At 37.1% G+C, this 62,972-nt stretch overlaps 5 protein-coding genes across 5 annotated transcripts; 4 read left to right on the forward strand and 1 right to left on the reverse strand.

Annotated features, from left to right (window-relative positions):
• Window positions 1–743: 743 nt before the first annotated feature.
• On the forward strand, window positions 744–9,977 carry LOC141638371 (tyrosine--tRNA ligase 2, cytoplasmic-like). Its single transcript, XM_074447765.1, has 20 exons — window positions 744–910; window positions 1,022–1,169; window positions 2,899–3,185; window positions 3,266–3,350; window positions 4,272–4,377; window positions 4,493–4,575; window positions 4,711–4,856; window positions 4,949–5,054; window positions 5,148–5,207; window positions 5,498–5,613; window positions 5,701–5,848; window positions 6,222–6,511; window positions 6,739–6,835; window positions 8,151–8,256; window positions 8,367–8,449; window positions 8,775–8,920; window positions 9,026–9,131; window positions 9,243–9,299; window positions 9,392–9,460; window positions 9,745–9,977. Exons 1-19 carry the CDS (start codon window positions 843–845, stop codon window positions 9,410–9,412), a joined length of 2,259 nt encoding a protein of 752 aa, XP_074303866.1. The 5' UTR covers window positions 744–842; the 3' UTR covers window positions 9,413–9,460; window positions 9,745–9,977.
• A 7,435-nt stretch (window positions 9,978–17,412) lies between these two features.
• LOC141638409 (5-amino-6-(5-phospho-D-ribitylamino)uracil phosphatase, chloroplastic-like) lies at window positions 17,413–19,408 on the forward strand. The gene has a single exon (XM_074447817.1). It carries the CDS (start codon window positions 18,053–18,055, stop codon window positions 19,205–19,207), a length of 1,155 nt encoding a protein of 384 aa, XP_074303918.1. The 5' UTR covers window positions 17,413–18,052; the 3' UTR covers window positions 19,208–19,408.
• A 1,347-nt stretch (window positions 19,409–20,755) lies between these two features.
• LOC141638350 (large ribosomal subunit protein mL102 (rPPR5)-like) lies at window positions 20,756–23,437 on the reverse strand. The gene has a single exon (XM_074447749.1). The coding sequence runs from the start codon at window positions 23,226–23,228 to the stop codon at window positions 20,958–20,960; it is 2,271 nt and encodes a 756-aa protein (XP_074303850.1). The 5' UTR covers window positions 23,229–23,437; the 3' UTR covers window positions 20,756–20,957.
• A 7,167-nt stretch (window positions 23,438–30,604) lies between these two features.
• LOC141638306 (uncharacterized) lies at window positions 30,605–31,234 on the forward strand. The gene has a single exon (XM_074447709.1). The coding sequence runs from the start codon at window positions 30,605–30,607 to the stop codon at window positions 31,232–31,234; it is 630 nt and encodes a 209-aa protein (XP_074303810.1).
• A 33-nt stretch (window positions 31,235–31,267) lies between these two features.
• Window positions 31,268–34,175, forward strand: LOC141638307 (uncharacterized). The gene is made up of 3 exons (XM_074447711.1): window positions 31,268–31,596; window positions 32,485–33,140; window positions 33,331–34,175. The coding sequence occupies exons 1-3, from the start codon at window positions 31,268–31,270 to the stop codon at window positions 34,173–34,175; spliced, it is 1,830 nt and encodes a 609-aa protein (XP_074303812.1).
• Window positions 34,176–62,972: the final 28,797 nt, after the last annotated feature.

Raw genomic sequence — 62,972 nt, forward strand, 5'->3', positions numbered from 1 at the left:
ATTACAATTATTATTAGTTATTACATTAATTATCATTATTATTTTTTTATAATGATTATTAATTTTTTATAATTATTATTGTTATTTTTATTTTTATTATTATTGTTATTATTTCAGTTGAATTCAGCTCCATCTTAGTTCAGTTTAGTTCAGCTCCATTCAGTTGAGTTTAGTTCAGTTAAAAAAAACTAAAAAAAATAAGACCTTAATTTATTTATAAAGAGAAGAGTTAAACTCAACAATGTTAAAAAAAATATGACCTAAGTTCCAAACTCATACCAGTCTGAAATGATTTATCATTCCAAACCCGAGAAAAAAGATTACGCATTTGAGGTAATACTTCAGACCTTGTAGTTTTTGAGCATATACACATTTTTTATGAGCATATTACCATTTATAAATATAGTTTTTGAGCAATATTATATTTTTTTAGAGTAATATTTTAGTAAATGTGCTCAAAAACTTTATGCTTAAGCAGAAATAAAAAACTTTAAAATAAAACAATAGGAGGAACTGTTCCAAACCCATACCCCTATGCTGATACGAGTAAAAATCCTCTCCATTTCCTAAAAAGAAATGGAGAGTCCATTTTCTATCAACGGACGAGATTGAATTCTATCGAGATCGAACGGTTCAGGATTTATGCATAGAAATAAAGGATTAATAGAGTATGAAGAGGATAATATAATTAAATGGGTTTGTGAGAGGAAATGGAGAGAAAGAAAATGGAGAGGATCCTAATTGATGCTGATACACCCTTAATAAACCCTTAACCCCATGTCCAATCGCCAAAAAAAAAGGACAACCCAATTATCTCCTCTCGCTGCTCAACAACAACATCAATGGCAGAACAGCTAATCCCAATTCAGGAAGTCAAGTCTCTCTCCATCGATGAAACTCCCAAATCTGGGTATATATTTATATATATATATATATAAACCTCTTTTAGCTTTACTCTCCTCTATTTTCATGTTACTTAATGTATTTTTCTTTGATTAATTTTGAAAATGATTTTGATTAGGATGACATTAGAGGAGAGACTTAAGATCATTAGAAGCATTGGCGAAGAATGTATTGGAGAAGATGAGCTCAAAGATCTTCTTGCTAATAAAGATGAACCCATTTGTTTTGATGCCTTTCAACCTTCTGGTCGTATGCATATTGCTCTGGTAAATTTCGCAAAGTCGTAAACTTTATGCTATTTTGATTACTGGGTTCTGTTAGTTTAATACTTTAAATGTATTGATGGAAAAGAATTAGTCGTTATTGATCATTATAGTTCTTGGTCCATTTTTTTGAACTTGCGATCTGAGTAATTCTTTCGGTAGATAGTGTAATTTGATTAGATTGACGCATTTCGGATGAGTTTGATCAATGGGGGTTTACTAGTTTAATGTATTGATTGAAAAAATTTAGTCTTTATTGATAAGTAGAACTGTTTGGTCCATTTTTTGAATTTATCATGGGTGTAATTTTGCGGATAGAGTGTGTAATTTGATTAGCATGATGCTTTCCTGATAAATTTCTGATGGTTGATGTGAGGAGTTTCTACTGAACTATTGTCGGAATTTAGTATGTATATTGCTCTGGTAAATTTTGCAAAGTTTTAAACTTCTTTTTTTTTTTAAGGTTTTTGTTCGTTGTTATGTATTGATTGAAAAAGTTTGATCTTTATTGATAAGTATAGTATTTGCTCCATTTTTTTTAAAGTTTTGTGGGTAGAAAGTGAAATTGGACTAATTTTATGCACTCCAGATGAAATTTTGATCAGTAGTGGAACTAAGGGGCAAGCAAGGGCAGTCACCACCCAAACAAAGAAAAGTTCGAAAGCGCTTTAGTTATAATTTTCTGTATATTTCACGTTTACCTTATTCCATTAGTAGGTTGCATCCTTTGAAAATTTCTGCTCCCTAACTGTAAATCCAGGTTCCACCACTGATTTTGATGCTGGATGTGAGGAGGTTGTACTGAACTGTTATTGGGAAATCAATTTTTTGGCGCATTTTTTTTTTCTTTTTTTCCCCGAAATAGCAGCTTGTTTAGGTGATGTGGTACTGAACCTAGGATTCATTTGTGTTTAGTCTCTGTCATTTCATCTCTTTGTTATCTTGGATCATACTATGGCGAGATTTATGCACCTTGATCATCTTGTTAAAATGAGTCACGGTTAGTTTTGGTCCCCTTTTTGCAGAATTGGGTTACTTGGGTGGTTACATTAATTGGTTGTACCTGAGTATTAATGAGTAAATCACTTGATTTCACAAGCATCAGGGTTAACATAGCCTTTTTCATTGCATATTTGAGCTAGCTTAGCTGGGTTGTCACTGGACATTGACACTAATGATGACTTGGGTTTGAAGCCTATGAGGCGGCGGATTCGGAATTTCTTTAGTGGTCCCGTTACACCTAAAAAAAATAGCTTCTCCGTCAATCATCTTCTGTGGGTGTTTTTTAATTAGTTTTGATCAGTCATGATAACTTTTGTGTACTCTGAATCTACCTAAATTTTATTTACTTCTGGAGTCAAGATTGACCTTTCATTTATTATTTAGCTTGGATTTTTTTTATCATTTTTTTCCCGGTTTATTTCGTTGTATACAATGAAGATGATTGTGTATCTCAAATAGGAAGCGTCAAATATATTGTTTTGATATTTTCTCGTCTCTTTCTTGGTGTTCGAATAACTTGTAGAATGTGGATTAGAATTGGCAATTTGGCATATTAAATGTCTATTATTAGAAATGCAGTCATCATAGACATCTATTTAAATGTTTTTTTAATACCAAATTTAAACGTGCTCCTAGTTCTTAATTAATTGGTATAATACCCCGTAACACCTCTGTCACAGCAGGCTAGTTGTACCACATCAGTATATTCATTACAGTAGCATGTTTTCAGGGAGTTATGAAGATGATAAATGTGAACAAGCTAACATCTGCGGGCTGTAGAGTGAAAATGATGATTGCAGATTTGCCGGCATTCCTAAATAACAAAATGGGAGGTGATCCAAAGAAAATTGAAATTGTGGGGAAATATTTTATCGAAATATGGAAATCTTTAGGAATGGATTTCTTAGGCAAAGTTGAGTTTTTGTGGTCGTCGGAGGAAATCTATTCGCATGTGAATGAGTACTGGCCTTTGGTTTTAGATATAGCTCGAACGAACAAGCTCCCAAGGCTGACTAAGTGAGTTTCACTTTAATTTGGTCCCCTCTGCCTTTCTGGTGTATAGAATGACATAATGATCCTACATGTTGCTAGCGCAGTTGCTGTCAAGTTGAACAAGATGAGATATCTGGAGCCCAAATTATGTGTCCTTGCATGCAGTGTGCTGATATCTTTTTCCTGAAGGTATTGTATCCTGTGCTATTAAGCCTCAAGGCTAAAGGTTATCTCGTCATTGATTTATAATTGCTGTTCTGCTAAAGCTAATTTCTGTTTAGCTTGACTAGTCTTTTCTATGTTGGAATTTTTATAAATAAAACTATTGAAGGGAAACGATAGGGGAGTAAGATTATGCCCTTGAAATGCACTAGACAAGAGGAAATCTGTGAGATAACCATTAACAGATTCTTGTTAGCTTTCAATCATAGTAGTGGTAGATAAAACACAAATTGGAGTACAACGACAACAATGTAGCACAAAGCCTCAAAAAGCCATGCTTAGTTGAGTGAGGGAGAGTTTGATGTACGCACAGGACGTACCATACTCATGTGTAAAGGATGACCAATGTTGAAAATTGCTTCGGGAATTGCATTATGCGACTGCTATGTTACAATATAAGAATCACAGATATTTTCTTTGAGTCATTTTGCTTAATTCCCTTATATTTCTTTGCCATAGAAATTGGGAATATTTGATTCAATTAAAACCCATTTTGGATTTTTTTTTTAAAAATAAAATAAAATTCGGATACAATATTTGTAAAGACTGTGATGTTGTATCACCTTTCTCCCTCCTACTTTAAATCGTTTTATTATAATCGTATCTGTTTGTTCGTGTCATCTGATACTTGCTGCATTTTTTTCTTTCTATTTCCATTACCTTAACTTTTTAAGTAAACAAAGTGAGTAATTTCAAGTCTTGTAATCTGACTACTCTGTTCCATTTTGACGTGCCCACCTAATCTCGTTCAATCCCTCTTCCATTTTGAAGCACCAACATTCCTGCAGGCATTCAAGTTGAATTATAATTTCCGTTCCTAAGATTTCTTTTCGCTGAGATAACTTTTTCATGTCTAATACTGAAGTACTCCGTACCTTTTGTGAATAGGCGGACATTTGCCAGCAGGGTATGGACCAGCGCGAAGTCAACATTCTCGCTCGAGAATACTGTGATGGCACGGAAGGAAAGAACAAGCCTATTATATTGTCACACCGTACGCTTTTTTTTTTCAAGCTCACATAATTTGCGGCAGTGTCTTAAGCTCTTAGCATTATTCTTTCCTGGTTTGTTGACTGACAAAGTAGCTTTTCTTTGTTGTTAAACTACAGACATGCTTCCAGGCTTGCAACAAGGGCAAGGAAAGATGTCAAATTCTGAAGCATCATCTGCAATATTCATGGACGACGATCAGGTTTGGTGATAATAGCTGTCAGCATTACTGTCACTGTACAACTATCTTCTAAAATACACTGGCTGTATTGTTTGCTCGACAGAGATAAATCATATACTTGTACATTAAACTGTGTTGTGGCTTTTTTTTTCACAGGCTGAAGTTAATGTGAAAATTAAAAAGGCTTATTGCCCTCCAAAGGTAGTTGAAGGAAATCCTTGTCTGGAATACCTGAAATACATTGTGTTCCCATGGTTCAAGGAGTTCTCTGTTGAACGCAAAGCTGAATTTGGTGGAGCTAAGTAAGTCCTAGTCATGTCAGAAATGTAATATTAGCAACCCTCCTCCAAAATTTTAATGTTTCTTTATGTTGCTTAATTGTCGGGACTTTCAGAACTTACAACAATTACGAAGAATTGGTAGTTGACTATGAAGGAGAGGCGCTTCATCCTGGTGATGTGAAACCCGCTCTATCGAAGGCACTGAATAAGATTCTACAAGTATGTTTTGCATACCCCTTCACTGTCCTGTTTTATGCTAAATGTACAATATCATGTTTTATTTGTGTTTGATCCTTTTTTTCTTACCTTCAGCCTGTACGAGATCACTTTGCTAGTGATAGCAATGCCAAAGAATTGCTAAAGAAGGTGAAGGTTAGTATAATACACCCATCCTCTCTCGTGAATCTTGATAGTGGCTTTTTGTTACCAGAACATATAAGGTCAATGTGTGTATATTCTCTGAATAAGGGAAACTAACATCCATGTCAGAGGCTCACCAAATGGCTTTCTGGACAAATAATGAGTGTATTTTTATTGAAAGAGAGAACTAGTGTAATGATACCCAATAACCACTGGTGAACCCTCATTAGCCCTGAGGAGATAAATTATATAAGTAGTTTTTCCTTGTAACTATTTTAACAGCTGTTATGGCCTTCTCTCAGACATTTTCACGAACTACTTCAACAAAAGTGGACAAAAAGAAAACAAAGGAGCAGCAGACCCCAGCTGATAACAAAAAACCTCTTGCTGTCAACGACACTCCTCAGTCGAGCTCTGAGTAATTCTTCGTTCTCCCATCTACTTGTATGAAGTTTTGGTATCTATATAGAGTTTAAGTGTATTTATGTGTGTACTAAATCGTTAGGGTGGCACTGGAGGAGAGGTTTCAGATAATAAGGACTGTTGGGGAAGAGTGCATTCAGGAAGATGAGCTTAGGAATCTTCTTGCCCACAAAGATGAACCAATCTGCTATGATGGGTTTGAACCATCTGGTCGTATGCATATTGCTCAGGTAAATTTGGTTCCTCCTATCTTTCAAGAGGTCTTATAGTTTCTAGAAGAACTGGTTTAAATGGAAAGCAATTACTTTATATATAGAGTGTTCAAATACTTACACGTCATCTGACACTTGTCTTGGATAGTACTCACACTACTTTCAATGTTTGGAAACTGTTTTGAGTGCAATGGGTTTCTTGCTTCTGTTTCTGCTTGATTATCAGTTTGTGGCGCTACCTTAGAGATTGTTATTTGTTAGTTACATAATCACATTTTCTGCATGGTTAACGAAACTTGCTTGATATTGTTTTCTTAGTTTGTTGCACCAGTATGTCTTTTTGACGTTTTAATTTGTCGAGTTTTGTAATGCAATAATGTTGTGCTTGCAGGGGGTAATGAAGACAATAAATGTTAACAGACTAACATCTGCTGGTTGTAAAGTAAGAGTGTGGATTGCAGATTGGTTTGCCTTCTTAAATAACAAAATGGGAGGTGATTTAGAGAAAATAGAAGTTGTTGGGAATTACTTTATTGAAATATGGAAAGCTTCTGGCATGGATCTCAGTAGGGGCAAAGTGGAGTTGTTATGGTCCTCTGAAGAAATCAACTCACGTTCTCGTGAGTACTGGCCTATTGTGATGGATATTGCTCGAAAAAACAAATTGCCAAGGCTAACAAGGTTAGTGTGGTCTACCCTTATCCTGTAACTTTAGTCTCTTTTGAGACTGTATAAACATTGTGAGGCGTACAATTGACAAGGATTGAATTAAACATATTTATGGTCAATTATTAAGTAAATTCAGCGGTCTCATAAAGAGCACTGTGTTAAAGCATCTCGTTTGAGATTTTGTATATGTTCCGTCCATGTGCCCACTGACTAAAGGTTTGCAATTTCAATTTTTCCAGGTGTTGTCAAATTATGGGTCGAACTGAGCAGGACGAATTATCTGGAGCACAGATCCTGTACCCATGCATGCAGTGTGCAGATATATTTTTCCTAAAGGTGTTGTATGTTATGCTGTTTAGGTCATTGTCTCATTGGTTTCTAATATCTGTGATGTTCATCTCACACTTAACCAAACTGAAATGGTAGGAACTTTCTTTTATAGAATTTGGTGCACATTGGCTTTATATTTGACGAAGCAATAGTGAAGTAAAAACAAAACGAAATCAAATGAAGAGAAACAATGAAAATAACCCCAGATACATGCTGAAGAACTTACTAGCAAGTGCGGCTGAGTTTTTTGACAATCGTGTTGATTATACAAAACATTGTCTTCTAGGCTTCTCTCATTACTTATTTGGCATGTATATTGGGCCCAAATGTGGTCTATCACTTCATCACTTGCTCTTGAAAGTTGAAACCCTACCCGATAATTCTCAATCGATTTCGCCAGTAATGTGGAAAACTGTCCCACCCAGCCTCCCAGGCGTGAATTACAGCCTTTTAGTTCATCTTTTTCCGACCACCCTATGTAACTATGTCAGAATGAATTAGAGTTGTCAGTACCAACTTATAGTCACCGTAAGCCTACTTTGTGGTAAATAGGTTCTTGGTCTAGTTGTCTTGCAAAGATAGCTCCATGTACAATTGTTATTGCAACAGTGTTATAGCTCCATGTACAGTATCAACAATTGTTTTGACACAGTGCACCCTGATGTATATTTGTTATTGCAACAATTGTTATCATCACATGCAATATGCACTGCAAGGACGATTCCTAACAATTTCTTTCTATTTTGACACCTTGCCCCACGAAGCCGTTTTTCGGTGTTTCATAGCCTCTTCATATTTCACCTTCTTAGATCATCTTAGCGACAATGTTAAAATGATTTGATATCCATAACACTTTCCCGTCGCACCCAATCACTAGGTACATTGAAAATGACTTTTAACTCCACTATTATGTTTATTTTGGATCAATTTTTATCACCATTTCCAGTAAACACGCTTTTGAATTCTTCACTGTAATTTTAAGTCAATTTAGACGCCGTGCTCATTAAGCCATTTCTTGAGCTTCTATTATAGCCTTTAAAATCAGCCTTCGGACCTCTGTGATGATTGTGTCAGAATTCAATCAGTTTGTGTTGTGTGTATTATGTTTACTTTAGCTGAAGTTCTGCAAAATTATTCTTTTTACGTTCTCCTGGCTGTACATGGCGCTTAAAGTGTCTCTTATTTCTATTGAGTACTGGATTCCACATTGATACTGTGCTTTTCTGTCTTGTGTAAGCATTGAATTTTGCTGCAGTTGAAAGTAGCTTCTTGTCATTTCCATAAGCTAATTTGCCTAACGCTGGAGTACTTGTATGAACAGGCGGATATTTGCCAACTTGGTATGGACCAACGAAAGGTTAACGTTTTAGCTAGGGAGTATTGTGATGACATCAAAAGAAAGAATAAGCCCATTATATTGTCACACCGTATGCGTCCTTTATCTCTAATTATTATATATTTTGTAGTAGCACGTTAGCTTTATTGCTTTCGGTCGTGTAGACTTGTGAGTTACAGCTTGTGTTCACTTGTTTGGCAGACATGCTTCCAGGCTTGCAACAGGGGCAAGCAAAGATGTCAAAATCTGATGCATCATCTGCAATTTTTATGGAGGATGAGGCGGTATGATAGTATTGTATATATGTATACTCCGCATGATGCACCAATGCTTTCCATTTTCTTTGCGCATCCACTATCTAGTCTTGAAATGACCTTATTGTCAGGATTTTAAACAGTAAATTGGCCGGCTTACATTTTTGAATCCTTATTTTAGTTCACTTTTCTGTTATTGGCTCACTTGTACTTTACACTCATTTTCAATTGTTTTCCCTAAAATATTGTGCTATTGCTGAGAATGGTAGGCTGTTGTGAGTATTTTATGCCGTAAATTTTCATTAAGCAGACTCAATTTGTGGTGGTGTACTTAAGTTTGTTCTCTTCTTTGTAGGATGTAGTGAATCATAAAATTGAGATGGCGTATTGCCCTCCAAAGGTAGTTGATGGGAACCCGTGTCTGGAGTACTTGAAGTACATTGTATTCCCAAAGTTGAAAGAATTTACTGTTGTCAGTAGCGCTGAAGATGGTAGAGCTAAGTAAGTCCTCTCTATTCTCTATCAAAGAACCTCATATTTACAACTTTTGCGGCGTCTTTTGTACCTCGCGTTGCTCATGTTATGCTACTTTTACCTTGGTTTCAGGACTTATCAAACCTATGAAGACTTCGTGGTCGACTATGAGGCAGAAGCTCTAAGGCCTGATGATGTGAAACCCGCCTTATCAAAAGCGCTGAATATAATTTTGCAGGTGATTTGTCAATAATACTCTTTTACACACTTAACGCAAAAATACACGTGTTTGATTTCAGGTTACTATAAAATAGCAAATCTTATGCTTCTTTTCTTTCTTTACTGTCAGCCTGTTCGAGACCACTTTAGCAGCGGTGCCCCCAGAGACCTTCTAGAGAGGGTCAAGGTTTGAGTTATTTTAATGTTTATATTATCATCATCATCATTGTCGTGTTAATATAAGAATTATTCTGACGTGTTTGTTTCCGACTTTCTCAGTCCTACAGGGTCACTAGATGAAGGAAACCTGAATCATCACTCACTTTGGCTCTACCCTTAGATTATCAGGCAAGTTGTAAATCTTTCCCATGAAACTATTCAACTTAGCAGTCGTTTCATACCGTTGGTTCGCAGAGTGCTGAAAATTTTCCACTTACATCATAAACCAAAATCGACTAGGTTAATGGAAATTTAAGATTAAAGTTAATGTGCTAGTCTTCTTTACCAAGTTATCTTCTGGGTAGTAATGGATTCTTTTGGGCATTTTGTTGAGATATGACGATGAATTGTGGTCATATCGAGATTAGGAAGCTATAAATATATTTGTTGAGATATCACATTTGAATGTCCAGGTGGAAGTGCCTATTCAAGTTGAACATTATATCAAGGGAACCAGGCCAAGTTCGAGTTTTGATGATAATTGATAAGTTATGAACACGATTTCACCACTTAAGATAGCTGACATTTAGTCATTACTCATTTGTGTTAGTCAAGCCTTCATTGGTTTATAATTGTATTTTTATTGAAGATCATTGTAAAATGTTGTTCGATTAATATACCCTATATTAAGATGGATTTTCAAAAATGCGATCTAATTGTATGAGATTCTGTACTCAATTGCCTCATATATGTACTCCGTAGCTCGAAGAAAGTATATTACAGGGGGATGCATTATAAGGACATTTGATTGGATTAGTGTAATCGTCAGTCATTCCCCTAAAATAACGAAGGTTGAATGAATTAAAGCTTAATGTAGGATTGCCATATGGGTTGGATGAGTTCAAGTTCGACTTGGGTTAAAGTAGTTGTGTGTTAATGGGTGATTTTCGTGTTAAAATCAGTCCGGATACTCTGTCCCATTTTCGTGTCCCATCTTATGTCACGATAATGGGACAGAGGATCTGGACTGTTAAAATATGGAGTATTTGTACATGTCCGTCAATATGGGGTTATAAAACATTTTCAGGTTTTTCTAGATGCCATTTATTAATACTCAAAATTAGTCGAGTTGACTTCCTCGTCGTAAATTTGTTCTTCATTTTAGGCTATTATAATTTCGTGCAATTAGTCTTATTATAGACGGATATATCCGTTTAAAGTGAAAGACGGGTTAAATATGCTTAAAGTAGAGACATTTTTGGCTCCACCATGCAACTTGTTGCTTGTGTTATGCTTAAAGTGAGTGGATATTTGGCCCGTCTATAATGAGAATTTGTGAATTTGGTGTGATACTGAGATAATTGTATTTTAATGTTCAAAAATAAAGGAGTTAAAGAAATTAGGTGTTACATTAAAACTAAAATATACTTGAGGTTTGAATTACCTTCTTCCTAGATAAAATGCCGGCGTGGCTCGTTTTGAAAAAAAAAAAAACGTAAATGTCTTTATGTAGGATCGATCATTCATAACAAAGATGGTAAATTGGTAAGCGGCGTTTGTATAAGTTAGTCTAACAAATTTAGTGATACCAAAAGTCTTTGAAGGTCTTTTTATTTTTTCCGAAACGATAAGAAATCATATAGGGCAATATTTGTTTTTTTCCCTAAAAATGATTACTATGGAATGTCTCATAATATGATCTAATTTTTTTCCTAAATATCTTTCTGTTGCGTGACGTTAGAAAAATCGTTTTTCGCCCTAACAATTTGGGTCAACAACACACTTAAAAGAGGTTGGATTAAAAGTTGAGTCCGTTACCGAAACCCACGGCCGGACGCCGTGTGATATCCCTAACAAAATTAGGGTTTCCAAACTATAAATACCTCATTAACCCTTCAATACCACCCAAATCTCTCCTCTCTATTCTTTCCCTCAATTAGGGTTTCACTCTTTTTCAATCGTTTTTCAATTTCTTCATTCTTTTCTTATGCAATTTATAATTCAATTGCTTAAACTTAATACCACTCTTATTAATCACCCGTCTCTTTAATTTAATTTTTTTGTTTATTTTTTCAACAATTTTACAAATATTTTATGTTCTGTTATTTTCCGGCGGTTGATTGTTAATCGCAAAGTTGCTCAATGATGATTTATTTTGCTTTAACCACACTGAAATAGAGTAAAAATCATCGTCGGCGACGGCGTAATCTTGATTTTAACCTAAAGAAAGGAGTAATTTAAACCAATTGAATTCAGTTGTTTAGCATCAAACTAGTGAATCCGAACCCTATAAATGAGCTTTAACAGCTGATTTGTAGAGTAAAGATGAAGTTTGTTTCTAAGCAATTGAATTAATTGCTGTTGTGTTTCTCTTTTCTTTTTGTTAAAATTGAGATCGTTGTTGTTTGATGGATTTTTGTTCTTTTGTGGAAAACTGGCCCTTTTCTGAGAGCACTTTTTCATTATTTTTTCTCGGCATTATCTCATGTTTTAGATTTTTCATATGATTTACTTTCTCTGTTCAAATCTTTGTTTACGTTTTTTAGAAATATTTCTCACAAACAATTTACGGTAAATAAACAATTGAGATGGAGTATTGTATTTTAATATGTTGGTATATTCTTAGGGACAAAGTACTCCGTATTCAACAATGTTTAAAGTTGGACACAAGCGACATTCTCGAATAATCAGCCGTGTTACTAATATTGAATAACCAATGGTAGTACTTATATCGACAATTATAATAAGTTAGAGAAATAAATAACAATGAAAGTACATTGCAATCAATATTAAGAACAAGGCAACTAAAGTCATCAAACACAATGATCATTGCAGGGGACTAATTTAATTCGCAAATTCTCATTATAGACGGGAGATATTCGTCTATATTTATAGACGGGTTAAATATCTATCCATTTTAAGCCTGTAATAAGCAACTGGTGGGTCTAAAAATGTTATCACTTTAAGCATATTTAACCCGTTTTTTTATTAGACGGATATATTCGTCTTTAGTGAGACTAATTGAATTTAGTGTGAATATAATTATGCCTTCAAGATGGGGGAGTTACATAATAGCCGGATAGTGAGTCCAAAAAAATTGTCAAAATTATTGATTTATGCGATTGAATATATTTTAAAAATATCGTTTTAGCAAAAATCCGAAATTATACCCCGGTTTTTTACCCAAAATTTTGTTTTGAGCTACGTGCCTATATTCATGCCTCCAGTCAAACTTAACTAATCACTAAAATATAAATTAGAAAATGGTTTGTTGACGGCAGATTCAATTTCAAAAAAAAAAAAAAAAAAACAAATTTGTGTAATTGATTTGTGTTGAACAGTAAGAGCTCCTTAAGAGTAACTCCAATGGCAAGCCACAAGACTTCAGAAAATTTGCTTTTTCCATCATTTTTTAAGAACAAAGCTTTGAAGGCTACAAGATTCTCCGATGGTGAAACTACAACAAATGTAGCTTACAAGGTCCCACATTACAAATAAATATTGCAATATAATTTTTTTAAATATTTTTAATTAATTTTTTATTCTTTTTAATGGTCAATTTCACGTAGCTTGACAAAGCTACACCTGCTTGAAAGCGGTAACATATTTTCGTACTTCAATGGTGAGCATGTAGCTTGATAATTTAGAACAATTGCAAACAAGTCCCTCAATTCAACCATTGGAGTTGCTCTAAGAACTTGATCACTAATCGTTGACGTGGAATATATAACATTATCAACCTGTTTCACGTGGACCAACTTCAAAGTTATGTGCCTTCGTAAGTTACACGGCAAATGCCTAAACGGGTTGCCTAGTCGACGACACTCGACGCTACATGGAACACAAATAAAGTTTTTTTTTTTTTTTTTTTTTTTTTTTTTTTTTTTTTGGGCCATACTAAGACAATCTTATCTTTATTAATTCAGAATACAATACTCAATCCAGGGCGTGTCACGTCATTAATTCAACCTTTTTTTTATTTTGAAAATACATGTTATGGTGGGACCCGTTAGTGTGCAATGTATTTATTTTTCTTAATTAAATTTATACAAACATGCGACAAATTCCGTCTTAGAACAAATACTATGAAATAATACATGAAATAATTTTATACATTCCGAATAAATGAAATTAATGGCATATAAGCGGAATGAATTACAAATCGGAATAAATGAAACTAATTACAAATAAATGAATTACATAATTTAAAATAATAATAATAATAATAAAATTACATAATTACGAGAAGGAATTACATTTAATTACGGGATTGAATTACATATAATGCGAATAAATTACATGTATAATTTTTAAAAACTAGATAGTACGATATATTTTTTTTTACAAAAATATCTTTTGTTATTTCCTCTTAAACCATTGCATGTGAACACGTATTTGTAATAAGTTTAAACATTAATTATGTAGATCGCTGATTTAGACCAACTAGATAAGTACAATAGAAATGCAAAAAAAAAAAAAAAAACATCCAAAAATATTAATACCGGCCCAAATATATACCCGTACAATTTTGTACGGGTTTAAAACTAGTTAGATTGAATTTCCAACATTACCTTTTTATAATTATTCACTTAATTTCTCACTAACCTCCGTTGACAGATTACTAGGTTTGGATGTGTTCACGTTCAAATCTAGGCCCGGACGTTGACCATTTATGTCCAACCTAGGTTTTCTACACCGTTGCATTTTTGTAAAACGGTCAATTTCCCTCATCTATGTTCTGTTTAGGGCGTATGACCTATCATTAGAACCGTAAGAGAAAAAACTATTACCTCCACTTGGAATTATTTCAATATTATGTCTACAACTTAAGTTATGACCGTTACATAATATCGATTCGTTTGACGTTGATTTCATTTTTAATGGATTAGTTACAGTGGCTTGATTAATAATTCGACGTTTGATTTTTTAAAAATTAATTCATTTTACGTCGATTATTTAACGTTGTTTCACTTAGTAATACATTGTTTTGAGTTTAGAAAAAAAAATGATTTGTTTTCCGTTGATTAGTTTAATATTTTTCGATTCGTGGATCAAAGCTAAGGTTCTTCAAATGTTTGTTATACGATATTAGTTTTTAGTTTCGATTTGTTTATTAAATTGTTTGTCGATAGTTTGATTGAAATGTTTGGATTAGAAGGGGCAAATTACGAAATTCATTACATATTGACGTTTTTTTGGTAAATTGTCGATGTCAAATTGCAGCTTGATATTTTCTTGCACATATTATTGATTACATCATAAATTAAAGTGACATACTTACCGATATAAATAAAACAAAAATGAAAGAAGGTTTATGAGAGCTTTTGATTGAAGACGACCTTAATTAAAATTTACTGTAATTTTTCTGAAAGTTTTAAGTCAATATGGTTTCTATTTTATCCTACATCTCTAGTTCTCTACTCAGTCCTAATGAATTGTTTTTTATTTTTATCTTAGAGTGTATCAGACAATAGTTATTGATCTATTTACATTCACTCTATTGACATCGACCTTTATGTCAATAGAAGATATAGTGATCTTGAGCTATTGATCTACTTTATGTCAAATAGAGTGACGTAAAATAGATCAATAATTTATTGTTTCGTTTGAATAAAAGATCAAAATTGTTTTTTATTTTTATGTTTGTTGAAAGAAGACACGTGCAAATGGATGAAAACAAAACAATAAATTATTGTTCTACTTTACCTTACTCTATTGACATTAGAGGTAGGGATGTCAATTTCACCCGCATCCATCAAAACCCGGTCCACCCGATCCTAAAAGATGGATGAAAACCCGACTTAAATGGATGATGGATGGATGACGGATGAAACGGATGATGGATGACGGATGGGTTGGATGAAGAAATTCCACCCGCCATCCACCCGACATCCATCCATCACCCGATTTTATTACTTTTTATTTAATTTTTTTTTACATATAACACATTATTAAGATATAAAATATTTAAATTTTCATATTTGTCTACTCTCAATATAGATATTTTGTGAACTTACCCACTAGAAAGTTAAACTATATAATTATCTAACTTTATTTTTATAAAGAAAAAAAAATCATCATTTTTTTTTAACTTGAAATATATAAATACACAACACCCGTTTATCACCCGATCCACCCGTTTCATCCATGGATGATGGATGGATGGATGACGGATCATATGTTTCACGGATGACGGACGGGTTGGATGAGATTTTAAAAGGACGGATGGATGACGGATGAGGCTTCACCCGACCCGAACCCGATCCATTGACATCCCTAATTAGAGGTGATCATGGGCCGGGCCTTTCTATCCAAAACGGCCCATTTGTGTGGGTCGGGCTGGACCGGGCCAGATGCGTGGGCTTATTTGACAAGCCCAAACCCGGCCCTTATGGGCTAATTTGGGCTTTTGGGCCTAAATGGGTTTTTCGGGCCTTAAAATTTACGACTTACATTAGAAAATAATTACCATAATACCTTCAATTACTACTTTAAAACATACGTAGTTTATAAAATTGTACAAAATATGATGAAATGCTTATGAATTGCTCTCCAAAATAAAATAAAGACAAACACCCCCACTTTAGAATGCTTAATCATGCATTCGTGATATGATTTATGTTATATACACATTGTTTTATAAATCTTAAAAAATATACTTGAGTTTTTAAAAATAGGTTTTATAAAATAAAATATTCATTTATGAATAAATATGGGCCGGGCCGGGCCAAAATTTGGGCCGAGTGCTTGACCCAAACCCGGCCCAAAAATATGTTAGGCCTTTTTGGGCCAGACCACGGGCTTTTTTGGGCCAAAACAAAATGCCCAAGCCCTTCTAAAAAGCGGGCCGGGTCGGGTAGGGCCAATGGGCTTGGACAATTTGATCAGCTCTAATTGACATTGACCTTGAAACTCTAACTATTAATTTAAACTTTTAGTTGATGGTTTCTTGACATGGTCCATGTAACTAAAAAGTCACGATTTAAATCTCACCGTCCCCTATTTCTAAAGTCAATTATTAAGCATCAAATAAGGGGAAGAGATATCGACATTTGTATCCACACTTCATACCTCAATCATTAGCTTAACTTTTTGGTTGAGATAATTTCTTGACTGAAAGTTAAAAAGTGAAACAAGCTTAATTGAGTAATAAAACAGAGCTTACTAAAATCACAATAGCTAAAAGTTTGTCATGCTCTGCTCAAGCTCGAGTTCTGAAGTTTAGATCGAGCTCGAGCTCAAGCTCGAACCAATCTAATCTAACAAATTCAATGACTCGGCAAATAAGACACGCTCGTTTGTCAATTGTGGATATTTGATTGATGCACATAAAGAATGAAAGTTGGTAAAGGCATCAAAGGATATTATGTAACTTGAGGGAAAAGCAAATTAGTCATCAACTGTTACAAGCAAAACCATCTTCTAGTCTTCTAGATTTCTAGAAACATATGATTCTATACAAACTTGTGGAAAACGTATTTTTCAATAAGTTAATGATTAATGCTAGACTATTTCTTTATTGTTTTTAGGTATGTTTTGTTTTTAATATTAGTTGTATCTCAATTTTTTTTTGTTTTTATGTATTTTTTTCTCTAATATATCAATTAGGCTCAAAGTCTCGAACACAACTTTTTCATTTTGTACAATATGATAATTGGCTAATTGCACCCATCTCATCGTAAAATGTACTCCCTCTATCCCGGTTTTAATTGTCTTATTCCTATTTAGAGTGTTTTAATGAATTGTTATCCTTTGTATTTTATTTTAAAAATGAATTTAATGAGCAATTTGATCATTCACACCCATTTTATTCTAATTGTTATTTAGTAATTAACCCCTCTTTTTTTCTTGGTTTTTGTACCAAAAACAAAGGATAACAATTAACCAGAATGGAAGGAGTAACTATTACAAGTGAGGGAGCTAAGATTTGAACTCAGCCGACGAAATAGGGATGGTTTAAAGGAAACTTGAACAAAAGTTGGAAAATTACTCTTTCAAATTCGGACACCTACCGATGATTTCTATCTCAAGTTCTGAACAAAGACACGTTCATAAATAACCGGCCTATAATTGCCGGTCCAACCGCCTAAAAATCAATGACGTGATTAATAAATCCAACTACGGAGTACTCCGTATATTATAAACCACAAAAAATAATATTAATGCAACTATTTTCCAAAAAATCCACAACTTCCCGTAATCCAATAATTAATTGAATAAATTAAATTAAAAAAAATACACCTCCTTTATATACTTCCCAAATTATCTGTCTTCCTCTTTCTCAAAAACTCTATAATCTTCCTCTTTAATTGGCACCAAAAAGGGGGCTCCTTTTTCTCAGGTTCTCTCTCTCTTTCTTACTCTTTATCTATTTGTAAATATTTTTATTAATCATATTTTGGATAAACTTTGCTTCTATAATTATTATTACGGATTTTTTAAGGGCATACGGTAGAAAAACCGTTATTATTATATAGGTTTTGGATAAATAATAATTATATTATATGTATGTGGTTGGTGTAATTATTGTGGGTTTTGCTTATTGAATTCAAGAAATTGAGCTGACCCTAATTTGATTCAAAGTGATTTAGATTGATTAATCTGGTTAAAGGGTTTTCTGGGTCTTTGGTAATTTCTTTGATTAGGGTCTTAATTTATTGGAAATGCAATAAATTTTGAAGCTAGTAAAAGTTAGGGTTTTGCTTAAAATTTGGGAATTAGATTGATCTTAATAATTGGGGTTTACTAGTTTACCAAGTAGTGAATTTGGAATTGGTTAAAATGGCTGAAACTGTTGCAACTACATCTCTTATAGCTCATAGGCCGCCATATGGTGGCCGGGGTTTGAGGGATGTTGGTAAAGGGAAGAGTTTTGGTGGGTTTTGCCGGTTTCCGGTGACGGGGTTTATAGGTAGGGGGATTAAAATGGAAAGTAGCATAACAAGGAAGAGAATTGAGAGGGATTGTGTGTCAATGGGATCAATTAAAGCACTTGCAAGGGAGTTAACAAAGGAGGCTGCTTATTCGTATAAAGAAAAAGAGCGAATACCCCGAGCTTGGAATTACTACATTGAGACCGATAGTGACAGGAAACCGGGGGTGTGGCCTCCTGATAACAAGGCTGATAGCCCATCTTTGCATAACCCGTTGCTTAGACAAGAAAGGTTGGGTTGTGGGTGGCTAGGTGCTATATTTGAGTGGGAAGGGGTGATAATTGAGGATAATCCTGATCTTGAGAAGCAAGCATGGTTAGCTCTTTCGGAAGAGGAAGGGAAATCACCGCCTCCTGCTTTTGTCTTGAAAAGGGTAGAGGGGATGAAAAATGAGCAGGCAATCTCGGAAGTTCTTTGTTGGTCTAGAGATCAGGGTGAGATAAGAAGATTGGCTACTAGAAAAGAGGAGATATATCAAAGACTTCAAGGTGGAATCTACCGGTTGAGATCCGGGTCTCGGGAATTTGTGGATGTTCTTATATCGTATGAAATCCCTATGGCATTGGTTTCCACCCGGCCAAGGAAAATATTGGAGGCCGCGATTGGAACAATTGGGATTGAAGGAGTTTTTAGCGTGATTGTGGCTGCCGAGGATGTTTACAGGGGTAAACCCGATCCTGAAATGTTTGTATATGCATCTCAACTTCTAAGTTTTATTCCTGAGAGATGCATCGTGTTTGGAAACTCAAACCAAACCGTGGAAGCTGCACATGATGCTCGAATGAAGTGTGTGGCTGTGGCTAGTAAGCATCCTGTATATGAGCTGGGGGCAGCAGACCTGGTTGTCCGGCATCTTGATGAGCTGACAGTTGTTGATCTGAAGAATCTAGCAGCAGTGGAGTCACCTGAGTTTCAGTCTGGTGAACTTGAGTTAGAGATGGAGGAAGAAGTTGACGAAAATCGGTATTCGGCCCCGCCAGGAGTGGATGATATATTCTGGTAGCATATTCTCAAAATGTACAGCATGTGTACCTGTTTCTATATGTTGGTAAAGATATTGGTTTATTTTCCTTTCTGTGTAAATGTATGACAAAAAGGTTAGGAAAATAGACAGGTGGTCCACATTGGAATTACCTTATAATTACCATGTGTATGTGTATGTGAATTCTGTTCAATTTATAAGTTTGTTTTACTAGAATTTCCTTCCTAACTTCCTTTGTGCTACTCGGTAAGTCTTGCATAAGACATGGGTATCCGTCTTAAACCTTAAGGCGGGTCAAATTGTATTCTAATGGATTTGTGACTGGAAGGTGAATAACAAAGCTTTATTTTGTTGCTAAGAATGTGAATCTCAGGAAATAATTAGTGAAATTTAAGTATTTAATAAGTACTCTGTAAATATTTGATGGTCGTAGATTCGTAGTTGATTAATTAATTGGGGCTACTCGCAACAAATACGAGACATCCTCGGAACTAACCAAAAAATATGAGACATCAACAACATTGTGCTCTTCAGACCTGTCACGAACATCCTCGGCCAATCGGCCCGAATGGATGGACGAGCTAATAAACCACGGCGTATGTCCGATGTGCTAGAATTCTTCCAATTTTGTAGAGTGGACGGTTTACGGAGGCCGAGAGTAACAAGACTGACTGATATTTTGGATATCATCACTGTTGCTTAATCAACCTATTGATCATAAAGTCAATAATTGAAATGCAAACAAAGTGATTATTAAAGAACAAATGATGGATAAAAGTCATCATTGCAACCTCTGGGCCCTAACACTGGGTATGTTACTAATGTCACAAATTCTTATTGAAGACGGAGACTATCGTCACAAAATGGTGAAAGACGGATAGTGTCCTCTCACAAAACGAATGGATAGTGCAAGTGGAGGAAAATGGATCCCCACTGCGTTTTTGAGAGGACCACTATCCATCTTGAACTTAATGACGGATAGTGCGTCTTCAATGGATGATGTACTAATGTTAGTAAGTGTAATAGAGAGAAGGTTTTCGTCCTCTTATTTTTATTTTTCCCTTCTATTTTTTTGATATTCCATTTACTTTTTATCCACTTCATTTTCCAATATTTACATCCTCTTCCTCTCCTATATTTTTCTACAATAAAGTATTTGATGATTAATAAATACTCGTATAAGACTAACCTGACAATCTGACACAGAGCTAAAGTACAATATGAAGACCAGTTAAACCTTTGTCCATTACAAATCATACTGTCCTCGCTTATTTTTATCTATATTTCGTATTGAGTTCTTCAGAAATAGGCCTTATATATGAACATTTCTCAACTTCATACTTGAAGACGTGTTTGGCAAAATAGAGCCATTTTCCGGCAAATGTATCAGCTCACAGAAGAAACTGCACAAGAGCCTCTTTGAATCTTGTACACTCAAATCTTCACAGATTTTGATAAACACATTCAACAGTCCAACAAAGGTCATGTGGACAAAAGCGATACTCTAAAAACGAAATGGGAAACCTGTATGGTACCACCAGTCACCATAGAGACTAATAACTGATCGACTTTTAAGGGGAAAAAAAACATATCTTAAAGTAATGATGAGCTAAAATACAGGAGCAAAAACAGTTCCATTAATGTCTAAGCAATCATAAGGCTCAAGAATGGAAATTGTCGAAGTATCTTCTGCTAGGGTTATTTGCCAATAAAAGAAACACGAGTATGAAATGGCGAACAGGAACTTTAAAAAGAAAACTCACTCGTGACGCTACACTACAAGCTCTTGCTTGGGTTGCTTCTTCCCTTTTCTGGGGCTGATCACTTTTTCGCCCGTCATCAACCTCCCCAGGATATCAGCTTGTTTAGTGTTCCCCTCTTCATTGAGGGTCTTGATTAGACTCTCAATGTTCTTCTTCTGCTCAGTAGAACCTCCTTTACTCGAGATTTTGCACAAAATGGAGTAAGCATTGAGTGTCTTTCCAGCAGCTAACAGAGAATCCAACACCTTGTCGTAGCTCGAGAAGTCCAAGGTGAAATCCCTCTCCAAAGAAAAGTCCAAAAGTTTAAGAGCAGCTATGGTCTTCCCTTTTTGACTCAAAACTGATAAAAGATGGTCAACGTCCACACCACATCCACTTTGCATTAGTAAATCGATTCTTCCAAGCGCCTCTTCAACATGACCTCTCATGAATAGTGCTTCCAGAATGTTTGCTGCCAAGTCCATGTTATCCTTTACTCCCTTCTCCAACATAGTCTTCATCACCCGACTAGCTGTCTGAACCCGTTCATCTTTAAAGAGACCCTCCATGACCATTCTAAACAAAGCTGAATCGGGATAGTGACCATACTCAATCATGCTATCTAGCACCATTTTGGCATCAGCAGGTTCACCTTTCTCCAGGAAACTACTGACAAGTAGTCTGTAAGAATCTGCTTCAGATAATACCCCTCTTTTGATCATTATCTTCTGTATGTCAAAGGCTGCTTCTGGGTTCCCTTCCTTTGAATGCCCGCGAATTAGATTGTTAAATGCAATCGGATCCTGGACACCTTTTTTCATTAGCTGTCGCAAAAGAGTTTCAGCCTTTTCAGTCTTCCCATTATTACACAGATATTCAATGATGGCATTATACGAAGGGGGTTCCATATCTAGGGTACTTTGCGGCCTCAATATTATTTCTTTTTCCATCAATTTATCCAACAACTTGACAGCCCGATCATAGGCCTCAGTCTTGCAAAAGTTTTCAATCAATATCCCATAATGTCCAGCTTCAGTCGGAATACTCAACCTTATCATTGCCTTTAACACATCGTACGCTGCATCTAAGTTACCTAACTTGCATTGGCAATCCAACAGTTTGATGAAAATGGAGTTGTCCTTTGGAGAAGTATGTCTCTCCACCATCTCCTTCAAGACCATCTGAGCCTCAGACATCTTCATAGCATCACAAAGACCAGGTAACAGTGTCGTGTATGTGACAGCATTAGGATTAATACCAAAACCCTTCATCTCTTCAAACATCTTAAACGCCTCCTCTACCTTCCCCGATGAAACATAGCCCTTAATCATAGTCGTATAACTAATAACAGTAGGAGCAATGTTTTTACCCTTCATCTCCACAAACAACTTCTCAGCTTCTTCAATCTTGTTCAAACGATGAAACCCATTAATCAACGTATTATAAGTAACGACATCAGGCATAATCCCTCGACTCTTCATATCCTCATAAAACCTATTAGCAGTCTCCTCCTTCTTACAAAGAAAGAAACCCCACAAAAGCACATTAAACGTATGCTTAGTAGGAACAATCCCAGCCTCAATCATCTTATTATAATACCTCTTGGCCATCATATACCTCCCACGACGTAAAATCACCTTAAACAAAGCATCATAAGAATCAACACTTCTCTTAACACCCAACTCGGCCATTTCCTGAAAAATCTTAACAGATTCCTGAACAATACCATTGTTACCATAACTATCAATCAAAACAACAAACATATCCTCATCCCAGGGGACACCTTTAGCAGGCATATCCATCAAAATGCACCTAGCATGATTAAGTTTCGAAGCGCGGCCTAATATCTCAATAATCTTCATATGGGTGTCTCTAGTATGCTTAAATAAACTAGACCTCTCAACCCACCTAAAGAACTGTAACGCATGCTCGGCGTTTCGGGCCTTATCCAAAACATCCAAAACAAGAAATTCATCAAAATTAGGCACTAAATTACGTATAGAATTCTGTAAACGAGTAGTCCATGCTCTATTTGCCATCATTCTACAAATAATATCCTCTACCTTTTCAGGGTTACGACGCCTACCTCCTCGTGTAGTATGCCTCTGTTGTTGTTGTTGTTCAGATTTGTTTTCTGGGATTTGTTCGTTTCTGGAGATAGAATCAGTAGAAGGGTCATCATCAATGGAGTTTGCAGAAGAACAGAAGTGTTTGATTAGATTGATAGTTGATCGATTGTAAAACCCAGGATAAACCCTAGGTTTCAAGGGATGCGAACTTAGACGAGAAATGAGGGACATTTCGTTTTGTTAATGTTTTTCAAGGGATTCAAAGGTTAAAAACTAAGAAGGAGATGGAGATGGAAGTTAGTGCCAAAATGGTTCAGAGTTTCAGAGCTTCCATTGCTTTTCTGGGTTTTTCTTTACTTTTTGATTTGGGGATACAAGGGTTTAGATGGTGACGACGATGGTGGTTTGGGCCTAATTTTATTGGGTCGCTTGTAGATTATGACCCGATAAGGGGAGAGCGGATTCTCTGTCCCACTTGTAGTTTTTTTGTGACAGATCGTTAGAGCATCCGCAAAGGAGGGAAATAAGCTCCCCTTTTGTCTTCTCTTTCCTCAAATGAGCAACCCCATTGTTGCACCAACCTCCCCATTTGTTGGGGTTCCACTGTTTTTAGGGAAGGTCCCCAACAAAAAAGCAAGGCAATTTGTGTTACTTTTGTGGAGCTTCTCAAATTTTTGTGTGTGAATTGGGGAACCCCATTGTTGCATTGATATAGTTATGAAATGGGGAGGGCAAATGGAAAAGTTAGTGGAAAATGAGGTGGACGAATAAAAAAAGGAAAGAGAAAATATGGATAGCCTAACCTTTGCGGATGCTCTAAGGGGGCGTTTGGTTTGGGGTCAATCCATCTAATTTCTTACCCCTCACCCCCCCTAAATGTATGAGATTTAATTACCTTTGTTAACAATCGCCGAGGGATACCATGTAAAAATACTCCCTAAATTTTATTAGTTTGGGTATTTTATGGACTATTTATAAGTTTTAGGGGTACTTGTGATATTTTTAAAACCGAGGGATACCACGTAAAATAAAAAACACAAGGGCCAAAGGTACTATGTAAAAAATCTCAAAAATAAAACAGTATCAAACGGTTAAAACAAACGGATAACTTCCATGGTACCCCTGAAGTTTGCACTTTTTCCCCAAATACCTTACTTTCGTCAAAAAAACGTTTGACTAGTCATATCTCTTAGTTACGAGAATGAAAAGTCGCAATTTTTTTTTCTTAAGTAGATCATCTTTACGAGATCCCTTCAATTTGAAAAAAAAATCTTGTTTTTTTCTGACATCTTAGAACGGAGTTATGACTTGTCAAAGTTTATTTGCTCAGAAACTTTGACCGGCTTTTATTTTCGATCATATAAGTAGAAAATTAAGTTTTTTTTTTCAAAATGATTGTCTTTTCGAGATCTATAATTTTAGAGAAAGAATCGCATCTTTACGAAATCGTGATTAAGATATATGAGCAGTTAAAGCAATTTTTTATGTAAAGTAGGAGCATTTGGGGGAAAAATGCAAACTTTAGGAGTACCATGAGATCCCATAATTATAAGGGAAAATATTCGAGAGAGAGCGTTGTAAACAGAAGAGCCAAGATGAAAATTTCACTTTCGGGATTCACTCCACCGTCCTCTCCAAAGTTTAATACTCCCTCCAAAAACTACTGTTCTCCTCATTTCTCAATTATATGTGAATAGTATTTTAGTGAAATGGGAAAAACGTTAGTTTTTTAAGGGAGTAGTAAATATGACTGTTCCGGGTGTAATTCCAGAGCAAGTATTGTTACCACCCGTAGCTTGTGGAATGATGTCTTGAGTTGGATCCCTCGTCTCTATCGTTCCTCTCGGCCTCTCCTGCAACAATGAACGAACTGAGGGCTTGGCTTTGTGCCAAGCGTACTCACTCCGACGCTCAAGTCAGTAAACTTAGAGGGATAAGTTGTTACTTGGCTAAGGATGTATTGTAGAGAGATAAGGGAGATATTACCAGATGAATAGTGATTCTTAGGTTAATTTATGGATCCTTTCCTCAATGAAGGTTGAGGAGTATTTATAGACTTTTCACCTTTTGTCACGTAGTGGCCAAGTGGCCAAGTGGCTAGCAGGTGGAAAGACCGTTCTACCCTCGGCCGATGGACCAATGGCAGGCCGGCCGAGGGCCTTGGATATGAGTACGCGGATATGTGCCCATTTGGCTAGTTCGGGCCGAGACCAGTGTGACAGCCGATGAGCCGCATCGGCTAGGACTATCTAAGTCGTTGACTTTCTTTGTGGATATCTTTGACCTTGCTCAATGTGTTGACTTGGTCAGCGGTGCAGAATATGCCCCATCAATTTGCCCCCAGCGTAGTCTATGCCGTGGTATGGGCTCCGATGTATGTTGAGCGTATATTCTGCGCAAGTAATTTCTGAAACTTTTCGGTATCGGCTTCTTCTACCTCGGCCTGGTTTTGCTTAGGCCGTACCATATCCCCCCTCCACATGGATGTGTAAAGGGCATCCGATGTGGAAAAGAAAGTGACGCTGGCCGAGACTAGGGTTGGGAGTGCCGGTTGTTTTGATTGCCCCCAAGCCGGTGCTTCCTAGCTTGGTTGATCATGTGGCCGGCGGAGAGCAGATACCTAGGAATTTGTTGAGGAAGATGAATAGGCAGAGATATGAAGGGGCGTGTTGAAGACGCTTGATCACTGTTGCATTGATTGACGTTTGACTGTTGCGACGATTGACTTTCCATGGTTGCATGTTTGGCACGTGTCTGTTCTTTGATTGTTTGGCGCTTCATGGGCTGTTCTCTGATTGGTCCTTCTTCATGGGCTTTTCCCTATAAATAGGGCAGTTATTCCGTGAAATTGGCCACCAATTTCATTCTCTCCAAAATTTTCTTCTCTAAACTTTCAAGGGCTTCTTTGTCTTCTAATTTTTGAGTTGTTACTCGTGAGTGTTTTTCTTCAAGGTAAACGAGCAAATTTCCTCACTTCTTATTTTGTTAAATAATCATTACTATCATGTCTTTCGCTTGTGACGATTGGGACTAGCACTCTGCGCGGGGGTTCCCCGTCGCGTCTTGATGGGGAGGGGATACTAGATGCCATCCCGATAAGGTTTGGGGGCCCTAGGTCTCCTCCCGTAGTTGATCCACCAATTTTGGAGGAGAGGGAGGATGAGGATGATGATGCTGATGATGATGAGAGGACTCCTTCTGATGGTGAGAGGCCGTCTATCCCGGATCATGGCGAGACTCGCACGATCGTGTGTTGACCGTGTACGGACTAATAAATTCGCCATTGTTCCGGTGCGACTCTTTTCGGAGACCATTTCTCCTTCGGTGATGGGTATAAGATCGTTATCCCCGAGGAGGGTCGGGCGGTCTGTTGCCCTCCCGGGTCACATCGGCGTGTACATCGGCACCTGGAGTATGGGCTCGGTTTCCTTTGAATGAATACGTCATGGCTATCATCAAAGCTATGAACGTCGTTGTGGCCAACCGCATCCGTTGGCCATGAGGACGATAGTCGGCTTTGTGTGGCTCTGTCTCTTTAGGGGGGAGATCCCAACAGTTAACTTATTCCGCCGCCTTCATCATCTACGGCCGTCAATCGCCGGTAAAGTGGGGTGGTACAGCGTGCAGACGGAGCCAGGCTTCGTCTCCGTGTCCAAGCTTACTTCTTGTAAGGACTGGCAACGGCGATGGGTGTACGTCCAAGTGCCGGAGGACTACCCATTGCCTCGGTCCTTCCAGAGCCCTGTTTACTTGCGGTGTGAGAACCGGGAAGAATATGAGAAATGTATTTCCCGGGGTAAGGTTAAGATGGACGCTTCGATGGTCCCTCTTACTGCGGAGGAGAAACGGGCGTCGGTGTTTGATCTTTGAAAAGGGATGGCTGCCCCGACTCGGATTATCCTTCGGATGAGCCGCTTTGCTTGTCGGCCTCATACCGAAGCCCTCAATCGGGGTGAGTGGGGTCGGTGTGAGGCCCATCTTTGCCTGTCGTATTCCTGTTTTAGAGCTTTGTTTTGCTTCCTTTATGTAACTCTTGTTTGATTTCTTGCAGACCGATTTGGCCAGGATCTGTCTGAGAGGACCTTAAAGAGGTTAGGGCTTGATAAGGACGGGAAGGTTGTTCAACGGCATCCTACGGCTGACGCGCGTGATCGCAGACTGGCTCCCAAGGAGCTGATGGACAAGCAGCTGAAGGCATTGGATCCGGAGGCGGCCCAGGCACGGGTTCTCGGAGGCGTGCCGAAGAGAACAAAGAAGGCAGCGTCCAAATTGGCGGCGGCGTCAGTGCCAACCCCCTCTTCGACTCCAGTGGTCCAGAAGGATCATTTGGAGGTCATCGATATCACTGAGGGGGTGGCGACCGTTGCTAAGGACCCTTCTCCTCTGAAGAAGAGAAAAGTGCCACCGTCTGCTTCCACCGTTGCCGGGGAGAAGACTGCCCCAACCGTCCCTCCGCCTAAGAGGGTCCGGACTGGTACGGATCTAACTTGCGGTTCAGACTTAGCTGGTTCGTTGGACATTCCTGACGACCGACTCTCTGATGTGTCGATGCATGTTGACGTGGATGCTCTGTGTAAATTTTTTGTAGATCCGCCGTCGGCAGCTGTCGTTCTTACTGAGCGGCAGCTCGAGAAGCAGCCTGAGAAGACGGGTGATAGAAATGTCACCGTTGACTCCTCAGTTCAGAAGATTCCTTCCGCCGAGCTCGTGGCGGAGGGTGAGAGAATATATAAGAGGCTGGCGAAGTGGACCCGTCTAGCCGGCTCCCACATCATGGAGCAGGAAAAGGCCGTGGCCCAAGCTGCGCCGATGATCGCAAAGCTTAAGCTTGATCTGTACGCTGCAAAGGGGGAAGCCGGGAAGGCTAAGCTGGACCTATTTGCTGCCAAGAAGCGTGTGGAGGAAGCTGAGAAGCTGCTGGAGGCCGAGAGGGCCAAAGTTGAGGGCGCTGATGCCGCCACTGCCAAGATGATGGAGGAGCGGGACAGGTATAAGGGTGCTTATGACGCCGTGGTTGCCAAGAGGGAAGAGTGGAAGGACCTGTTCCATAACCAGGCGGAGGCGCTCAGGGACACGCAGGCCTCCCTTGCTCAAAAGGAGAAGGATATTGAAATGCTTCAAGATGATCTCCTCCCTAAAATGCGCCCAATTCGGGACCGGCCGAGGAGGCTACCAGGGAGGCAATCAAAAGCTCATCCCCGACGGCTCCTTCCCGTGGGATAAATTTGACCAACTTCTGGATGAGATGGCGATCTTTGCGGAAGCGCGTGGGCTGCGAAGGCGGCTCGGATAGCCGAGGCCAAGGCGCCTACGATGCAAGGGGTGAAGGAGGCCGAGAGGTCAAGGCACTTGAAAACGTCGAGCCCTCTTCTCGAGCCGGCCACCGAAGATCTTCGCTGCCATCGATGGAGGGCAAGAACGGGCATAGGGAGGCGGGCGGTCGTCACCAGACTCACCCGGCATCTCGGATAGCTTTAGCTGTTCGGGGGCCAACTATTGAGCCTTTCCTCCCTGCCATTTTTTTGGCGCTTCAAATGATATGTTTGTAATCTTTTGCTTTTCTTTCCCTTGTTTTGTCAGTAAAACTCTTGGTAGGTTGTGTTTAGGCTTATCCCTATGGGGACGGCCGTCGTCTGTACTTTCTTTGTAATTGTTTTCAATAAAATTCGTCTTATTGGCCTTCGGCTTGGCCGGGGCTTTGATCACAATCCCTCACTTGTCTTCTTGCGTCATTAATTGAGTGCCTTCGTTTTTACCTTCGGTATGACCGAGGCAGTTTGAATGCATATCCCAACTGTGTTTAACGTCTTTAGCGTGTCGACCGACGTGTTCCCGTCGCTCTCGGCTTTGGCCGAGGTAATCGGGGTTGCGGTTCGACAGCGTTCGTAACTGTGTAGGCATATTGATCGCTAGATTTGCGTCTCAACTGCACTGAGTATACGTTTATTCTAGCGCATCGACCGGCGTATCCCCGTCGCTCTCGGCTTTGGCCGAGGTAATCGGGGTTGCGGTTCGACAGCGTTCGTAACTGTGTAGGCATATTGATCGCTAGATTTGCGTCTCAACTGCACTGAGTATACGTTTCTTCTAGCGTATCGACCGGCGTATCCCCGTCGCTCTCGGTTTTGGCCGAGGTAATCGGGGTTGCGGTTCGACAGCGTTCGTAACTGTGTAGGCATATTGATCGCTAGATTTGCGTCTCAACTGCGCTGAGTATACGTTTCTTCTAGCGTATCGACCGACGTATCCCCGTCGCTCTCGGTTTTGGCCGAGGTAATCGGGGTTGCGGTTCGACAGCGTTCGTAACTGTGTAGCCAATTGTTCCGGGTGTAATTCTAGAGCAAGTATTATTACCACCCGTAGCTTGTGGAATGATGTCTTGAGTTGGATCCCTCGTCTCTATCGTTCCTCTCGGCCTCTCCTGCAACAATGAACGAACTGAGGGCTTGGCTTTGTGCCAAGCGTACTCACTCCGACGCTCAAGTCAGTAAACTTAGAGGGATAAGTTGTTACTTGGCTAAGGATGTATTGTAGAGAGATAAGGGAGATATTACCAGATGAATAGTGATTCTTAGGTTAATTTATGGATCCTTTCCTCAATGAAGGTTGAGGAGTATTTATAGACTTTTCACCTTTTGTCACGTAGTGGCCAAGTGGCCAAGTGGCTAGCAGGTGGAAAGACCGTTCTACCCTCGGCCGATGGACCAATGGCAGGCCGGCCGAGGGCCTTGGATATGAGTACGCGGATATGTGCCCCGGCTGGCTAGTTCGGGCCGAGACCAGTGTGAGTAAGCCGATGAGCTGCATCGGCTAGACTGTCTAAGTCGTTGACTTTGCTGTGGATATCTTTGACCTTGCTCAATGTGTTGACTTGGTCAGCGGTGCAGAATATGCCCCATCAATGACAAATGTTTTCAGTACATTTAAAGTATACTCGGTGTATTATGTTGTATAAATACCGTATCCGTTGAATGAGAAAACACACAACATTTCACTCTCAATCTTTCAGTCTTATGGATAACTTATAAGATTTAGAGGTATATGTAATCCTCTTTATTAAAATAACAACCACATAACTGATGTGTAAGCCAGTGGTTGAAAGTGCATATTTTTTTTATTTAATTACAGTATCAACCCACGTTTAACTTCATCATTTTTTTGTGATATTTGTGATATGGAAGAATCAACTTGACAATTAGCCTAATTTAAATAGCTTAATATCAACTTGATTAAAATAATTTAAGTCCTATGATGACCAAACAAGAAACAAAATTACTTTAAAAGTCTCCTCTAGGGTTTCTATGAGGGTTCTAGTCCTAGGCCATCTTTGAGATCTCCTTATTTCTTGAAGGTTTTTCTTGCGATCTAATCGCAAGGAATTCGTCTGTCATCTTTATACTATTCCAATTCAATTTCTTTAATAAATATGGTAAACAATGAGAGAGGGGAATGAAGTCGAAGGGCGGGAAAAGAAATTATGACGGAGGAGGAATCCTTCGTCTGGGACGTGGGAGATGCGGAGGAGGAATCGAAGGAAACAAATCTTATGCTCGTTGGTAAAATATGGTCTTCTAAATCGATTAATGCAAAAGCGGCGGGGGGAATCCATGATCAATCTATGGTCGTCGAAGGAACCGATAATTGGGAAATTACACGACGCAAAGGAGAAAACATTTACATTCAAATTCCAGAACGAGAAGGATATGTCGAAGAGACTAGATGGTCAACCATGGCACTTCGACAAGTTTATATGGTGTTTCAGCAAGCCGAATATGGAGGGAAAAATGACGGATGTTCTGCTACATCTCGTACCACTTTGGGCAAGAGTCTATGACTTGCCTCTCCGAGGTCGTACAAATGTGGAGAATGCTAGAAGATTGGGAGCACAATTGGGAACATTTATCAGTTTGGATGAGGCACCACATCCGGAGATGGAACGAGCCATCAGGTTGAGGATTGTGCACGATGTCAGAAAACCGCTGAAATCAAAGGTAAATATCCGTCTCAGTTCATGTAAAATAGAGGAATTTAAGGTTAAATATGAAAGATTACCTACCTTTTGTTATGGGTGTGGGATTCTCGGACATGGAGAGAAGGATTGTGACGAGGGACCGTATGAAGAAGGTGAGTTGCGATATGATGCGTCTCTTAGAGCGTCACCATGGAAAGTTTTGAAGACAATAGTTGAGATGAAAGGGGAAAAGGCGAAATCCTTGTCGGCTGTGTTTGAGGCATAATATAAAACACGGGAAGAGGAAGCCATATCGAACATGATTGCTAAGTTGCAGAGTGTTACTATAAAACCAAAAGCAAGTCATACAGGTATGGGGGTAGTGACATCTATCAGGCGAGAAACACGGGCAGAGGACAACACAGGGGTAGACAAGAGCAGGAACGTGCAGGAGGAAATCGTGGGGAGCTGGAGAGTGGCGGAGGGGGAAAGAAAGGATCAAGAGGAGCATGTTGAGCATATGACTGTGGAAGGGATAGAGGAGGCGGGGTTGTTGATGAATGTAGTTGAGGCGTGTCAAGAGGAGAACAGGGGGAGGACGAGGAGTCACAGACTCACAGGGCACGAAGGGAGAGGGGATGAAAGTGCGTAAGTGAAGCAGATTGAAGGGGGAGAGGATATTAGGGGAAGGGCAGGTGGGAATTGGGTGTAATCTTACGAAGAGATGGAGGGAGGATATAGAGGAGAGGGAGTCTGATGGCGGTAAAAAAACAAAAAATCAGCAGGGATGCTCTAATATCTGAGGCGGAGGTTGAGACAACTCAACCCCGCCAGGCATCATGAATCTCTTAAGTCTCAACTACAGAGAGTTGGGCAATCCCGATGCGTTGGAGGACTCCGCAATCTCTTGCGGAGAGAGCCCCCCGCTCTTGTATTTTTATGTGAAACTAAATTGAGCGGTAGTGAGTTACGACGGTTGAGAGCTTATATTGGTGATTATGACGGTATGGAGGTGGACAGTGTAGGGAGGTCAGGTGGGATTGCGTTTCTTTGGCGTAAGGAAATTAACTGTGTGTTTAGGTCGGCGTCCGTCCATCATATGGACTTCGACATCCAGGGAGAGGGAGGAGTGTGGAGAGTAACTGGGTTTTATGGGTGGCCGGTGGTGAGCGATAGACATTTATCTTGGGAATTATTGAGGGAGTTAGGGGTAGAGAATACGGATCGACTGTGGATTTGTGTCGGTGATTTTAATGAGATCCTTTTTGCAACTGAGATGAAGGGAGGGAATCGACCGCAATGGCAAATGAACAATTTTTGAGAAGTTGTTGATGATTGTGGGTTGAGGGATGTGCCTTTCGATGGATACGAGTTTACCTATGATAATGGGCAGGCGGAGGATGATAATAGACAATCTCGAATTGACCGAGCTATGGGGAACGATAGATGGTTTGAGCTATTTCCTAGAGCTAGATAATTTCATATGGATAGGGAATGGTCCGATCACTCGCCTATTAAACTCGTAATGAATTATAGGGAGGATAGCCAGACGGGGGGTGGTAGGATTTTCCGGTTTGAGCAGATGTGTGTGGGAGAAGACGGTTGTGAGGAAGCTATTAAGAAAGCGTGGGATATAAATGATGGGAACTTAATGAGTACAATTTCATGTTGTGCCAAGGAGTTGCAAGAATGGAATGGGATTAATATTGGCAAAATTTTGCGAGACATTAAGGCTAAAAGACGAAGATTGGCTCGGCTTAACGAAGGAGGGCGATCGACGAGACTGATTAATGAGCGTAACACATTGGTTAAAAAAATAGCCAAATTGCTCAAACAGGAGGAGATATATTGGAAGCAGCGATCGAGAGCACTGTGGCTTAAGGAGGGTGATCGAAATACGAAATACTTTCACAAAAAAGCGGGCCAAAGGAAAGAAAAGAACCATATTGCAAAGCTTATCGATGATGATGGACGTGAGAGTATCGGTACAGAAACCGTAGGCAGGGCAGCGAGGAAGTATTTTATGGCATTGTTTAAGTCTGATAGACCTCAGTTTGAGGACTCGGTGCTCGATGTGGTGGCTGACCGTGTCACTGAGTCGATGAACGAAGGTTTACAAGCCGAGTATAAAGCAGAAGAAGTGTTCATTGCGCTCAAGCAAATGCATCCCTTAAAGGCCCCCGGACCCGACGGTATGAACGAACTCTTTTTTCAAACTTATTGGCATATTGTAGGTCCTTTAGTTGTTAGATCGACTCTTCATATTCTTCGCGGTGGTCAATTCCCCCGAGGACTTAATAGTACCCAGATTGTGCTCATACCAAAAAAAGAAAGCGCCGGATAAAATTGTTGATTTTCGACCCATTAGCCTTTGTAATGTAGTGTATAAACTTGTCTCGAAAGTACTAGCGAACAGATTGAAAGTGTTTTTGGGCGAGATTGTTTCTGAAAACCAATCCGCCTTTACTCCTGGCCGGTTGATCACAGATAATATCCTAGTTGCCTTCGAGATTTTTCATCACATGAAGAACACGAGGACAGGGGACGAACATTTGGCCCTTAAACTCGACATGACAAAGGCTTATGACCGAATAGAATGGGTGTTTCTTGAGAGAGTTTTGAGGCGGATGGGATTCGATAAAGGGTGGACTGATAATTTAATGAAATGTGTTTCTACGGTAATGTTCACCATTTGGGTTAATGGGAAAATAACGGAAGATTTCAAGCCGAGTAGGGGACTTCGACAAGGCGATCCTCTATCTCCGTATCTCTTTATTTTATGCGCTGAAGTTCTCTCGGGTTTGGTGAGGAAAGCGATGGAGGATGGTGCTATTCGAGGGGTACGTATTGCAGCGGGAGCGCCTATGGTCACACACCTTCTATTTGCTGATGATAGTATTTTGTTTGTTCGAGCTAAGGAACGGGAGGTGCAGAAGGTAAAAAACATTCTTACTTGCTATGAAAAAGCTTCGGGGCAATTGGTGAATTATAATAAAACTACTGTGTCCTTCAGTCGGGGTACACGAGATGAAAAGAGGGATCAAATTGCTGATTGGCTAGGCGTACGGGTGGTAGAGGAGCAGGATAAATATCTAGGATTACCGACTATTGTGGGGCATTCGAAGCAGATTATTGCCCGTGTTATTAGGGACAAATTGAGTAGGAAATTGCAAGGGTGGAGAGGTATGCTTTTGTCGAAGGCAGGGAGGGAAATTCTGATAAAGTGATAAGTGCATATTTTATATACTTTCATCCCCTATATTAGCTTCATTTTATTTGTTAATTAGCACTTATCATAGTGTCATAAGCTAATATTTGTTGTTCTAGTGTATTTGCTTGTCTTAACATGTTTTTGTAGGAATCTAAGCATTTAGAGATTTTTTCCTATCATTTTATACACTAAGTTCATTAAGCTAAACAAGACCAAGTGTTGGACTAAACATGGAGCATTGGATTGGGTTTTGCATGGAGAAATTGATGGATTAATATGTATAATGCAAATGATGATAACAATCAAAGTCAAAGCCCAATATTCAAATCCAAGTCAAGGTGGAAAGCATAAGATTCCAACATGCTTAGGATGCTTTTTGGGAGCTCTAAAGATCATAGATGGAGCATTTACCCGGGTGCATTAAGGGTCATTAATCACGCACTTAGGATTCCTCAAGAAATTAAGTGAGGAATTAAGAGAAATCACCCGGAAACACACGACCCCGATCGGGGTCATGCAACCCCGATCGGGGCCGCAATCATCTTGAATGTTTACGTTTCTTCTTCCTCTCCTATTTATAGGAGAGGTGTTCCAAGGTTTTAGGCATCCAATTTTTACGTCTCACTTTTGTTCTTCATAGCCTTAAGCAATATAATCTCTCAATAGTTTTCATATTAGTTTACAAATTAGTTAATCTTGTAGTTCTTAAACATTTGGTTATTATTACATTTCAAGCACTTGGTTCTATTTGTTTCTTCCATACAAGTTATTTCTATTAAGGTATTTCTATTTCTAGTTTACATTTTACATTGCTATTTAGTTTATTATTAATCCCATTTCATTAGCATAATTTCCTTTACATGTTATATCACCTAATTTGTTTAGATCATATTATCATGTTTATCACTTCTCTCAATATAGTTTACAATTTACATCCTATTATGAGTAGCTAAATTTCCTAGTCTAAGGGCTAGGGGAGCCATGCACAAATTTAATATATAAACATGATAAAATAAGTTAATAATAATATTGTTCATATTGCTTCTATCACATGTTTGCATCGTCACGTTTAATCTTTGTTTGAGGCCTTATTCAAATGATTAAGTTTGTTCATTCATTCTATAAGTCGAGAGGCACGGAATTGAATTAGACTAAGCATGTATAATAGGACGACCTAGTCATGGACGAGAGTTTCTCTAGGACCCGGTCTATGGTTGATGTTAATATCGTAAGATGGGTATCTTTAAGTCTAAGCAATTGACAATGTTGTTAGTACCAAGTTTATCATGATCATATGTTTATCTTTGCATGTGTGACCCGAACCCCTTAGACTCTCTTTTATCATATAATTTACATCATTATTATTATTAATCATCAAACAACCAAACCAAACCAAATCGTAATCAACATTGATAAAAATCCACCCATAGCAATTCACGACGTAATTCCCGTTTCCTTGTGTTCGACCCCTATTGCTACATTAACTTGTTGTTTAGGGTAATTATCTTTGCATAGGTACGCGATAAGCCTATCATAAAGGCCGTGGCCCAATCTATTCCCACTTACGCAATGAGTGTCTTCAAGCTACCGCTTTATTTTTGCGACGAACTACGATCTTTGATTTCCCGGTTCTGGTGGGGCTCGGAAAATGGAAAGAAGAAAATGTAACATTCCGTTTGATGTTATGAGTATTTTGGTAGTGTATGGAGTTAGTGTTGAGAGAGATATAATGGAGTGGATACGATATCGTGAGCCATGTTGTGGAGGTAGGAATAGTTAGTGGAGTTGGTGTTACGAGTTCATGTTTGGGTTGGAGTTTTGTTTTGAGTTCTTAGTCACGTTGTTGTGTCTTGATCGAGTTAGTATGTTTGTTTTCATGTATGGGTTGAATTTCGGGGACGAAGTTCTTTTTAAGGAGGGAAGACTGTAATACTCCGTATTTATGAGTCTTGGGGTACTCTATCGAGTAGGCCTTACTCTGTCGAGTAAGGGAGTTTTGCGATATAAAATAGTTTCTGACCTGTTGGGTACTCGATCGAGTAACTAGGGTACTCGATCGAGTAAGGGGGCACTCGATCGAGTACCTTAGCTACTCGATCGAGTAGCCGGTTTTCTGGGTCGTTTTGTCGGGTTTTGTTAATAATGCGATTAAAGTATAAAACACTTCCGTCATTGTTTCCAAATCACTTTTCCAAAACCTAAATTTCTGTTTAAGAGAGAAAGCAAACAAGTTCATCTTCTTAATCGCATTCTTAGCAATTCCCAGAGTTCAGACGGTCAGTTCTTGTCGTTGTTTATACCGTTGAGTTCCTTGCGTCGAGGGTAAGATCTACATACCAATTTTATAGTATTTCGTTATGTTTCGTTAAACCCTAATTTTGGATTTGGGGGTTTTTGTTATGTTTCTTGATTGGTAGCAATTGCATGATTATATGTTAGGAGGAGGATTCGTAGGAGAGGAATTTTGATACAGCTGTTGAGACCGTCTGATTGTGTCGCTGTTCCAGGTAGGATTTCCTACTCAGTATTAGTCCCATAATGGGATATTGGTGATGTGCTGTAGTTAGTTGTTTGATATGATGATTGTCTTTGTGTTTGTGGTTGTGATTCTTTGTTGATGGTTCTCGAGATGCGTTCTCGGCTGAGTGGGGTCACTTGCGGGAGTGACTTCATGCCCTAGTTTCGCCCTTCGTGGAACCCGCCATGGAAGGGGATGTGCACATTAATGGACAGGGTTATCGCTCGGTATGATGAGCGGGGCTTAAGTGGGAACGGCTGCGGTCCCCCACTGGCAGGGCTGGTCCAGTGGACAGTCGGTGACGGAGATTGATTGGAGTGGGTGTGATTGTGTGTGTGACTGCTTGAGCTATGTTGTTTGTTGTGTTGTTGGATCATATAAATTATGTGATTAATCGACCCGTTTAAATGTTTTAAAAGCGTGGTGATCCATTCGGGGTGGTGAGCGAGTTATTGAGCGGTATGAGACGATGCGTATGGGATAGCTGGGATGAGTCACCACGTTGCAGTTTAGAAGTCTTCCGCTGTGTCTGACGCTTGATAGTATTTTGATAGTAGATAGTTTTGAGAACTTGTAGTTCCTTTTATCGGTTTTGGTTTTGAACATGTAATCACTTAAACTGTAATTACTTTTAAAGTACGTTTCTTTATTGTCTTATGATATTCATTGCCTCGGGCAACCGAGATGGTAGTATCCTTATACCTGAGTGGTCCTGGTAAGGCACTTGGAGTATGGGGGTGTTACAAATGGTATCAGAGCGACGATCCTGAAACCTATAACCAATGAATCTAATGAATCTAGGGAGTCAATTAAAATGAACCCGGGGTAAAGGTTGTAGGAGCTAATGCAAAGGCTTGGGAGACGTCCTAAAGTCGCGAACTCGCCCTACGATTTTAAACCGGTCACCATGGGATATGAGTCGGGATCGCTATGTGTTTATTTTGTGAATTGTGTAACAATATGGTGATGTGTGGCATGTATAAGGGTGATTTTGTACGCTGTTGGTTGAAAGCATGTTGGATGATACTTGGTTTACCATGTTGATTGGAATAGTTGGAAAAGTATGTGAGAATGACGAATGATTGGTGGAAAAAGGAAATAGTTTATATGTGATGAATAATGATGTGTAGGATGAATGATTTATAATGAGGTAATCCCAATAACATGTGGATAGGGGGTGTGATAAGATTTGTTTTTACAGTTTTGTTTGCGTAAAGCTATATATTAAGTTCGTATAATTGTCTACTATCGTATCATATGCGCTTGTTAGCTGAAGTATGTGATTGAACTAGATGAATTGATTGGAAAAGATGAAGTGGCAATTTCGTAAGGATATGAATTTCTTGATTATGGAAGTGTTTATGTGATGAAGTGGATTTGTAATGTTGTTGTATTAGCAACATGAAAATAGGATTTGTAGTGTAAGGGTGTGGTTTGTGTCATGAAAAGTTATGAAAATTAAAAACATGCGGGTAATACATGATTGAAAGTTGAATGTTATATGAGCATGATAGATGGTAATGTTTGGCTTTTGGTAAGTAGTAACATGAAGAATAGAGGTTCAATGATATGTGTTTTGTATAACAAATTGGATGAAAAGCATGATGGTTGTTTATAACGTGGCACTTGATAACACGAAGTAGATTATTATGTTGATTGTATGAGGAGTCGCGTGATTTGAATGCATAGTTGTAATCATAATGTTGAAATAATAATGAATGCATAGTACGTTGGGGTATGTGAGATAACATGCGGGTAGTATTCACGAGTCTACATGATTCGATCGAGTGGGTATTTGTCGTTATTTTGACCAGAATCGTGTTTTTGGGCACTCGATCGAGTACCTCGGGCACTCGATCGAGTATGGGGTCACTCGATCGAGTAGCCTGGCTACTCGGTCGAGTAAGTCGAGAGATCGAAGGTTTGTTTGGGTTCGAGTCGAGGCACTCGATCGAGCATGTTGGGCACTCGATCGAGTAGCCTCAACTCGATCAGTAGGTTAAGTACTCGATCGAGTGGGGTATGTGAGTCATATGCGTGTTTCGGGTCATATGTTTATTTTTTTTTTTACATTCGTTGCATATTACGTTTAATCCAAAGGTGTTGTATTACTTCTTTATGCATTGTTTTACATATGTGTTGGTCCTGAAGCGTAAGTTACCCAATCTTATGATGTAAAGAGTGGCACTTATGATGAATATGAGTTCGGTGGGGAGGACATGAGTTATATGTGATTATGATAGATGGTGGAAAAAGAAAAGGAAGATTGGTATAGTTTATGAGGCATAGAGCACATTTTGCGAGACGGGATGAGTGATATGATTGTGTGTTGAGTAATGTAAAAGTAAGAGAATATGGGCAAGGGATGATGTGAGTATAATGAACGTGAGAATAAAAAGATTGTAAAGTAAGGATGCGGATAGTGGCAGCTTGAGATGTGTAAAGAATTATGGAGGGAGATGGTTAGAAATAGAGTTGAGTAAGGATATATGTAGTGAAAGTGCGTTTTAAAGGAGTTGAGAAGAGTAGTATATAGTGAACTTTGTGGAGACATGTCGCGAGGTGGATTTGGGAGATTTGGTTTATTAAGAGATGAAACTACTGTGTGATTTCCTTGGGCAATTAATGGTACAAAAGGAATTCTGATTTCTAGAGAGGTACAAAGGAGATGCAATTGTTAGAACAGTAAACGTTGATTTTATGGATAAACTAGAGGCAAGGGTGATTAATGGCATAATAAGATAATATTTATGGTAAGAAAGAGTGAGATGATATCGATATGAAATAATGGGATTTGAGTTTTGGAGCAATGAAAAGATAATCGGAGCACTAAAGAGTTAGATAGAAGTAATAAGGAGCTGAGCTATTAATGGTATTTTTGAGTATAACGAGAAAAGAAGGATAAAAGTAAGTTGAGAAAAAGTTCACCGGAGTTATGTGACATAAAGTAAGGAATCGTCGAGATGTATGATACTATCAAGGGTAAGTAAGTTAATAGTTATACAGAAGTTTCAGGACAACATGATTAATCATGAGTTTCGAGGAATTAAGGGAGTATGAAGTTGGTGGAGTATTTGCACGATACGAGATTTTTGGTGGAGATTTAGATGATGATACAATTAAGGATAGTATTGGGAAGAATGTTGAGGTAATTTTGTTAATGAATTGGATGTTCGTTATTTGGGATGTCAACCAAAGATAGGAAACAAATCGTGATGTTTAGAGATGAGTGTAAGAGGTTTGATGCCCGGACAGCGGTAGTGTTATGGTTTGTGACTAGTGGTTAAGGGTAATGGTATATTAGAAAGGTAACAATTCTAAAGAGGTTGATTTTGCAGAGATCAGATTGATAAATACAGTTGTGAAAGAGTATAAGATGTGGTTATATGAGGCGGTTGTTAGTAGTTGAGTATTAATGGTGTGGCTGCATTTGGCAGAGGGTGATGGATATGCGAAAGGGAGAATATGTTATGAGGTGTATACGAGTTAAGCTCGGGCGACTAGTAACCTATGTTGAGTGGTAACTTACGTGATCAGGATTGACTAGTTGGTTGTGATTACGGGTCTATGATATGTCTAAATGTTTGTGTGAGGTTCTGACCTCACAAGAAGTGGTATGGTGTGATAATTATAAAGTTGTTTTATGAATGTTCTGTAATATATAGGTTGGACACGGTAATTTAATTGAATAATATCCAAAAAGGTAATAACTTGATTAATTTGATATGGCTAGTTATAATTTTATGTGTATTAATAACACATGTGTATTCCGTGAAATGGTAGAGATGATGTCCATGAGATGCTTATCTGTTTATCCATATAATATGTCGCGTGGTGATTCAATAAAGTGGATTTGAGTAAGTTTTCTTGTCTGAGAAGTTATGCTCAGTCAGTGTTTATGGGAATCGTATGCAGTTGTGATGTCTATCGGTGTGGTTGTGGTGCCTCGGGTGGTGATCCGGGCACGGTACATAATGTTGTGATGCGGGTATTTTCGCACTACGGTGTGGCTGTTGGTGGCGGTGTTGTGATGCCGTCACCGGTTGTGGTGGAGTAGGCGGGATGATTATGATTCGAGTTTCGAAAGTGCATACCAGTTATTCATAGTTTGTTGTTTTGTTTGATGTTGCTCCCTGCGAGTTTCAGTTTCTGCAGATAGACAGTTGTCTTGTTTATTGATGTTTTCTTTACCAGGTTAAGTTGGGAATGAGGGTATAATATGATATGAAATAGAGTCGTATATGTTTTCGTTGTTGTCATGGTATAGTGATGTTCTATTGATGGGACACGGTTGTGAGAGGTTGTTACAGTAATTTTGATCTTGTTCTAGATAAGGCTTTAGTAGACATGGTAATGACAAGTGGTCCGTAGAACATGTGTGGTAATGATCGAAAGTGCGGGTGGTTCATAATCTTTTGTTGGGACAGTGAGTGTAGGGTGTTGGGGGAATTAGTGTCATATTAGGTTATGTATGAGTCTTGCGGTAATGAAGGAAAGAACTGGAGGATCTAGTGTGAGTGTACGTAACGAGTGTGGATCGTGAGTTATGCGTTTGGGAGATAGGTGCTTTATATAGAGAGGTATGTCATATTGCGGTAATGTGGAAAAGTTGAAGTTTTGGGTTAAGATAAAGATTTTGAGGTATAGGTTAGGTGGTGTGACGAATGAGTTGAGGTATGAGGAATGTTTAAGTAAGAGAGCCTTGGATATATGCAGGGCGAGTGTTTAGATTATAAGTGGTTATCTTTGACATGCGGTGGTGATGAGGATAATGACACGATATAGCTAGGATTTAGTATTAGTGAGTTACGAGGACGTAACATTTGTCTTAAGAGGAGTAGGATGCGATAAAAGAGAGTTTCATGGTGGTGCATGTTGTAATATAATTAGAATTAGAGTGTTAGCGTAGCGTAAAGGAGGGATTTGTTTTGTGGATGATACTTATAAAAGGCCATGGCCGTACTTGTAGTAGTGTGATGCTTCGAAGTGTGAGAAAATTTTATATAGTGTTGACAGTTGGAGGATGGTGTTATGAGTCTGAGTAAACTTCGAGGACGAAGTTTCTTTTAAGGGTGGTAGAATGTAACATTCCGTTTGATGTTATGAGTATTTTGGTAGTGTATGGAGTTAGTGTTGAGAGAGATATAATGGAGTGGATACGATATCGTGAGCCATGTTGTGGAGGTAGAAATAGTTAGTGGAGTTGGTGTTACGAGTTCATGTTTGGGTTGGAGTTTTGTTTTGAGTTCTTAGTCACGTTGTTGTGTCTTGATCGAGTTAGTATGTTTGTTTTCATGTATGGGTTGAACTTCGGGCACGAAGTTCTTTTTAAGGAGGGAAGACGTAATACTCGTATTTATGAGTCTTGGGGTACTCTATCGAGTAGGCCTTACTCTGTCGAGTAAGGGAGTTTTGCGATATAAAATAGTTTTCGACTGTTGGGTACTCGATCGAGTAACTAGGGTACTCGATCGAGTAAGGGGCACTCGATCGAGTACCTTAGCTACTCGATCGAGTAGCCGGTTTACGGGGGCTGTTTTGTCGGGTTTTGTTAATAATGCGATTAAAGTATAAAACACTTCCGTCATTGTTTCCAAATCACTTTTCCAAAACCTAAATTTCTGTTTAAGAGAGAAAGCAAACAAGTTCATCTTCTTAATCGCATTCTTAGCAATTCCCGGAGTTCAGACGGTCAGTTCTTGTCGTTGTTTATACCGTTGAGTTCCTTGCGTCGAGGGTAAGATCTACATACCAATTTTATAGTATTTCGTTAAGTTTCGTTAAACCCTAATTTTGGATTTGGGGGTTTTTGTTATGTTTCTTGATTGGTAGCAATTGCATGATTATATGTTAGGAGGAGGATTCGTAGGAGAGGAATTTTGATACAGCTGTTGAGACCGTCTGATTGTGTCGCTGTTCCAGGTAGGATTTCCTACTCAGTATTAGTCCCATAATGGGATATTGGTGATGTGTTGTAGTTAGTTGTTTGATATGATGATTGTACTGTGTTTGTGGTTGTGATTGCTGTTGATGGTTCTCGAGATGCGTTCTCGGCTGAGTGGGGTCACTTGCGGGAGTGACTTCACGCCCTAGTTTCGCCCTTCGTGGAACCCGCCACGGAAGGGGATGTGCACATTAATGGACGGGGTTATCGCTCGGTATGATGAGCGGGGCTTAGGTGGGAACGGCTGCGGTCCCCCACTGGCGGTGGTCGGTGGACGATCGGTGGAGATTGATTGGAGTGGGTGTGATTGTGTGTGTGATTTGTTTGAGCTATGTTGTTTGTTGTGTTGTTGGATCATATAAATTATGTGATTTAATCGACCCCGTTTAAATGTTTTAAAAACGTGGTGATCCATTCGGGGTGGTGAGCGGTTATTGAGCGGGTATGAGACGATGCGTATGGGATAGTGGGATGAGTCACCACGTTGCGGTTTAGAAGTCTTCCGTGTCCGACGCTTGATAGTATTTTGATAGTAGATAGTTTTGAGAACTTGTAGTTCCTTTTATCGGTTTTGGTTTTGAACATGTAATCACTTAAACTGTAATTACTTTTAAAGTACGTTTCTTTATTGTCTTATGATATTCATTGCCTCGGGCAACCGAGATGGTAGTATCCTTATACCTGAGTGGTCCTGGTAAGGCACTTGGAGTATGGGGGTGTTACAGAAAATCCCATGGATTGCGTGGAATAATTTGTGTAAGCCGAAGTGTCAGGGGGGACTTGGATTCCGAAATATTGTTGATTTTAATATGGCTCTTTTAGGGAAGCAAGCGTGGTGGATGTTGACGGAACGAAGCTGCCTAATGGTGCGTGTATTGGAGGGTAAGTATTTTCCCAATAAATCGTTCATGAAAGCTGAGCTTGGATCGAATCCGAGCTATACTTGGCGCGGGATACTCGATGCTAGGAGCGTTTTAATGTTGGGCGTGCGATGAAGAATTGGTAACGGGCTGAGTACGAACGTTTGGAGTGGCCCGTGGGTGGCAGGATCGACATCTCGCAAGCTGATTACGGTAAGAGGAGAACATGACCCGGGTATGGTGGTTGCGGATTTGTTGTCTACGGATGGGAGTCGATGGAATATATATATAAGGTACGTCAAATATTCCTTCCAATTGATCAAAAACGTATTCTAAATATGAGAGTTAGTAAACATCCCACAGAGGACACTTGGCTATGGGATTTGGAGAAGAATGGCAACTATTCGGTGAAGACCGCGTACAAGGCTCTGGCTGGTAACCCCGGAGGAGAGGAAGGACAGTCGGATAGAACAAAGGAAAAGTGGTTGTGGAACCGAATATGGAGGATGCGGGTTTTACCACGTGTTAAAATCTTCTTTTAGCAGTTTTGTTGCGATGCAATCGCTATAAGACAGAATTTAGCATCCCGAATAAGGTCCTTTTATATGGCCTGTCCGGTTTGTTTATGTGAGGTGGAGACTTGTCTCCACCTTGCACGGAATTGTGGGTGGGTGGCTGGGCTATGGGAGGGGTTGGGGTTGGAGATAAAGCCGGGTTTGGAGTTTGAGAGGGTGAGGGAGTGGGTGGAGGTGGTGTTTAAAGAGCTCGACGAGAAGGAGATTGAAACATTCGTGATGGGTGTATGAGCGATATGGGAGGTAAGGAATGGAGTGGTGTTTGAGGGAAGGGACATCCAGGTGAGGAGGGTTGTGACTAGGGTGAGGGAGCTGTTGAGGGAGATGAAGGAGGTGGATAATGAGACGGGAGGGCAGAGGGAGAGGAGAGAAACAAGGGAGAGCAGAGCGAAGGAAGGGGGTGTCCGTAGATGGCAAACACCGAGTCCAGGCTGGGTTAAAATCAACTTTGATGTCGGGGTGAAAGAAGGGTCGTGTTTGGGAATTGGCGTGGTGTGTCGTGATGAATGGGGGGAAGGTTAAATGGCGCTGGGCTGAGAGATGTCGAGACGAATTCGAGGCTAGAATCGCGGAAGCGGAAGCGGTGTTGGTTGGACTCCAGATGGCGAGAAGAATGAAGGCTCGAAGGATATGCATGGAAGGTGATTGTAAGGAACTAATTGAGGCACTTCAAGACGGACACATTGGTCAGAGTGATTTTCATGCAGTCGTCGAAGAAATTCTTTTATTTTGTCGTAATTTTGATTCAGTTTTATGGTCTTTTAGTGGTAGAAAACTTAATACTTTAGCACACGAGTTAGCTCATCTTTGCAAGGTCGGGGATAGTTTGTTTTTCAACGATTCGACTATTCCTAGTCGTATTGTTGTTCTTGCAGCGTCTGAGATTAATGAAAGCGTATAATCCCATTTATGGGGTTTTTTCAAAAAAATAATAATTTAAGTCCTATAACATATTTATTGTTAACTGTATTAAGATATAAAAAAATCAACACAGTTAATTGAAAAAACAGACTTAAACAATGAGATAAAAAAGAAAAAAATGACATAAAAAATGAACAAAAAAAAAAGATAACAAAAATATTTACTTGAAAAAATTCATGGAACACAATCTCAGTAAACCGGTAATTAGATCTACAAAGATCAAGAGTTTTATGGGTAAATATCACATAAATAATTTTCGAAATAAGGTTAAAAAAAAATATGTTATTTCACGTTAAAAGAAAAAAACAACAGAAAAAATTATTATTGATTGAAAAAAATATTAGAATTAAAAAACAGCTAAAAAACTAATTTCCTAGAAAAATATAAATAATTGAAGAATAAAAATATGCATGTATAAAAAATAGTATCAAACCCGTGAAAATTCACGGGATTATTTTATATTTTTAAATAAAATATATCAAATAAAATTGTGAAAACGGCATTCTAATTATTATTATTATTAGCTAATGTTTTTGAAAATAAAAACAACCACCAAACTTTTACTCTTTCTTTCAAAAGTAAATATTTCACCGTTAACACTAATCGTTCAAAACAAATTTTATACATTTCTTATATGGATTATTTTCTAAAAATGTGCCCTACAGGCACATGTAATTAACACTTAAATGGAAAATTTCTTATAAAAATTAAGTGTTATTAACATGTGCACTTAGATTGTTTCTTATAAAAATGACCCAATCTCATTGGAGAGTTGCGAAAATGAATTTTAAATTAACTTTATTACAAAATATCTCATTTAAAAAAAAATTTGCACAATTTGTCGACAATTTATAAATGGTAAAGATTAATTAATTGCAAAAGATATTTTGCTTTATAGTTTTTGTGTCACAAAAAGAATTATACATCCAGTTGTATCATAAGCATTGTACAACCAAGGTATAAGAATCTGAGCTTATATGTATTCTTTCTGAGCTAATTCAAAGTTCATGTTTTTAATGTGTAAATGGATGGGCTCAATACTTTCTAATAAAGCTCATATTCTTTAATAAAAAGCTCGGATACTTTATCACAAAGTTCAGATTCTACACCGTACAACATATACAACTGGTTGTATAATTCATGAATTGTTTTTGTGTGTAGCAAAGAGTATTAATTCAAATTTCAATTTTGACACTTTCAGAATGATCGCGACTCTTCTTTTCCACACTTACTCGGATCGGATATCCATGTCTGAAAATCGGTTATGTGGAACCGATATAAAAAAAAAAAACTTAATTTGTTTATTTTAAAATTATGTATCTATAAATACAAATTTAATAACAATCAAATCTATTTTTCTGTACTCAGACAATCAAATCCTGTAAGATTTCAATAAACCCGGCTCATGTAACCTTAATCGTATCAACTATCAACCCTATCAATTATCAGCAAGTCTCCCTTGTGACAGGTATATCCGTCACAAGTTTGCGACGGGTCAAGTAATACCATGTGGGGTAGATAATTATAAGACTAAATAGAATGCTACTCCTAGGTACTTTGCTTTTGTCTTATCTACCCCACATGGGTTGTATTTGACTCGTCCCAAGCTTGTGACGGATATGTCCGTCACAAATGAGAATTTGTGATCAATTATTAGCCAAACTCCAAGTACATGCATACGTTATTTACATTTTCATCTTACTTCGTTCTCATTAGTTTCCTATACTTGTATAATTGTGGTTGCATTTTCAAGGATTAAAGACTGACCCGAAAGTTAAAAAGACCGATTCCGGACGGTTTGTCGAGGTCGAACTACTATTTGAACAACCCTACTCCTATCCCTCACAGAATACCTCTTAAACAGAGCTTCACTATTAATTTCAACAAAGAGTATTTAGAAAGCTTCATAAAAAAGCCTGATTAAGTTAACAAAATCACTATTCAATTCATCAAACACAAAACCCCAATTAATATAACCCCCAATTAATCACAATAACACTATTTACACTATCAATAATCTAATTCTAGAATATTATCAAAAATCAATCAAAACCCACAAACATAAACATATTCAACAAACACCAAAAGACAATAGTGATTACGAAACCTTTTCGAAGACCCTAAATTACTTTGCCACATTTAAAAAAATCGGACTTTTTTCGGCTTGAAATTTCCCGGTGACGCTGCTGGGATTGATGGTGTAGTGTAAGAGGAGTGTGGTGAAATTTGGCGTGGCTGGAGGATGGTAAGATGAGAGAGCAGGGAGATGAATATATTAAAACGACTTATGAGTTAATGGAGTGAATTGGTGCTTTAATTAATTAACCATGGGAATATGTAAGATGCTATGACAGTTGCTTTAAAATTACTGCCATTAATGATGATAGAAAAATATTATTTTGTTCCTCTATTTTCTACTGAATCCTTATATTATGTGAGTTTATGGACCATTTTACCCATTTAATGAGAGGGCTGGAAAATGTATTTTCTGTATTGTCATTGTGCCACATCGGCAGTTATAGGGTGTTCTTTTATACTCCCTTCATTCAACTCCACTTTACATGTTTGCTTTATCACTTTTGTCAACGCGACTTTTACGCGGTAAATATCTTTAGCTACGTATTTGCAAAAATTATAAAAGTTAGATATTTTTAATGTACTCTTAAGGACGAATCAAATAAGATCCCACATGAATATATTTTAACTTATGTATCGAGAGAAAATTGAAGTTGAATGTCCGCTTATGAATAGTGTGCAAAAGAGAAACATGCAAAGTGGAGTTGAATGGAGGGAGTATATATAATGATATCAAATGAATACATGTGATTATCGTCTACAATAGCCGTACATCGTTTGCAAAATGATCCATACGTACTTTTTTCCTTCAAATCGTTATAATCTACTCTTCATATAAGAAGGTCAAATGGTTTTATTGAGATTTGAGTGGGAGTTTGAGTAAGGGAGTAAGGGGTGTTTAGAATTTTCATATACTAGTTTGGATCCCGCGCAATGAATGCGTGGTATTTATAGAGTTTTTATTTTTAGAAAAAAAAATTAACTATAAAACTAATCAAAAAAATTGAGTAATGTCACGAAATGTCGAAGGGTGCATGAGCATGACAAGTTAGGAAACTAAGGAGTCGGACCGTAAAGATAACGGTTGACAGAAATAAGAGGTACTCGAGTTAAGAAGATATCTCGGGCAAGAAGAAGATACGTAAACTTCGGCATAAAAACAGGGTTCAACGAACGCTAAAGAGAAGGAGAGGAGAACAGAAGCGGCATAATGAAAGGGTTACCGCTTAACCAAAGCTTATGATCGCTATGATAACGGTTCAACAAGCTCCTCCTCCCCCTCCTCACTCCTCAAAGCTTATGATCGCTATGATAAGGTTTACATCACTAAGGTGCTCAACAAAGCCTCAAAAGTCTACCAAATCATAGGACTAACAAGGATTCCACAATGGTAGGTATTCCTCAACTCAATTGGTTCCAAGAGCCAAAATCAATTCACCACACAAATTCATTTGTTACCATCCAAGTCCCAAAGTATCTCCTTTACAATTCTCGTCATCGAACTTCACTTGCTATGTCATCCCCAAGTACCATGGCTTTATTACACTATCATCTCACCACTTCGTACTTCTAGTCTCCGATACCATAAATTAGAATCGCATCTTTGAACTCACGAACTACATCGAACAACTTTCCACCAAAATTCCCAAATTCAGATATGATTAATAAGGTCAACCACGTGTTCTCAAATTTCAAAAGGTCAACAAGGGCTACTCTATACTAGATTTGGTCAACTCAAAAGGTTTAACAAACTAACTAATTCCAAAGTACGATACCAATCCATTAAGCAACGTCAATGTCCTATTGTATTCCTTTCAAGGCCTAGAAAGATTGGGGCTAACTATCATTCCTTTAATTCTCCACAAGAAACATCGAGACTCTCAAATGAAGTAGCTTAGGTTCATTCCAACTTATGTGCTAAGGTAGTATCCATGCTCAATCACCTATAACAAACAAGCTCTCAATAGACATAAATCCCAAGGTGTTTCTCAACTCACTAGGCTCTCACATCAAGCACAACTAACAAGACTAACCAAAGGATCCCAAGTTATCTTCTCATATACAACTTAAACCTTAAACAATCAATTTCTCAACTCGTTCACGCCCTCCAATGATACATTCATTCACCCCAAGGTACGAGGCTCAGTTAAAAAAAAAAACATTCTCTCAAAACCGGGTTCTCTTGAACAAGGGGACTATCCCGCGGAATAAAAGGAAGGTGTCCACAAGGACTCTTATTATAAGAAGAAAACGAACCAAGGATGAATCGGGAGAAAGAATAGAAGAGTAGTTACCAAGGCGAGAGAAGAGGAATTAGAAAGACGAATAAACAACGAGATTGAAAGATTAAGGTAAGGTACACTTAATACGAAAAGAAATATCGAGAAAGTGGAAGCATTCTTCATTTGGCATAATCAATCTTCAACATTCGGCAACGGCCACTCAATCTTGGTCACCAACGAGTAAGATCACGGTCATAGCTTCAACGGCACGAAAATTAATAACTAACAATTAACAAACCTAGCTTGTAAGATTGCATTATCTACGTTTCTTGGAGGGGCCATCTTGCAAAAGAGAACATTGGTTAGCACCTAACAAATAGCAATCACAAAGAGGCTACAACATAAGGTCCTAAGTCTACCCATCCTACCCATCTCTCAAGTTTATTATTTTAAGGTCAAGTTATTTATATTGGGGGGGGGGGTGCACAAACGTGCGTCGGGAGCAAATATGCTCGGATACCAACTGTGACACCCTCATTCATTGCGGAAAAGTAAACACATAATTCTAGATGAAAACTGCATGGATATGTTTGTAATAGGTTCATTTGGGTAAAAACCTGTAATTTTTAAAATCTGAACCTGTTATAAAAATATCCAAATGGGAAGGTGTCAAACATGCAAGGTCTAAAATAAATCTCATAAATAAAACATCGCTAAAGTCGCGAAACAAAGTTATACAACCCAAATATGAAAAAGGGAGACATATGTCCCTAAAAAGTATATGACATAAAAAGTGTTTAAGGGTCACAAGAAAATAAAGCCAATCTAGGTCCCACGGTTACTTTGCTCGCTAGCTCGTCCGTGTACCCCATATATGTATCACCTACCTGTCAATCGCATTTTATACAAATACGAAAGCCACAGTCAGTGAGGAGTAACTCCGAGTCCTCCCAGCCACGAAATGTCATAGTTAATATAACATGTAAACATAAGAATATGAATATGAATAACACATAGCCTTAGCATATAGATGTTAAACAATCGTGCTTATCATGTGAACAACAATATAACAACACATAGTCCTAGCATGTGAATACTAGACCGACTCATACTACACTATCATGTGAATCACATAACATCCGGGAATCCAAACTCTATCAACCATAGCCGGCTTGCATCTCACCTTCTATGATTCATAGAATCATCAAACAAGAAAGGACAATATATCTAGAGACATGCATAAGTTCCTAGTACCGTCAATAGTCACTCTGTAACTCGAGTCTATACCACGAGGTAAGGTAAACACCCTAGTCCTAAACCTGCGCAGACCTAGCGACATGCGAAAAAGTACCGCATCCAAGACCCATGATATCAACATATGAGTACCCCTAAGGAGTCCACCAAAGGGTTGGCTAGTACTTAAGCTGACCACATACTTCTAAGAGTACGTCAGGAGGTCATGCCCTAACTTGGATATAAACCCACCAAGCTGAGACACAAAGGCTATTAAGCGATGAACATATACTCGCCAAAGACTATAATGGCCTATCTATGACGAAGGCCGAAATACTCACCTAGGACCTAGTCCCAACTTGAATACTTTAGCCCACGCCACACAAGACAAGTAGGATACCCAATTAACCATAAGAGGGGCAAAGAGTCCAAACTTGCACACACAAATGATCATACACACCCTAGTATATGAAAGGCTACGCAAGAGCATATTCAGCTGACAATCCAACAATATCTCCAATATCAATAATAATCCAAATTCCAGCTAACAAACAGTATCATAATCCATGAGAACAAGCTAAAATGGCAAAGAGGCAACAAGACTCAAGCATAAGGCATCCAAAGCATCCAACAACCAACATGTGAAATGATAATTACAAATATCAAGGCATAACATAAAACATCCAATAACAACCAATCTCACCTCAAAGACAAACTCTCGATCCGAGTCCCGCGACGGGTCATTGGTCAAATCGAGGCTGACCGGTTTAAACCTAGTTTGACCAAACTCATTCGGTCAAACTGGCCCAACTCAGAGTCTTGGCCCATTTTGGCCCAAATCACAACATTCATTACAATATCATTCTCATGCAATATTCCAATTTCTATCATGTGAACACTATCAACATAAAGAAAACATTCCAATCTACAAAATAACTAATTCCACAAAATTCTCGCATAATAAAATAGCATAAATAACCGTCTCACACAAGGGTAAACTTTTCTATAAATTTTTAATCGATAAAACGACGTCATTTACTCATACGGACTCCGAATTGAGTGATTCAAGTGGCTAAACCACCTAATTTTTCGATGTCGTTCAATCTGTCATATTTTTGGAAACATTGGAAACCGTCTTGGTCCGGTACTGACGCGTTCCAGCCAAAATACGGACTTGTCACAACACATAATTCCTCATCCAAATTTGTTCCAAACAATAATATGCAAATGGGTAACATAAATTAAACATAAGCATACTCATCTTACTCCATTCATTCATTTATCAACAAGATCGTCTCAAACAACAACAAACAACAAATACAACTATTAATGTGACATTAATTCGTCGAGTGACTCGGAATAGTTACCTTAAGCTAGAAAAAGAGAACAATAACACTTGAGAAAGAGCCCTAGAAACCGAAATCACTCATCATCTTCTATAATATATGAGTCTCCTAACTCATCTTCAAATTCTTCACCTATAAGAACAACAAAAACACAATTATTAAGCTTAAATTCGAAAACCCTAAAAGATGAGCCTTAAAATAAAATTGGGGGAAATGAAAATAAAGCTTACTAGTAGATGAGGATTGAAGAGATGATTCCAAATATATAATTTTTATGAGATTTGGTGGAGAAATGAAGGATTTATGAAGGATTTAGGGATTGTAAAGAGGTTATTTTGATAGATTTTTGGTGTTTGACGAAAGAAAGAGAGAGAGTGAATTATGGAGGAAATGAGAATTGAAAGAGGGGACAATGGAGGGTAGGTGGCCAGCCAAAAGGCATGGGGAGATGGGTCATTTGTTTACGTTTTGGGGTTTGCTTCGACGGTAATTAGAAATATTCATCGAATGCGATTTCCGAGAATATTAAAGTTCTTAAACACGATTTTACTAAAATATTAAGTACTCATATGCCCAATATCCAAACTCGTTTACCCAACGACCGTAAGAAATGGAAAAATCCCAATTTTACGACTTTTATCCGAAATCTATTTTATCAAAGGAAAAGGTTTAAATATAGTTTAAATCACTTTTAAACATTTCTAAACTATCAAAAATAATTACATTTCTTCAAAATAAAATAAGATTATATTTTATCAAATAAATTTTATTTCAAATAAATTAGGATTAATTGATATTAATACTCCAAACTATGAGTGTGCTGCTCAAAATACTCCAAACTTTATTTTAACTACCAATATAATCAACTAATGCCCTCCTTTGCTTTGACTAGAATTGGTTATTTTGTTAACTTATTGTACCAGGTCATTCGTTTTTTACCCATTTTTTTCTCTTTTTATGAGTCTTCATCTTCTTCCTTGCGAGTCTTCATCTTCTTTCCTCCTTCTCCCTTCTTCATCTCCTTCCTTTACAAATTATATCTTTCTCTTCCATTTTTTTTTTTTTGATAAAGACTAAGTACTATATAAATCAAAATTCAAAATTCAAAAATCAAAATCAAAAATCAAAAATCAAAAATCAAAAAATCGAAAAATCGAACAATATACAATTTAACTGTTGCCTTTTAAGTTAATTAGTCAAGTTTAAATGTGAGATTATTGCGATGCTATCGTAATTCTTAAACTTCATGGTGTTGGGAATCCAAGTATAGAAGGTAGATCTTTGAATACAAGTCACCAAGTTGGGTCCATACTCCACAACTTCAACCATAAACATCCCTTTTTATAGCCCTCTTTTTCAGACGCAATATAAATGAGCAAGGACAGTCGGATAGTCCCCATATATTAGAAAATATGAGAAAGTTGGTTATTGTTAATGGTGTTGAACTGCAGATTACATATTTGATGCGGTCTATAGATTTAGGATGCTTCGTCCATTGTTGCTACATGTTTGTAGATCTAACTAGTAAATTAAATATTTGAAACTAAAATTTACCCAAAAATGAAAATAAAATTACAATATTGGTGCAGATGAGTTCGTGGGGGGCATCAACAGTTATGGCGAGGTCGACTTGAAGTGGTACGGGGCGGAGAGAGGTCGTTGGGCGCGGGTTTGAATACCATTAATGAGTCGGTTTCCGGTGAGATAGACGATTGGCGGTTGTGACAATATGGGTTGGGTTAGGGTGGTAGAAAGTGGTGCAAGGTGGAGTTAGATCAATAATGTGTGTGTTGGAGAAGAGGTGAATAGCTGGAGTTGTGTGTGTTGGAGAAGAGGTGAAGAGCTTTAATGATATAATTAGGTGAATAGATTAACAGAGAGATGAAAAGGAAAAGAGGGGTTAAAGGAGGATTATAAATTTATTGACTTACTTAGCAGGTAGCCGGTCACATATTATAATAAAAGTGAAGGAGGGTATTAGTTGGTTATATTGGTAGTTAAAATAGAGTTTAGAGTATTTTGAGCAGGACGTCCATAGTTCGGAGTATTCCTATCAATTAATCCAATAAATTAATATAAAATTAAAATAGATTAAAATATTACTTTTAAAATATAATAAGGGTCTTCAAAATTACGGGGTGTTACATACTAAATAATGATGTTGTTAACCAGATAGTTAATATTCCATTGCCGCACAATAATATTCCAGATACCCTTCTTTGGGGGTTGTCTGTGGATGGAAATTTTGCGACCAAAACAACAACATGGTTAGCACAAGGCTTGTTCGATAGAAATATTGACAAATGTGAATTTTACTGGATTTGAAAGCTAAATGTTCCTCCAGAATTGAAATTTTTTCTTTGGAAAACTTGTGTAGATTGTCTCCCTACGAAAAGTAGACTTCTAAGAAATCATATAATTGTCCCAACTCAATGTGTTTTGTGCAATCATCCAATTGGAGATAGAGATAATTTCTTTTTCAAGTGTTCCTTGATTGCATCGGTCGTCCAAGACATGAATATCATTAGCTATAACAATTTTTTTTGGCAATATACGATAATATTGCAAGTCAGAGCTTTGTAGAGAAACTTAATCATCTTAAAATTCTAATTCCAAAAGCCGATTTCATTAATATTGTATTTATTTGGTGGAATTCATGGTTCCATAAAAATGACATTATTTTTAATGATGTTCATTTTAATATTAGCAAAATTATCCTTTTATGTAATAACTAGGTCTGTGACCCGTGAAATTCACGGGTTTATCTGTTTTAGTTTTGATATTTTTATCGTATTGTTAATATTTGTTCGAGCAATTAGTTGTTGATCTATTTAAAAATATACAGTCTTGAAATACATAGAAACTAGAGTTCATGTCCGGGCGTTGCCCGGGTAAGATCGTAACAGTGGCTTTCAAGAAGTTAGATACAATGTTATTAGTTATTAACATCTAATATTACTTGTATAAAGCGGTTTTACACAAGTATTAGTATAAAACCCTAATTAATTATATGTGAATCAAACTCTTTATTCTATTCTACATCAACTCTATTATCACAAATTCTTAAAAAATGGGGCTCAAATCCAATGATTGTAGTTGTTCACTTGTTGCATGATTTACTCTATTAGATGCATTAGCACGTATTAGCTTGCCCCCAATCGCTTTCGAAATGCCTCATGGAACCTAATATCCAGTAGTTTTACTATTGTTATACTTTGTATAAATAACGTAAATCTCTTATCATATTCTCCTACTCTACTACATAATTATAAGTAAATAAATAATAATATTTTAAATTAGTAATTATCTTATTCATCGTGTTCTCTGAATTTTGAACGAGTTTTTTCCCCCTTCTAATTCCTCGTATTTCAATCTTTTATCCTAATAGAAATATAAAGACACTTTACTCACGTAAAGAAGAGCGTGGTAAATTCATCCCAATGATACTATACTCATATGACGTGCGGTGCGTAGCATTATATACGTGTTGCACTAATTCATCTCCCTTAGAAAACCCCTGACCTGAGTATATAGTCGGATGCTCGAGGCTAAACCAACGATTTCATACATTGTATAAGTTCCCATGTTGTAAGAACCTATTCAAATGTCAAACTTCTGTAATGCACTCTAGGCATTATATAACTACATGGACGGTTGATCCTCACCCCCAACTCCCTAATCTCCCCAACTCATGTGCAGATCAAATGAATAACCGGACAAGCTTGTTCCCACCTTATATAAAGAAATAAAATGAGAAAATAAAATTTTTTCCTAACATATTGTTTAGTTCTGTCAGTAATAAAATTACTAAAAACCGTCTTAAATTAAGACGATATTCACTATCAATTTAAATAATGTTAAAATAAAAGGGAGTTCCGAATTATGTGAAGTCTTAACTTAAGATCGTCACGAAACAAAACTTAGGCAAATTGATAAAACGTTAATGTAGTGTAACTTAACAATGTTGAAAAATATAACTAAAAATCAGGGTAGTTCACAACGGTAAGGTCTTTGATTTTACTCGAAATTTCAACTTTTAATGTGGAAAAACTCAAAATTTATACTCGTAGTATAACCAAATATTAAAGTGGTTTGCACTAATGTTCTCCGTCTATCGCTTTTAGTAAGGACCAATCATATTAATAACTAAATTGCACTATCAAACCCATGATTAATGTAACGCAAATTAAGGCGGAAGCAATACGGTACTACTCCGTATTCATTTGCATTTATTTTTTGTTTTCATATGATTTTTGTAAGTATTTGAATTTGAATTAGTTTCGGCTTTTAGAATAATTTTACCTGGCTTAATAGGTTCACTCATATACTCATGTAAATTCTAATTTTTTTTTTATCTTTATACAAACCTATCCTATTTAAAACTCATTTAAATAATTAATATACTTTTGATTTAATTTATGATTTTTTGTTCATACAACTTATCCTATTTTAATCTTATTTAAATAATTGATATACTTTTAATTTATTTCCTTACAAAAGTAATAGCCAATTAAATAACTCCAAATTAATAGCCAATGAAATTGCTTCAAAAGTTCCTCTTTTAAGTATATATATTGATTGATTGATTAGTTAGTTAATATCTTATTTCTTTGACAACTTTGGTTTATTTTTTTAAATCGAATCCTGCAACTTGCCTTACTTACCTTTATGGCGGATTGGTGGTGTTGGGCGTTGGGCGGTGATCAATAATCTTCGTCGGTGTTGTCGGGACTTCCGGCAACGGAAGAACCATCGGTTGTCAATAAATCATCCGTATCACTATAATCATTGTCATCCTTTTCTCCTTGACGTCTTTTTTCCGCTTGATCCCAATCTTTTTTGCACACACACATTTTGACGGTTTTTGGATCCAAGCTTGATCTTTTTTCATCTAGAACCCTTCTACCGCACTAAAAAGCGAGACTCGGACGCAATGGTAGAAGCGGGTACTACTAGTACATCCCTAGCAAGTTTGGATAAAACGGGAAATTGGGCGGAGTGATTGTTCCACCATGTTAGAATGTCGGGTTGTTTCCCCCCACCGGATTGATGGTCAAAACTTAAATATTCGCTTATAGTATAAGAGGTGGAAGTTGTTGTAGAAGAGGAAGTAGATAAGTGTTTATTTTTAAAAAATTTGTTAGCAATTGGGTGATCAAAAATAGTGTTAGTCGGCATTTTAGACTTCTTAGAACTAGGTTCACATTCCCCCGCAAGTTCATTTTCATAAATAGCATATAATTGATGCACAACTGTTAAAGCATAATCAACATCGACTTGGGTATCATATTTGTAACCTAAAGTTTTGTAATAAAAATCAAGCATGTCTTTTAAGCCACTTGCTTTAACACATGGATCAAAAATCAAACCAATACAATAAATAGTGGGAAATGTAATAAAATATTGTAACCATTTTTTCTCATTTTCATAACAACCGGTATTAAGCATGGTACGATTTCACATTGTTTCATAGCATCAACAATTGAGCAACATTGCAAAATAACACAATGAACATTAGGAATATAAACTTGTGAAAAAACTTTTGTAGCATCTTTAAAAGATTTTAACAATTCACATACATATTGGGCAAGTACCCACATAGATGGATCAATTAAGATGACATCGTCTTTATGACCCTCATATTCATTATACAAAGGTGTGATAACATCTTTATATCTAATAGCATCCTTAAGCATGTTATAAGTTGAATTCCATCTTGTTGGTGTATCTAATGACCATTTTTTAGACCTTAAACCCAAACTTCGACACAATTCAACATATTCAAGTCTAAAATTCATGCCATTTCTAATCCATTTAATTACACATCTAATTGGTTTTAACAAATCAAATAATTCATGAATACCTTCTTGGGCGGACAAGTTAACAATGTGAGCACAACATCTAATATGAACAAGTTCTCCATTTAACAACAAATTGATTTGTTGTTTAACAAATTCAATGGCTTTTGTGTTGGATGAAGCATTATCAAAAGAAATAGACATAATTTTGTTGGATAAATTAAACTCGTTTATTGTGGATTTAATACGAGTGAATATATTTTTACCGGTGTGTTTTTCTTCCATTAAATCAAAAGCAATTATACGTTTTTCTAATTTAAAGTCATTACCAATCCAATGTACGGTAATACATAAATAAGGTTCACCTTGTTTAGATGTCCAACAATCACTTGTTAAGCAAACACGATTATCATATGATGCAAAAAAAGCTTTCAATTCATTTCTAGCTAAGTCATATTGAGATTTAGTACGTTTTTTTAATGTTATTCTTGACACTTTATAATATAAAGAGGTTGTAAAGACAATTTAACAAATTCTTCTAATTCTTCACTATCACCATAAGTAAAAGGTTTCTCGGTCATACAAACATATTTAGCCATGTTATCAACCATAGTGTTTCGATTATAAAAGAATGGTTTACCTCCACCGGGCATCGAAGATGCATAGCCACTAATTGTTGGTTGTTTTACCTTTCCTCCACCGGATTTGTGATTAGTGGCATTTAGCTCATGCTTATCCAAGTGACGGGTCAAGGTACCCGTTCCCGTTCCCTTCTTCCATTGATAAGGGATGACTTCCTTCCCCACCAATGGGCAAATTTTACAAGAGCATATGAAATGCACTTCTTTGCCTTGTACTTGACCTTCACGAGGCACTTTCTCAAAGTACGTCCAAACCCAAGAAATATCGCCTTGTCTTCCTCCTTTCTTCTTGGTAGTAAACGAATCCGAACCAACAAAAGTTTGCGATTCTTGGGTATTTGGAAGGCCACCAACTAATAAACATAAAAAACAAAACTAATTAGTAATATAATCAAGTAATATAATCAAGTAAATTAATAAATGAACATTAATTACAATATAAATATAAAGAAATTGAGATTAGAGAATTAGAGAGAAAGTATAAAAATAATTACTTTGATTATATTTTTCATTAATAATATAATCAAAGTAATTAATAACAACATGAAATTATAAAAATAATTAATAGTAAAAATGTTTTACCATCACCAAACATTCTTTCCATCTCCTCTTCATCGATTTCTTCGGGTATATTAAGGTTGATACTATTAGACATTATGATAGAATTAATGAGAATTTGAAAGATTAAGAGAGAATTAGAATTTTATATTATAATTTATAACTTCACAATTAGAAATAACTTGATTATTTGAAATTAATTAGAAGATTAAGAAGATGATTAATTGATTACTAGAGAAGTAGATAATAGATTGTAGAAAATTGTGTGAATATTTAGCTTGAATGAAGTGAGTATTTATAGAACTAATTAGGGGGGAAAATACAAAATAATTTGAATTCAAATGTAATAAAATAAAAAAAAAAGTACAAAAGTGAGCTTGATGGGTTCATGGGTTGGTGCGGGTTGGACCGGGCCAGGCGGGTTCACGGGTTGGTGCGGGTTGGGGGCGGGCCGGGCTACAACTCACACGACCCGGGACCGGCCCGTGATTATATGCGGGCTGTGCGGGCTTGGAACCGGTTCTGGCGGGTTGGAAAAATTTGGGACCGGTGTAGCGGGCCGGGCCAGTGCGGGCCGGGCTGGCTCGTGCTGGAGTCCAGCTCTACCTACAAGTGACAATGTGGTAGCTACTAGTTTTGAGAAACTTGACAACGGAGCAGTGACAAAGACGACTCATTATATATACGTGTGTTTTACTCCGCAATATAATAAAGTGAGTTTTTTAAATATTAAAAGTTGAAACCATCCGTATATAATAAATTCCGTATGAAAAAATCTTCAATGACGCCTTATAAGGTTGTAAACTCAATACTTCAGTATAGTCATCTCAAATTATTTTCAGACCTCTCCATGAACCCTCCCATAGAAATATCTTTGAAGTCTTATCACCACGTGCATGCTTCAAATATTATTTACATCCGAAAAACATTTATTATATCGATAGAAAAATATTAGATACAATTCAACGGCATGGTCGGTATCTACTCCATGTATTACGAATTAAATTTTCATTTCAATTGCTCAATAATCTAAAAAACTATATTCCCTAAAACCGAATTCCAAAAGGTTCATTAAATTTTTTAAGTTCCTTATTACTATTTCAAGAATTTGATCCATCTCTTGTTATACTTATGTCCACGATCCTATATACAAATAAAAATAGTATTAAAGACTATAAAATAATCTATTCCGATTTTGAAAAAAAACACATAAACTTTAAAATATACGGATTAGAATTTAGAAACCATACTATTTAATATTTATCCGAAGGTTCACTTTCGCTTCCTTTTAGTACGCTTCCTTTTAGTACATGCCTTGATAATAGTTCATATGAAATGAAAAGGAAAAATATATGTTAGAGATGATTATACTCATGAATAAAAAAAAATAAATTCAAATAGGTTAATCAGAAAAGCATAATAGTAAAATTACATAACAATATACGCTTAATAACAAATTTAAAAAAATATTATAAGATCTCCATTTTGAGATCAACGATCATCTTATAATGGTTAAAAAAGCATAAACCACTTAAAAAAGTAAAGTAAATTTTATAGAAAAACAATCAAAAGATGGAAGTTGGAGAAAACCTTAAATTGGAAGAGGAAATGACATAATTAAAATGATTAATTATTGTCATGATGGTTCAAAAAGTAAATTGTGAAATTTTAAAAAAATTTCATTCAATTATTTGTACTTATTTATTTACCATTAGTTATGAGAGTAGGTTTTTTTTAAGGAAATTATGTAAGTAAGTTTTATGTATTATTCCTGTTTTGATAAAAAAAAAAACACATAAACTTAAAAACATACGAAGTAGAATTTAGAAATCATACTATTTAGTATTTACCCGAAGGTTCACTTTCGCTTCCTTTTATTACATGCCTTGATAATAGTTCATATAAAATGAAAAAGAAAAATATACGTTAGAGATGATTATACTCGTTAATACAAAAATACAAATTCAAATAGATTGATCGGGAAAGTATAATAGTAAAATTACACCACAATATACGTTTAATAACAAATTAAAAGAAGTATCATAAGACTTCTATTTGGAGATCAACAATCATCCATTACTTATCAGTTTCTACCTTACGTTTTTTTACCTTTAATTTTACCTCAGTTTCGTGCCTTTTGTGTTTCTTCCTTCTTCAAATTACTCATATGATGGTTTGCCTTATCTGCATCCACATACGTTTCATGGTGCTTTAAAGTTATATAAAAAATACATTGACCAAAAGATAAAACATCAACCTGACAAAAACTTGACAAACGAATCAAAACAGTGTCACATGTAAGTCACTTAAATTAAACCAACTGGAAAACATGAATTCTAATATAAAGCAAATGATTCATAAAACCAACAACATAACAAATTAAAATATACAACAACAATACTCAACAATAATACTCGACAATAATACTCAATATACTCAATATAATCAAATAAATAAATTAAACCATAAAATACAATCCACATCTTAGAAACTCATGACAAATGGGCATATTTTAAATAAATAAAGTGAATAAAAACTATTATAGGTATTGTAGGTTTTATAGTCATTACACAACCATAAATTTCCATATTTTAATTTAATTTTTAATTTATTTTGTGGTATTATTAAATTAGATAATTGATTGCCGAGGAATTCAAGAGATGAATTAAATAGGACAAAATATTAATGAAGATTATGGATGTTAAGTAATATAAAGAATTTTAATAAAATTATTAACATATTATATTACAAAAATTAATTAAATAGGAAATTTTTTTAATTAATTTGGTATGTGTTAAGTATTATGAAGAGTTTTAATCAATTTATTATCATGTTTAATTAAAAAAAAATAGAAAAATATTAATAATGGTGGGTGTTCAGTAATATGAAGAGGTTTAATTAAATTATTAACAGGTTTTATTACAAAATTTTTAAAAACAATGAATTAAATAGGAAAATGTTAATAATGGTGAGTGTTTAGTGATATGAAGAGGTTTAATTAATTTCTTAACATGTTTTATCACAAAAATTTCAATTAAAAATTCAATTTTAATTATAAATTATGAAATTTATTAACATATTTTATTACAAAAAAATTCAATTAAAATGTCAATATTAATTATAAATTATGAAATTTGATGTAAATTTGTAAGGGTTACATAAATTTTGGAAGACAATATATTTAATATATAAAATTAATTTAAGAATAATAATAACATCCTTTAATATTATAGATATAAGTGAATTAAATTAATTTATAGATAAATGATTTAAATTAATGTCATGTAATAATAAATTGATAATCCATGTCACATTAATTCGCCATGTCACATTAAAAATATGCAACATCACATTTAAATATGCCACGTTACATTAAATTTTAATCTAGGTGGCTTTTTGGATCCTATGTGACTTTGTCTAGGTGGCGTTTATTTGTCATTTTAGGGTAGCCTTTTAATTATATTTTATAGATAGCATCTAGATTTGGAATGAGACTAGACATAAGGATCTTAACATTCCTGTTAAAGACGTGTCAGTTAGAAATACTACTAGTAAGGAAAAAATTTGGTGGGAGAAACCTAAAAATGGGTTTCTAAAGCTAAATTTTCACGGATCAAGGATAGATGGTAATAAAGCTGCTCTAAGATATTCTATAAGAGATCATAATGGTAAAGTCGTTTTGCTAGGAGCAAAAAAGTGTGGATCTAATAGTATTCTTGTTGCTGAAGCTCTCGCTTTTAAAGAAGACATGTTAGCAGCTAAATACTTAGGAATCTCGAAGTTAATTGTAGAAGGCGATAATTTATGTGTTATCAACTCAATCCGTAGTACTTGGCAAATTCCTTGGAAAATTTCTAGTATTATCAAGGATGTAAAATTAGATCTTCAGTTATTTGATAAAGTAATAATTAAACATTACTTTCGCGAAGCCAACAAAGTTGCCGACTTTATGGTTTCTATTGAACATTCATGTCCAACTCTTTCGAGGTGGTTTGAAAGCCGGTGGCTTCAACTTGCCTCTATCATTCGAAAGGATGAGATAAGTTGGTCCTACCTTAGAGGATCAATCTAGTTTTATTACCTAATAAAAAAAGGGCATTTGTTAGAGTGAATTGGTAGAT

Source organism: Silene latifolia, unplaced genomic scaffold, assembly GCF_048544455.1.
Source record: "Silene latifolia isolate original U9 population unplaced genomic scaffold, ASM4854445v1 scaffold_20.1, whole genome shotgun sequence".
Taxonomy (NCBI): Eukaryota; Viridiplantae; Streptophyta; class Magnoliopsida; order Caryophyllales; family Caryophyllaceae; genus Silene; species Silene latifolia.

Excerpts from the sequence above, each read along its gene's own strand:
- LOC141638371 (XM_074447765.1), top strand. The coding sequence starts at position 843 with ATGGCAGAACAGCTAATCCCAATTCAGGAAGTCAAGTCTCTCTCCATC. Across the intron at positions 8,450-8,774 it reads TTTTTATGGAGGATGAGGCG|GATGTAGTGAATCATAAAAT; the intron begins GTATGATAGTAT and ends TCTTCTTTGTAG. Across the intron at positions 9,132-9,242 it reads CGCTGAATATAATTTTGCAG|CCTGTTCGAGACCACTTTAG; the intron begins GTGATTTGTCAA and ends CTTTACTGTCAG.
- LOC141638409 (XM_074447817.1), top strand. The coding sequence starts at position 18,053 with ATGGCTGAAACTGTTGCAACTACATCTCTTATAGCTCATAGGCCGCCA.
- LOC141638350 (XM_074447749.1), bottom strand. The coding sequence starts at position 23,228 with ATGTCCCTCATTTCTCGTCTAAGTTCGCATCCCTTGAAACCTAGGGTT.
- LOC141638306 (XM_074447709.1), top strand. The coding sequence starts at position 30,605 with ATGATCAATCTATGGTCGTCGAAGGAACCGATAATTGGGAAATTACAC.
- LOC141638307 (XM_074447711.1), top strand. The coding sequence starts at position 31,268 with ATGATTGCTAAGTTGCAGAGTGTTACTATAAAACCAAAAGCAAGTCAT. Across the intron at positions 31,597-32,484 it reads GGGAGAGGGGATGAAAGTGC|GGAGGATAGCCAGACGGGGG; the intron begins GTAAGTGAAGCA and ends AATGAATTATAG. Across the intron at positions 33,141-33,330 it reads AAAGGCCCCCGGACCCGACG|TGTATAAACTTGTCTCGAAA; the intron begins GTATGAACGAAC and ends TTTGTAATGTAG.